This window comes from Stomoxys calcitrans, chromosome 1 (assembly GCF_963082655.1).
Source record: "Stomoxys calcitrans chromosome 1, idStoCalc2.1, whole genome shotgun sequence".
Taxonomy (NCBI): domain Eukaryota; kingdom Metazoa; phylum Arthropoda; class Insecta; order Diptera; family Muscidae; genus Stomoxys; species Stomoxys calcitrans.
Window position 1 is genome coordinate 32,521,583 of NC_081552.1, and position 60,948 is coordinate 32,582,530.

The 60,948-nt window shown below is 38.3% G+C and overlaps 4 protein-coding genes and 1 long non-coding RNA gene across 6 annotated transcripts; 2 read left to right on the forward strand and 3 right to left on the reverse strand.

Moving 5' to 3' along the window:
- Positions 1-4,416: 4,416 nt before the first annotated feature.
- LOC106092882 (DCN1-like protein) lies at positions 4,417-38,870 on the reverse strand. Of its 2 annotated transcripts, none has more exons than XM_013259827.2 (4): positions 38,844-38,870; positions 11,068-11,423; positions 10,770-10,998; positions 4,417-5,423 (listed from the first exon to the last, which is right to left on the reverse strand). In XM_013259827.2, exons 1-4 carry the CDS (start codon positions 38,853-38,855, stop codon positions 5,139-5,141), a joined length of 882 nt encoding a protein of 293 aa, XP_013115281.1. In that variant the 5' UTR covers positions 38,856-38,870; the 3' UTR covers positions 4,417-5,138. The 2 variants fall into 2 exon arrangements, with proteins under 2 accessions (XP_013115281.1, XP_013115283.1); XM_013259829.2 differs by lacking the exon at positions 38,844-38,870 and adding an exon at positions 11,691-11,824.
- Positions 12,147-13,299, reverse strand: LOC131994368 (uncharacterized). Its single transcript, XR_009396666.1, has 2 exons — positions 12,621-13,299; positions 12,147-12,494 (listed from the first exon to the last, which is right to left on the reverse strand). It is a non-coding gene; the product is annotated as an uncharacterized LOC131994368 (long non-coding RNA).
- On the forward strand, positions 19,259-20,263 carry LOC106092883 (protein FRG1 homolog). Its single transcript, XM_013259830.2, has 3 exons — positions 19,259-19,365; positions 19,429-20,013; positions 20,076-20,263. The coding sequence occupies exons 1-3, from the start codon at positions 19,307-19,309 to the stop codon at positions 20,221-20,223; spliced, it is 792 nt and encodes a 263-aa protein (XP_013115284.1). The 5' UTR covers positions 19,259-19,306; the 3' UTR covers positions 20,224-20,263.
- A 1,541-nt stretch (positions 38,871-40,411) lies between the features above and the next one.
- LOC106092884 (RNA-binding protein Rsf1) lies at positions 40,412-42,226 on the reverse strand. Its single transcript, XM_013259831.2, has one exon. The coding sequence runs from the start codon at positions 42,103-42,105 to the stop codon at positions 41,470-41,472; it is 636 nt and encodes a 211-aa protein (XP_013115285.1). The 5' UTR covers positions 42,106-42,226; the 3' UTR covers positions 40,412-41,469.
- A 1,857-nt stretch (positions 42,227-44,083) lies between these two features.
- Positions 44,084-46,053, forward strand: LOC106092881 (ubiquitin-like-conjugating enzyme ATG3). Its single transcript, XM_013259825.2, has 5 exons — positions 44,084-44,301; positions 44,467-44,602; positions 44,666-44,856; positions 45,266-45,568; positions 45,634-46,053. Exons 1-5 carry the CDS (start codon positions 44,230-44,232, stop codon positions 45,913-45,915), a joined length of 984 nt encoding a protein of 327 aa, XP_013115279.1. The 5' UTR covers positions 44,084-44,229; the 3' UTR covers positions 45,916-46,053.
- Positions 46,054-60,948: the final 14,895 nt, after the last annotated feature.

A 60,948-nucleotide genomic window follows, 5' to 3' on the forward strand; every position in this document is an offset into this window, starting at 1 on the left:
TAGGCGTAGTCACAGTATTACCCATGACATAATTACCAGGTAGTGTACAGTATACTGCTGAGTACAATTTTTCTAGGGAAGTGCACTAACTGTCAACGAGTTTTGGTTGTGTGTGTATTATAGTTAAGAACGATAACACACAAACTACGAAAAATGACGCGAACTAGTAACATACAGAAAATCAGAGTTGCGCTGATCACTGATTTTGGCAGATAGTGCACTCAATATTTTGTTGTTGGGTTACTGCCACCACCTGGTAATGAATATATCTTGGTATTACCCATGATATAATTACCAGGTAATGTAGCATAAACAGCTGAGTACAATTTTTTCTCGCAAAGTGCACTATCTGTCAACGAGTTTTAATTGTGTGTGTATTACAGTTAAGAACCATGCCACACACAAACAACGAAAAATTAAATATCTTGGTATTACCCCTCTTCTACTTCACTTAACTGATGCTATTAGACAAGCAGTTGATGCTGGAGACTATTGTTTTAGTGGCACTGGATTTGCCTAAGGCATTCGAGAAGGATGATTACGCTAAACTTATTTATAGATTGAAGCATGCATTTGGGTTTACATCCTCAGCTTGTAGATTGATTTATTCTTACCTGACTTGTAGGTCCCAGTACATTTCATTTAATGGCATGACATCGCACACGCGTGATATTACGAGTGGGGTGCCCCATGGCTCAGAGATGGGTCTCTTCTATTCATATTGTATTTAAATAATTTGTGGAGCTATATTGCAAACTCCGTTTGCTATCCCTTTTTATATGCTGACGATACGCAACTATTTTTCAGCAATGCTTCTCGTTTTGATGTGGAAAATGATATCAATCTTACGTTAGCGAGGATCAATTGTTAGTTACGGAATAATAATTTTGTTTTGAATACTGCGTTTACTTTTTTGAAACATTACGAAGAAACAACAATGATTAAATAACAATTTTATTAAAATTTTGCCATAAGTAATGAGGGAATGTCCTACTGTTTCTAGTTTCTTTGCAAGGCGGATTTAAGAGGTGGTCTGACGCGAACAGCCGGTCAGGTTTGACAGTATCAAGATGTCAAATTTGTGTTTGTATTCTATTTGTTATCATCTTCTTTCTCAAATATTCTCTGCTCATGTATGCACACGTTACACGGAAGCACACAAAATTCTTTGTGGGTGTTGACAAAACGTCGATCAGCTTGATGGCAAGATGGCCAATTGCACCATATGATTTGTGGTTGTTGTACAAATCAGACCAGTGCACTATCTGTCAACGAGTTTTGGTGACTTGACACACACAAACAACGAAAAATGGCGCGAACTAGTAACATACTCAAATCAGAGTTGCACTAATTACTGATTTTGACTGATTGTGCACTCAATATTTTGTTGTTTGGCAACTGCTACGGGCTGTAAATTAATATACCTTGGTTTCATTGAGCAAAGTTCGGCTTAGTGAAAAAGTCTTAATTTAAAAGATTTGTATTTCCTTCGGCAGCAATTCCTTCTCTGGTCACCTAGCGATGTTGCACAAAAATTAAATTGATGTTTAATGTTGAGCGGCGAATTCAAAATTGTTTTGACATCTGCAGTTCTATCAGCTGTACTGATGCGCCCACTTTATTAAATACGCTTTGGCCTATGTTATTTGGTTCATTTAAAGGCCTGGTTATGCTCTCGTAAACATACCGTAAATGTAGGAAAACGTGTCAGCTGTTCTGTTATGCTTTATGAAAACACATGCAAACGAGTACTGAAAATCTGGCGACCGTAACCGGAAAATAGAATTCAGTAAAAACAACATTTTACGTTCCGTTTTCATGTCAGCTGATAAAATTTGAAGTTTGAAGAAATTTCAAAACCAAAAATTTATGTTTAGAAAACTGTTATTTTCCTATTCTATGATTCCTCTGTGGAATTTATTACAATTAATTGTTAATAATTAAGGTTGCATGGGTAGCCCAACATGAAAAAGTGGCCAGTCTGGCCTGTTGTGAAAAGTAAATGAAAAATGACACATATATATGTTATAACAAGAAATTTCAAGAAGAGAGTAGGTGGTAAGCACCAAAACGACGCTGTCGTATCCTCTTATAAAGGGTGATTTTTTTGAGGTTAGGATTTTCATGCATTAGTATTTGACAGATCACGTGGGATTTCAGACATGGTGTCAAAGAGAAAGATGCTCAGTATGCTTTGACATTTCATCATGAATAGACTTACTAACGAGCAACGCTTGCAAATCATTGAATTTTATTACCAAAATCAGTGTTCGGTTCGAAATGTGTTCAAATTTTGACAAATTTTGTTCAGCGATGAGGCTCATTTCTGGTTGAATGGCTATGTAAATAAGCAAAATTGCCGCATTTGGAGTGAAGAGCAACCAGAAGCCGTTCAAGAACTGCCCATGCATCCCGAAAAATGCACTGTTTGGTGTGGTTTGTACGCTGGTGGAATCATTGGACCGTATTTTTTCAAAGATGCTGTTGGACGCAACGTTACGGTGAATGAACACATTTCGAACCGAACACTGATTTTGGTAATAAAATTCAATGATTTGCAAGCGTTGCTCGTTAGTAAGTCTATTCATGATGAAATGTCAAAGCATACTGAGCATCTTTCTCTTTGACACCATGTCTGAAATCCTACGTGATCTGTCAAATACTAATGCATGAAAATCCTAACCTCAAAAAAATCACCCTTTACATGTTAGCAATATGTCTTGTCTATTCAGGTATTCCACACACTCCGCCAAAGTGCCACTAAGGCCCTTGGCCTTGAGTTCCGTCATATACACAAAATGATTTCGACCCGGCACGGGAGGATTATAAGCACCACATCAGTTGAAACTCTGAACTCTAATTTGTTCGGTGTTCATCGTCATTACGAAAAGCTCAGCTGAGAGCTATCGGGCGTGTCCACAGGATACGGATGGTGGAATGCTTCGTATACTGAGTAGTATCGAAGGGACAGTTTTAGTGAGAGGCCGGGCAGCAACGGCTCTTGCATAAATACGGAGTGCCTGTGGTACTCGATGGGCCAAGACGATTTATTGGCGTCTTTTAATAACCAATGGCCATAACGGTACCGCGGCGATTGGTCCTATGGAACGGAACGAGCGTGACGAGAATCGCTACCTCGACATACAATTGTGGATACAACATCAGCAACTACTGATTTCGAAAACTGTTAATAGCTTCCCAGAATTTCTTTTGCGTCTATCGTTATGACACAGCTCTCCCTGAAATGTTCTGTGTGTCGTAGTATAGCCCCAATCCAGCCCGTCTTCTGAAACCCTCCTCAGTCTGCCCACCGCATCCATAGTGTCCAGAAGGGAACCTGCCATCGTGCGGCTCAGGGCGGTGACTTTCGACCCATTGTTATTATGTGCCCTCTCAATATTCGAGAAAGCCGCCATCGCGTACTCCTTCAATTGACAAGTCGTCACATCTTCTCGCATCACAGCGTGGGGGGCCGTCTTCTCTGTCCTGCCCTTGAGTTATGTCTGAGGTTCTCTGACGCCAGACCAATTTTTGTTAAAAAATTTGTTATGTTTGAAATGTCAAATGCTAAGTTTTGTAATAATGATAATTGGCTCTTTACACTTACGATACATTTGTTCTAAATTTACGCCTTAAGGCCTGGTTATGCTCTCGTAAATGTATCCTAAATGTAAGAAATCGTGTCAGCTGTTTTATGAAAATACATGCTAACGATTACCGAACGTCTGCTATCCGTTAGTCGTACTAATGTAGTTTTTGGCATTCAGCTTGACGGCTCCAGAGTAGATTGAGTAGGTTGAGAAACTGACATGTCGGGGAGTAATACTTGATAGTAGGATAGATTTTTCATGTCATATAGATTCTTCATTTCCAAGAGTTATACCATTACCGTTTATGATCGCTCATTTGTGGCCCGTGTAGCCAGAATTTGGAATCAATTGCCTTTGAATTTAAGATCATTTTCTCTACGTCATCATGTTTTTGCGAAGCGATATTAAGAATATGCCAAACATCAATATGGTCTTGTTACTTTATAAATACAGTTCCTTTTTTAAAGTGTAGTTAGTGTGATTAACTAAACTTTTTTGCTATTGAACCGTTCATTCGATGCTACGGTTATAGATTTCGTGTATATTTTGATATCATTCGATAGGGGCTTTTAATTTCTCCATCACTTTTTTTCTATGGCTGGGAGCGGTTTTTTTTGTTTTTTTTTCTTCTGAGTCTTAAGTTAATTTAAAATTGTAACTTAATTTTTTATTAGTAGTATAATTTTTATTGTAATACGATATTAGGTCTAAATTTGTTTTTAGACTTTGTATTACATTGTATGAAATAAATGAATGTGTATATATCAATTGCGTTATTTTGGAGTTATGTTTTTGTAATGGCCAATTAAAAATAAATTCACTAAGATTTTCACTTGATAATGAATTAGCATTATTTATTGTTTAAAAACTATTCATGATTTATTTATACATACAGGAAAGCAAAAATTAGTTTTTTCTTTGTATTATTAAATCTAAAGCACTTAAAACAATAGTTGGTGGTGGTGGTGTAGATAGTTTAGCGAAAAGATCTTTAAAAAATATTGTAGAAAAATTAGTAGAGGTTGTAAAAAAAAGAAAAGTGGGCTAATGGTAAAAAATACAAACAAGAAATCTTCCTCAATGCCAAGGAAGTAGAGTGGAAGTATAGATAGATAGGTGAGAAAAAAGATAGAGAAAGTAGAATATTTTCTCATTACATATTTCAATTCTTTGCCGTGTATTAATTATAATTTTTTTTTAAACGCATCCAATGACACGTTGCGGTTTACTAAATACATATTTTAATTATTTTAATTTCATTATGTTACGTTACATTATTACAATTCATTAGACGTAGTATTTGATGTTGATGTTATTTCTTATATGGGGGGAGTTGGTTTCACATCTTATTACTTTTTCTTCCTGCTTTGTTTTGTTTATTTTTCTTTTCTTTTGTTGTTGTTTGTTACTCTCTCTCTTTCTCAAATCTGAATAAAAGCAAAAAATTACATTATTTCCTTTGTTAGTAAAAATAATTTAAAATATGAGTTCTGTTTATTATTTAGGTTTCCTTCGGCCATTTATTTATGTTTCGGTGACCAACAAACGTTAGCCATAGTTCATACTGTGCGCGGATGTGTGAAAGCTATTGGATATGTTCTTTTGCTGACTCGATTGTTGCTGCTGTTGAGGTGGTACGGACGTCAGAGATTGATTTGTTTGCTGCAGGTAATGTAAGAGCTGTCCATTTTCTTGGCACCATTCGACAAAATCATCAATTAGCACAGGCCACGCTCCCTCAGAGTCATAGTTGCTCATATTGTCATCAATATGTGTGGCAAAATCAAGTAATAGATTCCATGTATCCTTTGGTATCGAACGTTTATGTTTTTCCTAAAAGTAAAAAAAAAAAACATAATAAAAAATATGCTGCTAAACTAAAAAATTAAAAATATTTTTTAATGTCATAAAATAACGAAAATGTAGTCCCAGCCAAGGCGTATTTATCAGGTGGCCGCATCAACTCAGCTGAGAGAATTTGATATGCCAACTAATTTTTGAACACGCCGTACAAAAATATAAACTTCAAAATAAATAATTTATAAATTGTGTTTGTTGCTGTTATGGTTTTTAAACTAAGGGTACATAATGGCACACGTCTAGCAACCTCATTCACTATAAGTTTCACTCAGGGAACTTAGGTGTCTTGTATCAATCCCAAGGCAGCCGGTTGTACGTACCGGATTGACCCGATGAAGTCCTTCATCGGCAAGGGCTGCCGCCTCAGTGTACCACACACTGCTACAACAACAAAAGGTCTATTGTGTCGGCCCCGAAAGATTCAAAAGGGGCAGAAGAATACTGATAAAATTTACATCAATACAATGCCAGACATTGAATTAAAAGCTATAGTAGCCAAGAATGGCGAAAGGTCTTTTGCATGAAGATAATTTAGACAGGAAAATGAAATTTGTGCAGCCATAATCCTGCACCTACTCTCGCATTTTCAAGGCAGTCGAGCACCTATTGACCCCTCCTCATCCCCACAAATCGAGCGTAAGTCCGCCATGTGACCAGCGCAAGGTCAAAGTCCTGTCATTGCAATGGCTTTTCAGGATATTCAGTACTGAGAGCGGCAGCTCCATCACATCTAAGGGAGGTCCCCTAAACATACCAAGTTACCTAGTATTTTGGCAGCCTACTATATGCACTCTGAACGCCCACACACCACGATGACAACGTCATCGTCGTAGCCAACAAACTTTAACTGCCCTTTTCAAATAACCTGAAAATCTGACAGATATCCAAGAGCCAAAAAGAGGTACACTACCCCTCATTGCGGTGATTGAGCTCTAATCACAATCTTCCTTTTGAGCCATTGGTTAGCTTTCACTTGGTAGCTATCTACGGCTATAATAACCTTATGAAAACTATTTAAACCTGCCATCTTGGAGGTTTTGTGAGTTGTTGTTGTTGTAGCCACATTTTCATGTGGAGGTGTTGATCCTCGTCAGGCTCCTCCAGGCGAGCAAGCTCGTTCCGGTCCAAAGGACCGATCGCCGCCAGAACAGGGTGGTAATTGGTTATTTAAAGGCGCCAATAACTCGCCTTGTGCAAGAGTCGGTACCGCCCGGCCTCTCACTAAAGCCTCTCCGCTTGATACCGCTGATTTTCTGCGACGGCCGTTGCAGTAACTCTATATGGAGCATTCCACTATCCGCAACCTGTAGACGCGCCCGATAGCTCGCAGCTATGCTTCTCGTGACAGCAAAGAACGCCATACAGATTGGACTTTAATGTTCCAGCCAGTTTTGTGGCTAAAGCCTCTGGAGCTAATTGGAATTTTGAACATTTTTAAATATGTGTTTTCTTGCTTGACACACAAAAATTAATGAACTTCTTTCTTCTTGCTCTAATTGGTCGAAGCAAATTTGCCGAAAATTTTATATGTTAGGGCGAATCGAATTTTCTTCGCCCTGTTTACAAATTTTGACATATCATGTTCCCAAATAAGATGCTTTGTTGTAGCAATTCGCCGATGCGGCCACCTTATTAAATACGCCTTGGTCCCAGCTTTTAGCCTTCTGTAAATAATCTAGGTTAGGCACCAGACTCTTGAAGCTGTAAAGGAAAGAGGAGCGGACAAGGTAAGCACTGAATGTCATACTCGATCCAGTGCCTTTGCACCTCTATGTTGGTTTTGCGGAATTTAATTGTCCTTTAACTGATTGGGAATCTGGGGTTATTAGAACTTAGTGCACACTTCTGTTCTGCCTATGTACTTGCGGGGTCGTTTTTGTTGACGGAACGTATTTTTTCCGGAGGTGGTATCCCGTCTTTCCCATAACAGAAGGATATAGACGACAAACATATGCTTCTGGTCTTTTATAGAATCGCTCAGACGAGGATTTTGGCGGTTCGAAAGGCTTTGGGTACTATTGTCGATGTACATCGACGGTCAACTGCCGCTAGAGGTGTCGGGCCAAGCAAGGTTGAGACTGGTTAGGAGGTACAAAAATCACCACCATAGCGCAGAGGTAAGAATGCCCGCCTATGATGCTGAACCCCTGGGTTCGAATCCTGGCGAGAACATCAGAAAAATTTTTAAAATTTTGGTAAAAAAAGGAGGTCCCTTATCATTGAGCTTAAATTTGAATCGGACTGCACTCATTGATATGTGAAAATTTTGGCCTGTTTCTTAATGGAATGTTCTTGGGCAAATTTGTATTTTGTACCATGCGGAAGGCTATCAGGGTTTTCTGGATCAGATGGCTTCCAGTCCAGCCAAAGAGTATCGTTCATCATGCCACTGAATGTGGAACCTTCCCCCAGTGATATGCTTAAAACGATATACGCTTTTACGATAACCGCACAAATGGAGCGATGGCTAATGGTGTAATGGCAGGGTGGCCAAGACTCCTCCGAATTAGGGAGTCATTTGGCTCCTCAACGTATGTAGTTGTTGTTGTAGCAGTGTGTTGTGTTATGCTTGATTCTGTTGAGTGTCTAGATCCAGGAACTCTGCGACTAAGATGGGTTGCGTCTAGAGGGCCCTGGGTCTGAGACGAGTGGGTCTGGCTGGTCAGCCATAGGAATTGTGGAGGCTGCATATGCCGGATCGTAATTGAGCCAGAACTACTCTGGTTTGCCGGGGCAGGTCAATTTCTTCAGGTGCAATGGGAGGTGGTCTTTCTCCAAGGACCACATTCAGCCGATAGCTATTCACCGCAGTAGCGTGTCGGCATGAATGTTGTCTAGACCCGCTTGATACGCCGTTGATCAAGATGTTCTCTCTCTCTTACTCTTTTGTAGCGCTGAACCTCACGATCTGGATCATGAAGATCTACGCAATCCCATGCCCGCCGGTTGTACGTACCGGATTGACCCGATGGAGTCCTTCATCGGCAAATGGCTGCTACAACAACAAGATCTAACTTAAGGCTTCTCGGCGGTGAATACCTATCCACAAAATTATGATTTGTATGGTCTCTGCGATAGCAACCCAAAAGATATTGCTTAGACAGCATGTAGTTAGGTCTTCGCACTGGTAGAATCTTTGTCTCCTGATGGAGGTGGTTCACGTGAGAACTGAGAAGACAGTCCGTTGCAGCTCCAAGGACGGCATTCTGACAAATCTGTATATTATTCCACTGCGTGTCACAAAGCTGACGACACCAAACCGGCGCAACATAACTTACCCCAGATCAGCTTTGTACGTGGTCAACAAGGTTTCTTTGTCACCACCCCAAGCGCTGCCAGCAAGTGACTTGAGGATCTTGTTTCTACTTTTGACTTTATCGCAAATTGTTGTGGCATGTGAAGAGAATTTGTAAGAACTGACAAAAATGACACCAAGTATTTTGGGACACTTTCTGGTCGGAATTGTCAGTCCGTCAATCCCTGCGCGCCTCATGCGTGTATGTAGTGAAGATTTGATGGCAGATATCTTCAAATTTCTTGGAGCGAAATAAGAGGCAAGTTCGTTAAAATAGATGTTTAACCTATCGCAGAATTCATCAATGGGTGTGGCCTGATGCCATTATGTTGTGGTGTTATTAAGACAGAGGTTTTGGCGGTCCTGAAGGCTCTGCCGACGTATAAGAGACTGGTTAGAAGTTGCAAAAAGCATCTTTAGACCATGGGGAAGTCTATCAGGGTTTTCTGGATCAGACTACTAGCGTCCTAGCCAGGAATGTATCGCTCTTTAATGCTATTTCTTGCCGCTGAATGTAGAACCTTCCCCAGCTAGCTGCTTGAGACAATAGATGCTAATGCTGTATGTAGCAGGGCGGCTAAGGCCCTATTTCCAAGTTTTTTAAGAATAAGACTAAAAGGAGATCTGACTGCTAATTGCAATATCAGGTCTTTGAAGTCGCGCGGGAAACCGATGAGCAAATTGTGTGTACCTGCCTTCAATTGCGGGGACAAGGCACTGGATTAAAGGTAAACACCTCTTTCCGTAGGAAAATCTCACCGATGAGGGCATTTCCCTCGACCGCTTGGCGCCTTTCATTTTTGCCTATGGTGGAACTGCATTTGTATTATTTTTCTTTTCTTCTCGGGGAAAACTAGTGGATCTAAAGTTGACCTACCTAACCGCCATATTTTCAACTTTGATTACGATTACGTTTTATTGGCAGAAATTAAACCCTACCCCAGACACTAAAAATCGATCACAAGATCTACCTTGTACATGATATCTACTGGACTGGTATTGCAGAGACCATCCCAATCATTATCTTGTGGACGCATCCACTGCCCAGAGCCATAAGGTTGGATCTAAATGATCTAGAGCGAGTTTCAAAGCTACACGAGAGAACCTTTATATCAGGCGGCGTTTCAGATGGGTCATGATAGCATTCACGCAGACATGGTTGCAGAAGCGTTGAACAGCTATCAAGAGAACGCAGTCCTTGTAGATCGATCACCTTCCATTGCATCTAAAGAAGTTAACCTCTCTCGGAAAACCAGAGTAGTATCGGCTCAATAGAATGGATTCTCAACTTACTATCAGATCCCATTGGACGCATCCCATCTTAGCCGCAGAGTTTATAGATCTGGATATTTAACAGAATCCATTAGACAAATGGAAGTAACGTAATACACCACTAGTATGTGTGCGACTATTCCACCTCACATGGCTTGAGTCAAAAAACCGTGAGAATGTTGGTGACTATCGTGATATTCTGTATAGAAATTGAGAAATAAAAGCGATCTTCACCCCCATTATCTATCTCGTCTGTATTTAGTGTGAACGGCATAGGACATACAATAAGACCTCATATTGTTGAATCATTTGTAGTATAGGCACTATTAAAATGTGTTATAAGTAACACAACAATATTCCGTTAGGTAATCCCTATATATTTTTTACGTGCTGAACTCCCGGGAAGGATGTTAAATAGTCCCGGCCCGGGATAGCTGTGAGCACCACACAGGCTGGTATATTGAAGTCCGATCTTTGTGGTGTTGATTGCTGTCAAGAGAAGCTTAGCTGCGATCTACCGGGCACGTCCACAGGTTGCGGAATGTGAAATGCAACATTTTTCATTAAGCTAAAGATGAATCAGTCCGCCCTCTTTCATATGAGTTAAGTAGCCGATTTAAGAAAATGATGCGTCATAGGTTATTTGCTAGCAGTTTTACTCATCAAATTAAAATATTTTTATAAAAACAAAAAAAAAACGCTAATGGATTTACCCAAACAGGGCTATTCTCGGGAATTTTTTCTTTACTTACCTTTAAAAACTTGCACCACAATTCTAGAAACTTGAAACGCCCACTCAGCACAATAGTCCAATATGCAATGGCCATGTCCAAATCAATGCCTTTTTGGCCGGGATCCTTAGCATAATTAAAAGTGAACTGATAAAAATCTTTAAATTTACCCAAGTCATTCAGTTCCATCTCGAGCATTGGTAACTTGGCTTTTAGTTTATCCACACTATCGACACCCAACTCACTCATACTGTTGTTGAAATGGTCAAATGGAAAAATCAATGAATTGATCATCGACAGCTTGCTGATGTATGCTTACCCATTAACAAACTCCTCGCGGGTAAATTCACACTGAACTTCTGCATGGAATTTCCATGCTATTATTAGAACCAATTTTGAATCTGGACTCAATTCTAAATCGTCTAGGAAACGTATTACACCTTCCGAACTAATTTTTTGAGTGTCATTTGGATCCCGATAGCGAGAAAATAGTGAATCAATTTTCTTAACATTTAATTCTCGATAGTAGTACTCGGGATTTTGGAAATAGTTATCGCTGGCCAAGTCCAACTTCCAATCATTTTGTTGCAAACAATAAATAGCTGTTTGTTCTCCGGTCTGCGTTAGAGATATAAACTTTTTCACCTTATCCTTTTGTGTCGTCTTCAATTTATTCTGCAAAAGGAAAAAAGCCAAATATTCAGGGCGCTCTAATTAAATTTAGAAATCACTCCTTATTTTACATAATATTTGCTGTTTTTATTGCATAAATGTTGGAGATGGAAAAGTAATTTCGGGGAAAAATCTATTATTTTCCATTGCACATTTTGACACTACAAGTATTTGTAGCTAAATTTTTTGTCACAACTTTCTAATTTTGTTTGTTGCACTATGCTGCACTTATTAATAATTCTGTAAATTGAAACAGCACGCAACACATACCATCTTTCTGAGGAGTAAAAAGGTTATTCGGCTTTACGATTTTTCACTGCAAAAGAATTATTTTTTTTTCTTAATTTTTTATTTGTTTTGCATGTCCTAGAGATCTAAAGTCGATTTTCGACTAATCGGTTATTCGACTTTTCGTGTGAAAAGTCGAAATCGAATAATCGTTATAATATGGAGTCATCGACTTTTCGATTTTATAATTTTACACTGCGATTGAATGAGTTTGTGGAAATAGATCAGTAGTGGAATTCTGTAAAGTGTTTTAGCGAAAATCGTTTAATTAGAAACAAATAACAGAAGAGTTAATAAATTTGGTATTCAGTACCCACTTTTAACGACATTCGACCTCATTAAAGTCAGTAGTTTTCGCTAACGAATAGATAATCGTCAACACAACGACGAACGACTATTTGGTGCTTACTTTAACGACGAGAAATAAAAATCATTAACTACATTAGCTCTAGAATATTTTTCTCTTGTATTTGCTTACAACATTTCGGATATGTCTGCAAAATAAATTAATAAGCGAGGTAGCGTGCATTTCGTATTATCAAAAAAAAAAAATTCCGCAAAACTTTTATACAAATAAAGGGTGGTACTACGCAAGATAAATTCATTTAAAGGTAGTAGCAGACAAAAATATTGAGTGCACTTTTTGTCAATTGGGAACTTCGCGTGAAAAATTTGTACTCAGCTGCCTTTTGTATAAATCTTGATCCATTGATAGACGGCTTCAATTTGCAATTTATTTACCAAGTATTAACGCTTCGTACAGGCGATAGTCAGCTTGGGATGCTTCTAAAAATTTTAAGATGCGTTATTAGATTATGGAACTCTGATGAAATATTGCGTATTCTCAGGTTTATTTCATGTTGGAATACGATTTTTTGCACAAAAAAACATTTTATTAATCACAGTACTTACTTTTTACAGTTTTTACTTCACTGACTCAAAAACGACAACAATTAAAAGAAAAACTTTTCCATACATAGAGAGAATTTTCCTTCATAAATGTAATGATCGGGGTTCATTACATTTTGTTCATAAATATTATGTAAAGTTTTGTTATATAAGATCGTTCTCTGTGGAAAGTTTTAACAAAACATTGTTACCCTCATTGTAGAAATCCTCAAAAAAGTGTTTTTGCAATAAAAAGACAAATCTCCTATCATATGTTTCACCACCAGCATTATTTTAATAAATTGTGTTGTTTGCGTAGTGTTATCACAAAAGAGAATACCTATTTTTGCTAACAATTTATTTAAGGACAATGAACGAAAATGCAACGAAAATTCTTTTTTTTTTATCACGTTGGCCCAAGTTAAAAAACGTTTTGTCCACGCGTTAAGTGAATGTAAAATTTCCACTCAATGAAGAACTTAGGCTGTGTGCTGATTGATAGCAAAGTTGTAGAGTTTGTAAAAATATGACTTTTAGGTGGTGAATAATTTTTTGAGTAGCCCAGGGGCTAATAAGATTTTTGACAGAAGCAAATCAAATTTTGACGTTTGTAAAGTAGAGTTCCTTGTTGCTAGTTGTGAAAAGATATCATTCGGATTTTATATGTTATTAAAATCTTGGTACGATAAAATCATTAATTCAAAGAGACTTTTGTCTTTCAACAATGCCAAAGTATTTAATTGTACTTTTTGCAAGTTTACCAAACAATTGTTTTTAAGCAAATCATGGGTAATTTTCAACAAATTTTGATTATTTTAAATAGCTTTGCTTGTTTTTGCTCAAGCAGCAATGTCAAAAATAGAGAGACTGTTGCCGCTTGGCACAGCAAAATGTAAATTTTTTCTCGCCAGTGCAAGAAAACACCCTCTACGTCATTGTTACATCTCACCATAGGAGGATAGCTTCCAATTGGCACACCCGCTTAGTACTGAAAATAAACAATTTTTCACATTTTTATACCCACTACCGAAGGATGGGGGTATATTAATTTTGTCATTCCGTTTGCAACACATCGAAATATTCATTTCCGACCCTATAAAGTACATATATTCTTGATCAGCATAAAAATCTAAGACGATCTAGACATGTCCGTCCGTCTGTCTGTTGAAATCACGCTACAGTCTTTAAAAATAGAGATATTGAGCCGAAACTTTGCACAGATTCTTTTTTGCCCATAAGCAGATTAAGTTCGAAAATGGGTTATATCGGACTATATCTGGATATAGCCCCCATATAGACCGATCCGCCGATTTAGGGTCTTAGGCCAATAAAAGCCACATTTATTATCCGATTTAACTGACATTTAGGACAGAGAGTTGCGTTAGGCCCTTCTACATTCTTCGTTATTTTGACCTGGATCGGTACAGATTTGGATAAAGCTGCCATATAGACCGATCCGCCGATTAAGGGTCTTAGGCCCATACAAGGCGTATTTATTATCCGATGTCGCCGAAATTTGGGACAGTGAGTTGTGGTACATCATCCTTCTATAATTTGGCCCAGATCGGTTCAGATTTGGATATAGCTGCCATATAGACCGATCTCTCGATGTAATGTTTTGGGCCCATAAAAGGCGCATTTATTGTCCGATGTTGCCGAAATTTGGGACAGAGAGTTAAGTTAAGACCCTCCACATATTTCTGCAATTTGGTCGAGATCGATCAAGATTTGCCTATAACTGCCATATAGACCGATATCTCGATTTAAAGTCTTGGCCCCATAAAAAGCGCATTTATAATCCGATATCACTGAAACTTGAAACAGTGACTTATGTTATGTTGTATATGGTTCAGATCGGTTTATTTTTATATATAGCTACTAAAGAGACCAATATTTTGTTATACACAGTTGAACAATGACTTGTAAATCATAAATATTATGAAAATTCTTAATGAATAAAAATATATGAATATCATCGATTATGAAAAAAAGTTATTATATTTTAATTTTTAAACGGACGGATATGATACACTAGGTACTGATGAGGGTCATCAGCCCAGAAACGCGTCTGTCAATGATTGTGATACCTGGCCCGATTGTCTGATAGCTGGCAATTTCTTTTCTTCAATTCATAAAAACAATCTCTTCCTAACATACATTCTCGTGGTCATTTAAGCTCGACTAACGCAAGAAAGAAGAATTTATTCAAATGACCGGCTTTAGCAGCCAAAATAGAGATGATAAACTCCCAGAGCACGGGGAAGTAATTAGAAAATTAAACAGCTTTCAGTGGTTGTTGTTTCAAATATAGAAATGAAAAGCTCGTTTCATAGACAATAAATTTAAGCTCGACTAATGCAAGAAAGAAAAATTAAAAGACTCTATTGGAACCGATATTCTTATATGGAGTTTGGTAGTGGGAAGTGCCCCAGGGTGGTGGTTGGTGGGTTAAGGGATGGTGTGGACCCTCTATGAATTTCGCGCACTACTTGCCCAAATTACCAAAATCGGTAGATATGTATGTCCAATTTAGGGATGTTTTGTGGGGTGAGGTGATCCCCCAGATACTTAGCCCTGAAAAAATATTAGCATCGTGCTCTACCCTCAAAAACTATTTTGTAAACACCATATTGCCATTTGTTTAAGGGAAGTTTATGGGATGAGGCGTCCCCCAGACACTTGGCCCCAAATTGTTTATTAAATTTCAAATACCTTTCATTTGAGCCACATATTACCATGATCGGTAAATTTTTACTATTTGGTGGGTGTTTGGGGGGAAGCGGCGGTACCACAAATACATGTGCCCACTTTTGGATATCAGATTCGTATTATACTCCCAAATACCATTATTTGAGCCCCATATTGTGTCGGTAAGTAAATAATTGTTGTTTGTGGGTTGTTTTTGAGAAAAGGGTAGACACCCAGAAAATTGGTTCTGAAAGTGGGTGCCAATTTCGTGCTCTTCTCCCCAATACCTTTCACTTGAGCTCCACATTGACATGGTCGGTAAATATGTCCGATTTAGGAGTGTTTTGGGGAGTGAGGAGGTCGCCCAAACATTTAGCCCTGGATATATATCAGCATCTTGCTCTACTCTCAAATATCATTTATTTGAACCCCATATTGTCATTGGCCTAAAAATTGGATATCAAATACGGCTGCTAATCTCAAATACCTTTTATTTAAACCTTTTACTGCAAATTCAGCACATATGTCCGGTTTGTGTATGGGCCCTAAAAACTATCAACTCTTTCTAAGACTCAAATTGTCATGGTGAGTAAATACGTATTTGTGGGTAGGACGTCGGTTAGACAGTTTGTCCTGAATGTTGATATCACATTCGTAGTCTACTCCCAATTACCTTTCATTTGAGCCTCATATTTCAATAGTCGAGAAACATGATCGTTTTGGAGGCTGTTTTGAGGGATGCGGTGTCCACTCAGTGACTTGGTCCTGAAAATATATATTAGATTCTTGTTATACTTTAAAATACCTCTTATTTGAGCCCCACATTGCAATGGTCAGCAAATACGTCATATGTGGGTGGTTTTATGGGGTGCCCCATAAACAATTTTTCCCGAATATTGATATCAGATTCGTGCTTTACTCCCAAAGACTTTTCACTTGGGCCCCATATTGTTATGGTCGTAAATTTGCCCCCTACGACGTATAGACCGATCTCTCGATTTTTAGTCTTAGCTCCACAAAAGGCACATTTATAATCCCATTTCACACAGTAACTTATGTTTGCCTTTTCGACATTCGCGTCGTTTATGGTTCAGATCGGTCTATATTCGGATATGGCTACCACAAATACCACTATTTTGTTATACAAAATTAAACATGACTTGTACTTATTAGCCCATTCAATATTCCTCTTGAATTTGGTCCAAATCGGACCATATTTCGATAAAGCTGTTATGGGGGCACAAATTATGAATTTTTTACCGGATTATGACGAAAGGTGGTTTACATATATACCCGAACTGAACGTCTTTTTACTTGTTTTATTGGCGTAATCTCGTGTTTTGCCAACAATTTCTTTTAAGATTTCAGACAAATATCACAGCTGTGCTATCAAGCCTTTGACATTTAGATTTATTGCAAAATCAAAACAAACAAAAAATTGTACTCAGCTGTGCATCTTGGCATAATCCCACAAATTGTGGGCGCTCAATCGAAATAGAAAGTGATGGAATTGAGGTGAAGATTGTGAAATTCATTTGTATAAACTCCGCAAACAAAACGAAAACGCTTGGATTGTAGGTGTATGTGTGTAAAAGAGTGCTAAAACCCCGTTTACACTGCTCATTAAATCCGGATTTTAATTCCAAAAATTTAATAAAATTGTTATTTTCACAATGTTTCAAAAAATTAATCGCGAAAAAAAGTTTTTCAACTGTGAAAAACGAACATAATACCAGCCATTATTTATATTAAGTGGAGACTAAAGGCCAAACCAGAATGAGCCCGTTGTGCCTTGTTTTTGAGCGACGCGTTGCACAAGGCAACCATACAAACAAATCCCATAAAAGTAACGCTCAAAAGTTACAAAATTTTTAACTTTGACAACGGAAAACACTATCTACATGTGGCAGCACTGAATGACGCTCACTCTCAAGCGTCAAAGTTGACAATTTTATAACTCTACAGTGTTGTTTTATGAGATTTGTGTGCAGGGTTGCATTTTTGCAACACGACCCGAGCCAGATGAGTTCCCCTTACTAAACCCTCTGGTTTCAGTCTCAAAAATGTGAAATAGATGTCTCTGCTGAGTAAGTGTTAAAATATTTTTACAAAGAGATGGACTCTCAAATATTATTTTTAATTTTAAGGTAGCTCTCTACTTTCGATGATTTTTATTTAGGAATTAAAGGACAGGGAACACAAACCCAGTATGTATTATTTTGGATGTAAGTTCGCCAGGTCAAATTATGTATGTATATTGGCTATATGTCATTCTGAACTTAAATCACATTCCAAGTACTAAAGGCAAAAACAGAATGAGCGCGTTGAGGAGCGTCGTGTTGAAAAATGCAACTCTGCGAACAAATGCCGAAAAATCAACACGCAAAAATTAACAAATTTTTAATATTGACGACTAAAAACACTATCCTCATGTGGCAGCACTGAATGACGCTCACTTTTAAGCGTCAACGTTGAACATTTGTAAACTCTACCGCCAAGGCGGATTTAATAAGGTCTCACGCGAACAGCTGTTAACAGCCGGCCAGGTTTGACGGTATTAAGATGTCACATTTTTGTCTGCATTCTCTTTGTTGCTATCTTCTTTCTCGCATGTTCTGCTCATTTATGCACACGTATACACACACGCACACAAATTTCTGTGTGAGGGCAAAACGTCGATCACAAGATGGCTGATTGCACCATATGATTTATTATGTCATGGCTGATATTTCTGCAATTGTTTTTTCACTTTTTTTTATTGCGATTTTCATCGCGAAAAGCGAAGAAAATATGCGAGAAGAGACCACCTTTTACTGTTTTGCCATTCTCTATCGCGTTGCTTTTGTGGGATTTGTGTGCAGAGTTGCATTCTGTTTTAGCCTTTAGGGTTGATATTCTACCTTGCTACAGAATAGCCGCTTAAATCTTTAATTGTTTCGCGAGCGTAATTTGACAACAATCGAATGTTTTTGTTTTCATACCAAAAAAGGGGTTTTTATTGTTTTCTCTGTTGAATTTTTTTTTTCGCAAATAAAAGAAGAAAAACTAACCATTAAAACCAATAAAACATACAAAAATGATGCCATCAATAATTCCAACTGTTGTCACTTTGTTTTTTGTAGTTGTTCTCAGTACATCTATATATATATATATAACTTTCCGTTTCGAATTTAACTTTAAAATTAAACATTTAAGAATTTAACTTTAAAATTAAACATTTCTATTCATACTTTACTGCGCTTTAACCTTCATTATTATTCTCTCCACGAAGTTAATTTCCTTACCTCAACAAATTTTAAACTTCATTAAAAGATGTTTGTGTTTAATAAAACTTGTAACAGGTAATTCGCTTTGCTGTAGTTGGCCAAAACATAAGTTTCACTCATTGTGTACATCATTGAAGGTCAATGTTATGTTATGACAAACCTCTGATATGGTCTAGCAAAGGTGGTAGGACATTCTTTCATTGCCTATGGCTGGTACCAAGGCGGATTTAACAAGATCGTCTCACGCGAACAGCTGTTAACAGCCGGCCAGGTTTGACAGTATTAATATGTCAGATTTTTGTTTGTAGTCATCTTCTTTTTCGCATATTCTCTGCTCATGCAAGCACACACGTACACAAATTTCTTTGTGGACGTGTTGGCAAACCGTATATCAGCTTGATGGCACAATGGCGGATTGCACCATCTGATTTTAGTTGTTGTAGAAATGAGACCACCTATAACTGTTTCACCATGGGGTGGTACCAAGATCTATTCATTTATTATGTCATGGCTGATATTTCTGCAATTGTTTTTTCACTTTTTTTATTGCGATTTTCATCGCGAAAAGCGAAGAAAATATGCGAGAAGAGAAAATTCGTTCAAATATCTTTTAATGTGAAGAGCCTCTTTAAAACATTTTGCTTTCTTAACGTAACGGCGACGTATCGTATCACTCCAAATCAGGTCTATACGTCATGGCGATTGATATAACTGACACCCTCTGAAACAACAAAATCGGAAGAGCGTAAACAAAAAATGTCTGAGTATGATAAAGTGAAAATTGGTAAACTAGTTTTAAAAGGTGAAAAACACAAGTACGACCTTAATATATCATTAAATCATAGCTTAAGGATAATGTTTGAGTAATCCCAATTTAGGAAAAGCAAAAAACGCAAAAAGGAGAAAGAGCACAAAGATGAAAAACACAAAAAACGAAAAACCCAAGTGGACGAGGATGCTTTGAAGCATGGTGGTTGGTGGCAAGCGAAATTAACTTCAGAAATTACAGGACCGGTAGCTATACAATTTGGCGATCGTTCTTATGTCAAAGCTTTGGATAATGGCTTGTTTACTCTGGGTGCGCCCCACCGAGATGGTGAAGGCCCAGATCCAGAGGAAATCTTTACCGCATTTCCCATAAACGATCAAAAAGTATCGTTCAAATCTGGATACGGAAAGTATCTGAAGATCGAAAAGGACGGTATGATAACGGGCCGCTCAGAGGCAGTTGGTAGTCTAGAACAATGGGAACCAGTTTTCGAAGATGGAAAAATGGCTCTGCTTTCCGATTTGGGTTTCTTCATGTCCATTGATCCAGAAGATGATGCATGTGTTGCTTTACGTAAAAAGGTAACAAATTTGGAGATATGTGTTCTTCGATGCAACAATCCCCGAGAAACAGCTGTGGAAGAAGAGCCACAAGAGGAACAGGGCGATTTGTGCGAGGTGGAGAAGAATTATGTGTAAGTAAACACACATATAGGATATAAAAGTTTCTTATGAAGTTATTATGTTTTATTCACAGTAAAAAATTCCAAAAGTTCCAAGATAAAAAATTACGTATAAATAAGAATGATGTCAAAGAATTGGAGGTAGCTAAAGAAAAAGGCACCTTACATGAGGCCCTATTGGATAGACGTAGCAAAATGAAAGCTGACCGTTATTGTAAATAAAATTAAAGCCGGTAAAATAAAGAAAAACATTAGATAATGACTTTTTGGACTACATGTTTACTAAATTTCGTGGTACGTAAAGAATCAGCGAGCTGAATCTGGAAATAAACAGGGTAGTCAACGAATATAAGCGGAATTTGTGGCTGGAACACTTGGAGCAATGTAACTTAGGCACCGGTGTAGGCAAGCTGTGGTCTACTGTTAAGTCACTTTCGAACCTCGGTAGACGTGATGACAGGACCTCAGTCACTTTTGGCAAAATAACCGTGACTGATCCGAAGAGATTCGCCAGGTTGTTCAACGGTCAATTTATTGTGCATCCCGAGAGTGACAGGGCAAGGTGGAGAGCCATTCGCCGCATTCGTGGTCTCCGAGCCGATGAAGAGCCATCACAATTTACCGCGGGCGAAATTACGAGTGTCATCCATGGCGCCAAATCATCAAAGGCGTTGGGCCCCAACGGAATCTCCACATTGATTTTGAAGAATCTGGATTTACCTGGAGTTGAATCCTGTCCTCAACCTGTATTTGAACACTCTTATAGTTCCCGATATCTGGAAAATGGACAGAGTGACCCCGCTACTGAAGCCTGGAAAGGACCCGAGTTTGAGGGAGTCGATTGATCTCTCTTCTCTCACCAGTAGCAAAGACGCTTGAGGCATTACTCCTCCCGAGCCTCGGAGATTAAGAGCAGCCGTTACACTCTTGTGCTATTTATTTCAATTAAACAGCTGGTTTTCATAAAACAGTTGTTCAATGCTGCAAAATTCTGCTGGGGAAAAACCTCCAGTAGAAATTTGCAAGCTCTCATTTATCAAATTCTCAGAATTTTGCTGCCTCTAACGGACTTTCCCGCACTCTTCTGCTGGTAAATACTCCATACGGGGTAGCTGCAACTGCAGTCGCTGACAATCAGCGGTATCGAGTGAGAGTCTCAGGAAGAAGCCAGGTGGCACCGGCTCTTGCTTAAATACTGAGAGCCTATGATGCTCGATACGACAAGGCGAGATATTGGCGCCTTTCAATAACCAATGGCCATGACGTTCCTCAGCGGTCGGTGGTATAGACCGGAACGAGCTTGCTCGCCAATAGAGCTTGACGAGGAAAGCCCCATAGTTGCTTTGTTTCGACACTTTGAATGCGTACGAAATTTAAACACCGCAGTAGTACGGTATCCAAACTTTACATTGATACATTTTGGTAGTCAGCCTTATGGGTCAATTATGGATTGCAACTCAACTTTAGTTGCGTTGCCAACAGGCAAAATTGTTTTAGAAATATCCATTTTTGTATTGAATTTCATACTTTTTTCAAATTAACTTAGTATAGCCGAACGTTCAAAACTCTGATATTGAACGATAGTGGCAAATATGTTCAACTTTCACTTCATGGTTTTTTCTCCAGGCAACACAACATTAGTTCAGTTGCAACCCGTTATTGTTTAGTTATTTAATATAGCATGTTTTAAAATATTGAAGTTCTACAGTCATAACGTGGAATATTTAGGCCCTATTAATGCGGCCTTAGACTTGGTAAATCCAACATAGACCAGATATTCACACTGCGTCAAATACTTGACAAATTGACACTTGCAATCTCTTCGTGATGTTGTTGCAGTAGACTTTTCGTCCGCTAAAAATCAGCTTTCGACAGCTTCACGAGTATATGTTCAAGCCATGTCTGGGTTTGATAAGTTGTGTATTCTGAATTATTTTTATAAGTGTGAGAATACGCTCGCTGTTAGGGAAACAGTTATTCCTACATACAGGGTGCGCCAGAGAAACTTACTTATTTGAAAGGTCAATAAACAAAAGTTCTTCTGTCAATGTTTTTATTCTTTTTTATACCTCCACCATGGGATGGGGTTCATTCTAATTTCGTCATTCCGTTTGTAATACATCGAAATATTGAATTAAGATCCAATGAAGTATATATATTCTTACATGTCTTGACATTCTAAGCCGATTTAGCCCTGTGGTCCGTCCGCCGAAAGCACGTTTACTTTCGAAGGAATAAAGCTAACGTTTGAAATATTGTATGAATACTTCCTATTAGTGTAAGTCAGTTGGGTTTGTAAATGGGCTATATCGGTCCATGTTTTGATATAGCTCCCATATAAAACGATCCTGGATCTTGACTTTTTGAGACTCTAGAAGGCGCAATTATTATTCGATTGTTTTGGTGTGACCTTTAAAAACTGTGCCAAGTATAGTCTAAGTCGGTTCATAACCTGGTATAGCTTCCATCTTGACTTCTTGAACCGCTAGAGGGCGCAATTATAATCATATTTGGCGGAAATTTAGCATGAAGTGTTTTGTTCTAACTTCTAATTGCTCCAAGTATGGTTCAAATCGGTTCACAACCTGATATCTTCTACCTATATATATTGGGTTGCCCAAAAAGTAATTGCGGATTTTTTAAAAGAAAGTAAATGCATTTTTAATAAAACTTAGAATGAACTTTAATCAAATATACTTTTTTTACAATTTTTTTCTAAAGCAAGCTAAAAGTAACAGCTGATAACTGACAGAAGAAAGAATGCAATTACAGAGTCACAAGCTGTGAAAAAATTTGTCAACGCCGACTATATGAAAAATCCGCAATTACTTTTTGGGCAACCCAATATATAAATGAATTTGTGTTTGTTTGTGGGTTTGTAAATTAGTTTATTCCGTATACTCAAAAACCACTGAACCGATTTCTTTCAAATTTTCACAGATTGTGGGGAATAATCCGGAAGGAGCAATAAGCTATATAATTTATTGATATCGGTAGGGGGACGGACCCTCCCCTTTACCCTAAAAGTACGACCCCAAAATAAAAGTGAACCGATCGGGACAATATGGGATTCAAATGAAAGTATTGAATCCAACTAACTGGGGGCCCGACCCCAAAACTCCATTATTGGGCGATAATGACAATATGGGACTCGAATGAAAGGCATTTGGGAGTAGATTACGAAAATGGCCAGGAAGGAGGAAAAGGCTTTTTAGTTTGTTGATATTGGAAGGTGGCGGACCCTCCCCCGTTACCCCAAAAACACAACTTAAAATCAAAAGTGGACCGATAGGAACAATATGGGTATCAAATGAAAGGTATTGGGGAGTAGAATACGAATATGGTACTAAAAATTGGGATCAAATATGCGAGAGGTCATCCAACCCCAAAAACTCACTTAAACAACCATATTGGACGTAAATATCAATATGGGACTCAAATGAAAGCTATTCGGGACTAGACTACGAATATGACATAAAAAATTAGGTCCAAGTAATTGGAGGTCGCCCACCCCCTAATGGGGAAAAAATTCGATCATAGCTAGGTGAGCCTCAAATTAAATGTATTTGGTAGCCGATTACGAATATGACATTAAACTTTGTGTCCAAGAATCTGTATGGTGCTTTACCTCCTAAAGTCGCCTCCAATTATTATTTGACCCATTAAAACAATGGGGGATCAAGTGATAGATATCTTTAAGTGGAGTGCGTCATTCAAATTTGTGCTCAAGTGGCAGATCGAGTGAGGCGCACAATTCCCCTATAGCCCTCACCAAACGGCTGTATACACCAATTATGACAATATGGGGTTAAATTAAAAGTGTTATATTGTGAACTGCGAATATAATATTTTTATTCTGCTCATATATCTAGCGGACCACTCACCCCTAAACGAGTAGAATGAACTAACAGGACACTGCCGCCGTACCCCCAAAATTATGACGTTCAGGGTGATAGGAACAGTTGCAAATATTAACGTCAAGGTGGCGGCCTTTTTTAGCTCATCGACAAGGAGCCTTCTTTTCCTAGACAAGTCCAAACAACGTGCTGCTGGGCAACACTTTTATGTTCAAAAGTTTTACACGGTTTAATTACTGAAAACTGCCGCCACCCCACCTAATATAAAGACTGTCAAATTAGTTCTTTATCAATGAGAATCGTTTAATATGGCAATTTGATTTAATTTAAAAAAGATTAAATTATGACTATTCAACAGGTAACCATATATTCAGTTATAGACAACTAACACGTGATGATCAATTAGCTATGCTCCAAGCGAGTAGCAGCATAGACAAAAAAATCTATAGACTCATAAAAATATGTTCAAGAAAGCTCTAACAAATGGAAGAAATGTCAAATTCTCAATCGTTTATATGTGATTGCGCAAGGATCCGGGGCGACATGGAACGGAGAACTTTTAAGTTATTTTATAAACATTTTGAGTATTAAAGTCTAAAAATTTCCCTTATCGATGGCAGCACTAACATTTAAATAAGCGTTTCCAATGGATCAACTGAATGGAGACGCCACCACTAACAGGGAGAGGGCAGATTGGAAAAAATTTATCATGCTGCATTTATCTTTGTTATGGCAACCTGTCGGTCCGTAAAATAAAGTATAGGAATTTCGTAGCTGTTGTTTGCTGTATTATTTTTTAAATTTCCCACCCTAAGACGGGACTTAACAATAGGTGTTTCAAGTAGCTATTGGGTTGCCCAAAAAGTAATTGCGGATTTTTTAAAAGAAAGTAAATGCATTTTTAATAAAACTTAGAATGAACTTTAATCAAATATACTTTTTTTCTAAAGCAAGCTAAAAGTAAAAGCTGATAACTGACAGAAGAAAGAATGCAATTACTGCTGTGAAAAAAATTGTCAACGCCGACTATATAAAAAATCCGCAATTACTTTTTGGGCAACCAATATATTTGCCATAAGTGGCTATCTTACGTTACAGGGGTAAAATTTTTCTACATCTTGAAAGCTAAAGGTCAGTGGAGCGGGTTTGATTGAAAATTTAGCTCAAAGATAAGAAGCCTCCTTTTTATAGTCGAGTCCAAGTGGCGTGCCGATAAGCACACATTTTTTTTTTTTGTTTTGTCAATCGATTCGTTCGCCAAGTCATTGAAAACAGCTGATTTTATAAAGGGAGAATAGCTGTATAAGCGTGAAAAGTTCGGCCGGGCCGAATATTGCATATCCTCTACCATGGATCTCATTTGTCATTTTTTTTGCCCGATATCTCTTTATAGGTAACAAAGCATAATGGATTACAATTGCAAAGCTAATGGAGCTATTTCAGGCAATCAACCAATTCGGAACATGCTTGGTTTGGCTGTTGGAGACCATAGTAGGAGTCATTGTGCAAATTGTCAGCAAAAATTGGATAAGAATTGAGCCATATAGTGGCTTAAAAATTAAAATCGGAAACCGGTCGATGCTTTACAAACGGAATAACGAAATTAGATTATGATGGAGGGTATAAAAAGAAAAAACAAATTTAGTGGTCTAGGCCGTAAGTTTTTGTACTGAAGTCTTAAATCGATAATAATTATTATCGCAACTATTGTTAAATGTGTAATGATAATTGTCGCAACTATTGTTCCAGTGCTGAAAATTGTTTCTGATATTTTTGGCATGGGTAAGCCGAAGATGCTTACCCATGCGCAACGGTGACATTAGATAGGCCGACAAAAGTGAAAATTCGATTGAATTTAAAAATAGACAAAATGATGACAATGTGATGGGAATCATCAGCGAGCATCACCATCAACAAATTCAGCGCCATCTATTGGAAGATAGAAATTATTTGAATAGCCATGCAAACCCGAAAGAAGAAAAAGAGAGCGAGAGGTACAGGAGAGTGTGTTCAAAGTTGATCATATGCTTTTCACTACTTTTTTGACAAGTTATCAGTCCTTCGAATAAATAAAATGTAGAAACTAACCTCTACCTGTTTTCGGTATTATTTTTTTAACCCTCCTACCCTGGCACAAGCTTCCATAATAGTCTAAAAGTTCTACAAAAGCCCAAACCTACCAAATAAATATATACAGTAATCACGACAATGGGACTCAAATGAAAGGTATTTAAGATTAGGAAACATATCTGATTTCCAATCGTCGTACCAAATGTTTGGGGGACAACCCTTACTCCCAAAACACCCCTAAATCGGACATATTTACCGACCATGGCAATATGGAATTCAAATGAAGGGTATTTGCAGTTAGAATACGAATCTGATATCCATGTGTTGGACCAAGTCTCTGGGGGTCCACCCCTTCTATAATGGGATTCAAATAAATGATATATGGATACATGAGAAAAGAGCACATTGCTGATATATGCTGAGGGCAAAGTGTTTGGGGGACCACCTCACTCCCCAAAACACCCCTAAATCAGGCATATTTACCGACCATATCAATGTGGGGCTTAAATGAAAGGTATTGGCGGGTAGAGCAAGAATTGATACCAACTTTCGGTACCAATTTTCTGGGGCCTACCAATTTTCCAAAATACCCCAAAAGCAGCAACTTTTTACTGAGCATCGCAATATGGGGCTCAGATAAAGGTATTTGGGAGTAGAATACGAATTTGAAATCCAAATGTAGGACCATGTATTTAGGGCATCACACCTTCCCCAAAACACCCCCCAAAGGGTAAAAACTTTTTCCACCATGCCACTATGTGGCTCAAATGAAAGGTGTTTGTTGATTGTGACAGCAATGAACACCACATAGATTGGACCTCAATGTTGTAGCCTGTGTGGTGCTCACAACTATCGCGTGCCGGCGGGCGTTGTGGGAATCAAGATTGGGATGACTAGGATAGGCAAATATCCTCATACTGAGCCATCAGGCAGTCATAAAAACATTTCAGTGTCTCAAAGAACATCAAAAACAAATCTTGTGCAACATTTAAATTTTATATCAATTCAATGTTTTCCATCAACGGTGATATCTAGGATTTGAACGGGAATAATTTACATTGTTACCATTTATTAAATTATTTTCTATTCATTATTATACCCACCACTTAAGGATGGGGATATATTTATTTTGTCTTTCCGTTTGCAACACATCGAAATATCCATTTCCGACCCTATAAAGTACATATATTCTTGATCTGTTTAAAAATCTAAGACGATCTAGCCATGTCCGTCCGTTGAGATCACGCTACAGTCTTTAAAAATAGAGATATTGAGCTGAAAGATTCCTTTTTGTCCAAAAGCGGGTTAAGTTCGTAGATGGGCTATATCTTCATATAGCCCCCATATAGACCGATCCGCTGATTTAGGGTCTTAGGACCATAAAAACCACATTTATTATCCGATTTTGGTGAAATTTGGGACAGTGAGTTGTGTTAGGCCCCTCGACATCCTTCTTTAATTTGGCCCAGATCGGTCCAGATGAAGCTATAGCTGCCATATAGATCGATCCCTCGATGTAAAGCTTTGGGGCCATAAAAGGCGCATTTATTGTCCGATGTCGCCGAAATTTGGTACAGTGAGTTGTGTTAGGACCTTCGATATTCTTTTTCAATTTGGCCCAGATCAGTTCAGATTTAAATATATCTGCCATGTAGACCGATCTCTAGATTTAAGGTTTTGGGCTAATAAAAGGTGCATTTATTATCTGATGTCGCCAAAATTTGGGAGAGTGAGTTGTTAGGCTCTTCCACATCCTTCTTCAATTTGGTCAATTCCGGTCCAGATTTGGCTATAGCTGCCATATAGACCTATCTCTCGATTTAAGGTTTTTGGGGACATTAAAAGCGCATTTTTAATCTGATTTCGCCGAAATTTGGGACAGTGAGTTGTGTTAGGCTCTTCGACATTTTTCTGCAACTTGGCCCAAAACGGCCCAGATGTGGATATAGCTGCCATATAGACCGATATCTCGATTTAAAATTTTGGCCACATAAAAGGCGCATTTATAATCCGATTTCACTGAAATTTGATACAGTGACTTATGTTAGGCTTTTCGACATCCGTGTCGTATATGGTTCAGATCGGTTTTTTTTTACATATAGCTACTAAAAAGATCAATATTTTGTTATACACAATTGAATAATGCCTTGCACTTATTTGTATTTGGTCCAAATTAGAACACACTTCGATATAGCTGCTATGGGGTATAAGGTATGCATTTTTCACCGGATTTTGACGAAAAGTGGTTTATATATATACCCGAGATGGTGGGTATCCAAAGTTCGGCCCGGCCGAACTTAACGCCTTTTTCCTTGTTTTTTTGTGATGAATCATCTGCAATGATTGGATCAAAACATCCTTTTATTTTCTTAATTTCTCTATAAATTGTTCGTAGTTTTTTGTTTAGTTTTTGGGTAATTCTCGTTTTCCTTGGCACTGTGATTTCTTCGTCCTATTATTACAGGCATTATTGTACAAAAATAATTCATTACAATTGAACTCGGCACGGGATAGCTGTGCGCATCACACAAGCTGGAAGTTTGCGGTCACGAAAGGCTTAGTTGCGAGCTACCGGGCGCGTCCACAGGTTGCGGATAGTGGAATTCCCCATACAGAGTAGCTGCAACGGCAGTCGTGGACAATCAGCGGTATCGAGCGGAGTGGCACCGGCTCTTGAACAAATACTGAGTGCCTATGATGTTCGATATGGCAAGGCGAGTTATTGGCCCCTGGAACGAGCTTGCTCACATACGGGAGCTTGACGAGGATCGCCACCTCCACATGAAATTGTGGTTACAACAAATACATTGCAATTGAAACAGCTTTAATGCGTTTTTTTCTACACATGGTTTTAAATTTTTCGTTTAAAAGTTAATACTGATTCATTTTTTTGTTACAAATCATTCATAGTCCTTTTTTTTTGAACAAGGCCATGGAGTGCCCAACAAGAAAACAATCAATGACATCAAAAATATAATATTTATTATTAACTTATATTTGTTATTTAACTTCTTACATACCCTGCTAAGTACCCCTAGAATATCGCTTAATTTGGATATATTTATGCCAAGGTATGACTTTTCAAAAAATGAGGAGGTAGCACTCCTATTATTTTGAACATAGCTGTTACTTGCTAAATATGGTCCGAATCGGTCCATAACCTGGTATAGCTTCCATATTAACAAATCACCCTATTTTATTACATTATAGGGCGCAATTCTTCCGATGAAATTTTGCACAATGAATTCCACTTTGGTCTCCAAAAGCCAAACAAAGTATCGGTTCATAACTTGGTATAGCTCAAATAGCATATCAAATCTTATCCATTATCCATTGTTTGCCTATTAAGAGATACCGGCCAAAGGGCTTGGCAAATGCAATCCTGGTGGAGCCTATATAAGATGCGGCCCGGCCGAAGTTGCATGCTTCTACTTGTTTATTTTATGAGTATACAATCAGGCAATCGGATAAATTTCTACCCCAATTGCGCTTCAACCACGTTTACAATAGGACCCAAATCCACTTGATTTGAGATAATCTCCCAAACCCGTTCACACTACGATTCAAGTGATTTGTATTTGTCAACATGGATGTTTTTGACAGCGTTTTGGTAGTCAGTCAGTTTGTTATACATAGTTATTTCAGCATTTTTATTGTGTTCAGCATAAAAATTGGTAAGGCGATTTTATTAAATTTAATTTCAAAAGTTTGTGATTTCAATAAGAAATTGTCAGATGTTAAGAAAAAGTGCTGGGCATTTGAAGGAGTTTTGCTGCAAATCTCAAATCCTTAGATTTGCTCGCACTGAAAATTTATGGGAAACTTCGTTGCAAAAGACTAGATTTTTAGAAATCTCGTCGCAAATCTAGATTTCCTCCAAGTGTAAACATGTTTTTACACAGATTAAGTAGATTTTTGAAATTCTTGCCCACTCTTTGCAGCATATCAATCGGCATGTTGACAATATCGTCGCGAACGTTATTCTTGAGGTGTGCTATGGTCCGTGGTCAATTGACATAAACGAGGGATTTCAAAAAACCCCATAAAAAGAAATAACATGAACTCAAACGTGGACAGCGTACCGGCCACTGGAGATCGGCTCTGAGAGATGAGGCGGTCAGGGAAATGTTGTCGCAACAAATTCATTGACTCTCATACTGTATGTGCTGTGGCTCCATCTTGCTAAAACCATACGTGCTCCTTAGAGCAGAGCATGCCCGCTGCTCCTTAGAGCAGAGCATGATGACAGCTGACTAGAGAGAAAAGCAAAAATGGTGACTTCCTCCTCTAGATGCGCCTCGGCACGACCCCATCCTCCTCGCCAAACTCACCGCTCGGGACTTTTTCAAATCAGAAATTTTCTCTGGCGGACCCACTACAAACTTGAAGAAGCAGGGTTAGCAAGAGTAAGAGAGAGAAACAAACATGGGGACTTCCTCCTCCATATGAGCCCCCTCACGAACCCATCCTCCCCTCTTGGGACTTTTTCAAATAGGAAAGTTTCTCTGGCGGACCCTCTAGAACAGACGTCTCAATCATTGTGTCCGTCATGACAGGTCACTGTTAATCGGAAAACATGCTGAGAGACTGAAGGTTGCCAGCAACGACTTTTGCAGAAGCTGTAGGGACATCGAGAAAGAAGAGACTAGAGACCATCATCAGTGTGTGTGTCCCGCACTAGCAGTTAGAAGGAGTTCCAGTTTACTTTTCTGTAATTAGCTATGACAGAATATTTGTTCCACTAGCCGAACGTAGAATAGCATTCTAAGCGCCTCGATCTTCTGCTCTCATTCTAAAATCTCTGACACCAAGTTTCGAGGTGTCTCCCACCACTTTATCTTTCAATCGGGCTTTTGATCTTCCCGTTTTGCGTGTACCACCGTGTTTGCCTATAAAAGACTTCTTTGTTGGAGCTTCTTCATCCATTCTGACAACATGACCTAGCCAACGCACCCTTTGTATCTTGATGCGTGTAACTGTGCTATCGTCGTCATACGGCTCGTGGTTCATAAGTCGCCTATATTCTCCACTATCGCAAACGGGTCCATATATTTTGCGAAGAATTTTTCTCTCAAATACTTCAAGCACTGAGGCAGTTGTTTGTACAAATACCTATGCTTCAGAACCATATAACAGCACGGGAAGTATGAGTGTCTTGTATAGTGTAATCTTCGTCTGTCGAGAGGTGGCCTTGTTTCTAAACTGCTTACTTAGTCCAAATAGCATTCGTTGCGTGAACGTTGTCTAGACCGGTTTGATATGCCGCTTGATCTAGAGGTTCTCTCTTGTAGCCCTGAACCTCACGCTCTAGATCATGTAGATCTACCTTAAGGCTTCTGGGCTGTGGATATATCACAAAATGATGATTTGGATGGTCCCTGCGATAACAGCCCAGGTATTGCTTAGACAGCATGTAGTTATGTCTTCGCACTGGTAGGATCTTTGTCTCCTGATGGAGGTGGTCCACATGAGAAATGAGGAGACAGCCCCTCCTAGTTCGGCGGCGTTCTGACAGATCTGAATATTAATCTACTCACAAAGCTGACGGGACCACACTGGCGCTACATAACTTACCATAGACCGGCCAATTGCTTTGTACGTGGTCAACAAGGTTTCTTTGTCTGCACCCCAAGTGCTGCCAGCCAGGGACTTGGGCACTTCACTGAAGCGGCGATTGGTATACTCTCTGAAGCCAGCCCAATCGGCCTTCTATTGACTCATAAACGGCCGGCGCTCAGAGGTTGAGCGGTCGGTCGATGGTGAGAATTATGGATAGGTGGTCTGACCCCATAGAGATGACGGCTTGCCAGGATACGTCACTCAGGAAATCAGGGGATGCAATGGACCTGTCTGGAGAGCTGCTGCACCTCCTCGTAATCCTAGTGGGGGCATCCTCATTCACCGTGCAAAACCTGGAGCTTTCAATCTGCTCTGCCAAACCTATGCCACACTGGTCGTTACCTAGGGGAGAATGCCATGATGAGTGATGCACATTTAAGTCCCCTAGAACTAGACGATTATGCCCATATAGTAATCCACTTATGTCGAGGTTGCAAGCTTGGCCATTAATCGGGACACAGCTACCAACCGGCGGTATGTACACGTTGCATAGCTCTATCTCGGCAGTACCGGACCTGACTGCTATACCCATGCACTCCATGTAGGGTCACTAGCGCTAAGAACAGGCGAGATGGGTCTATATTGCACGGAATGGTGTATCACGAAGGCCAATCCCCCACCTCCATTCCTTGAGCGATCCTTACGTAGCACATTGTATACGTGACAACTGTGCAAGCTGCAGATGTTGGTCAGTTTTGTCTCCTGGATCGCTGCGACCAATATGTTTTTCCGACTCATAAAATCCACATCTCATCGATCTTGCCACGGAGACTGCTGCACTTTAGTTGCAAAAATTATACACTTCCCAGCACTGGCCTGGGATGCTGCTGTTGCGTATATTGCTGCACGGAAGAGGTCGGGGGGTCACATAGATGCCAAAATTCTCGTTTACTGCAAGATTTGAAAATGGCGCTATGACTTGTTTGTTTTTATTTCATTACTAGAAATATTGACGCATTTAGTGTGGAAATAATTGGGGCAGCCAGAACACCCAATACTGTAAACACCACGAGTGATGATTTTACCACAAACACGACACTTCCAGCTTTTAGGAATAGCATGTTTAACAGGTGCAGGAACCATGATTCAAAGGCGAACAATGGCAAAACAAATCAAATGAAATGCCGGGAAAACGAGGCAACGCACGGCAACAACAACAAGAGCACAGAGAGACGGGAACAAAACCCACGAAATAAATGTGGTATCCAAGTACGAGATGCAATTAGCTTATTAGGCAGATGACAGCAGCGCAAAAATTTCGTAGATCGGGGTGATATCTCCGGCACTGTTTAACCTCTACCTATCCTCCATTCCACCCCCTATAGACGGCATAGAGATCGCCCTCCGAACTACGACGGGATGTCTCCTCAGTTCTCATGTGGACCACCTCCATCAGGAGACAAAGATCCTACCAGTGCGAAGACATAACACATGATGTCTAAGCAATATCTGGGCTGTTATCGCAGAGACCATCCAAATCATCATTGTGATAAAAAAAATCCAACAGTTTAAATTTTTGCATAATCTTGTTATGGCTGGGGAGCCAATTAAAATGAACTAGGCTAAGATTCTTACATCTTTATGTAACTGTGAAGTATTTAATTTTTTATGTTTATTTAGGAATATATATCGTTGTAATACGTTTTTTTTTTTGGCCGAGGAGGCTTATGTATTACTATCAAGAAATAAATAAATAAATAAAAATAAAATATCCACAGCCCAGAAGCCTTAAGGTAGATCTACATGATGTAGAGCGTGAGGTTCAGGGCTACAAGAGAGAACCTCTAGATCAAGCGGCATATAAAACAGGTCTAGACAACGTTCATGCAGACACGGTAGCAGATGCAAATGGCTACCGGGTGAATGTAGTCCTTGGAGAACACCCGCCTCCCATTGCACCTGAAGAAATTGACCTCCCCCGGCAAACTAGAGTAGTTCTGGCTCAATTACGTTCCGGCAGATGCAGCCGCCTCAACTCCTACAGAGCAAGGATTGATGCCGACGTGCAAGATGTATGTCCCGATTGTAACCAGGGATCACACGATGCACGTCACCTGTTTAACTGCCCAGCCAGACCCACTCGACTCAGACCCAGATCCCTGTGGACGCACCCATCTTAGTCGCAGAGTTCCTGGGTCTTGACACTCTACAGAATCAAGCAGACGAAAGATAAAACACAACAAACTGTTACAACAACAACATGGCTCGATTATGGATTGCAACCTAACTTCAATTGAGTTGCCAACGGGTAGTTTTTTTTATATAAATTTCCATTTGTGTATTGAATGACATACTTTTGCATAATTTACTCAGGAGCTAAATGTTCAAGCTTTCGGACTGTGTTAAGGGCGTGGACGACGAACGAGCATGTAACACTGTGGAAAAGCGAAGCGGTCGCTAGGACGACGATAGGGATCTGTGTCGGAGTCAAGTGGGTTTGGCTGCGCAGTTATACAGGTGCCATGTGATCCCTGGTCACAATCGGGACATACTCCCTGCACGTTGGCATCCATCCTTGCTCTGTAGGAATTGAGGAGGCTGCATCTGCCGGATCGCAACAGACACCGACACTTAGGTGGGGCGAACGGAACGAGCTTGCTCACTTACAGGAGCTTAACGAGGATCGCCATCTCCGCATGAAAATGTGGCTATGACGACGACTTAGGCAGGGACACTATACCAGAGATAAAACAACTTATCGGCGTGGCGTGTAAAACAAATATAGATTTTGTAAGTACCACGGAATTCCTGGCGTAGATTATCTCTTTCGAGGTTACTTTTAGTACTTAGAGTTTGACGAATACCGCCATCTCCACATGAAAATGTGGGTACAATAACAACAACTTAGATTGTGCGCTCTAAGTTGTTGTAATTGTTGGCTTAGGTGTATGTCCATAGCGTTATGGGACGGATTAATATCTGCAGCCACTTTTCACGCTAGCCTAACCTAAATGTTTAAAACACTGATATTTGACGATACTGACAAAAATTGTCAACTTCATACGTGGTGTTATCTCCTGGCAACGCAACTCAATTTGAGTTGCTATCCATAATCTAACCATTATATGTTATCTCCTGGCAACGCAACTCAATTTGAGTTGCTATCCATAATCTAACCATTATATTACCTTCGCTTTAAACCCCGTTTACACTGCTCCTCAAATCCGGATTTAATGGCTCGATCATCTGGTTTCCCTTTATAAAATCAACTGCCGAGAGCCTTAAATCCGGATTTAATGAGCAGTATAAACGGGGTTTTACAACACTTTTCTTTAAAACATGATAAGAGCTAAGGGGTTTTTTGGGCCTTCTCCCTTCTAGCGTTTAAGCACAGATGTCAGGTCCTACTCTACTCAAAAATTTTATCTTGAATTTTAATCTTAGTCTGTAAGGGCTATAATAAAAATAAATAAAATATCTTCCTTCCACTTGACCCCCATGCGTACTTATCAGAGATGGGGAGCGAAGCGGAGCGTCGAAGACAGTCAATTCTCCCCACTTTTGAATACCTGTATAAGGGAATATTTTTTAAATAATGTTTAATCTTAGAACCCTGAGGTTTTCGGGTTTTCAAAAAATTTGGTAGCATTTTTCACTTTTGTTGTAGCTCGCAAGGGGCAAAGATATTATGAATTTTTATACCCACCACCGAAGGATGAGTGAATTCCTTTTTTTCATTCCGTTTGCAACACATCGAAATATCCATTTCCGAATCTATTAAGTATTTATATTCTTGATCGTCGTAAAAATCGAAGACGATCTAGCCATGTCCGTCCGTCTGTCTGTTTAAATGCATAGATTCTTGTTTGTCCATAAGCAGGTTAAGTTCGAAGATGGTTAAGTTCGAAGACAGTGACTTATGTTAGGCTTTTCGACGTCCATGTCGTATATGGTTCAGATCGGTCTATATTTGGATACGGCTACAAAAAGACCAATATTTTGTTCTACAAAATTGAACAATGACTTGTACTTATTAGACCACTCAATGTCCGTGTCGAATTTGGTCCAAATTGGACCATACCGGATTATGACGAAAAGTGGTTTACATATTACCCGAGGTGGTGGGTAACCAAAGTTCGGCCCGACCGAACTTAACGCCTTTTCATTTGTATTTGAAATAAAAACTCCAAGATGCTGTTTATTGCAAAATAGGTAGATAAAAAAGGAAATTGATCGTATTCCCGCGGCGATCGGTCCTTTTGACCGGAACGAGCTTGCTCACCTTCAGGAGCTTGACGAGTATCGCCACCTCCATACGAAAATATGGCTACAACATCATGGGGTCTTTCCCGTACGTTTTTATACCACCACCGAAGGATTGGGGTATATTCATTTTGTCATTCCGTTTGCAACACATCGAAATATCCATTTCCGACCCTATAAAGTATATATATTCTTGATCAGCGTAAAAATCTAAGACGATCTAGACATGTCCGTCCGTCTGTCTGTTGAAATCACGCTACAGTCTTTAAAAATAGAGATATTGAGCTGAAATTTTGCACAGATTCTTTTTTTGTCCGTAGACAGGTTAAGTTCGAAGATGGGCTATATCGGACTATATCTTGATATAGCCCCCATATAGACCGATCCGCCGATTTAGGGTCTTAGGCCCATAAAAGCCACATTTATTATCCGATTTTGTTGAAATTTGGGGCATTGAGTTGTGTTAGGCCCTTCGACATCCTTCGTCAATTTGGCTCAGATCGGACCAGATTTGGATATAGCTGCCATATAGACCGATCCTCCGATTTAGGGTCTAAGGCCCATAAAAGCCACATTTATTATCCGATTTCGCTGAAATTTGGGATAGTGAGTTGTCTTAGGCCCTTCGACTTCCTTCGTTAAATTGGCCCAGATCGGTTCAGATTTGGATATAGCTGTCATATAGACCGATCCTCCGGTTAAGGGTCTTAGGCCCACAAAATCCACATTTATTATCCGATTTTGATGAAATTCGGGACAGTGAATTGTGTAAGGCCCATCGACATCCTTCGTTAATTTGGCTCAGATCGGTCCAGATTTGGATATAGCTGCCATATAGATCGATCCTCCGATTTATGGTGTAAGGCCCATAAAAGCCACATTCATTATCCGATTTTACTGAAATTTGGGACAGTGAGTTGTGTTAGGCCCTTTGATATATTTCTTCAATTTGGTCCAGATCGGTTCAGATTGCGATATAGATGCCATATTGACCGATTTCTTGATTTATGGTTTTGGGCCCATAAAATGCTCATTTATTGTCCGATGTCGCCGAACAGTGGAACAGTGAGTTAAGTTAAGCCCATTGACATACTTCTGCAATATCGCACAGATCGGTTCAGATTTGGATATAGCTGCCATATAGACCGATATCTAGGTTTTAGGTTTTGGGGCCATAAAAGACACATTTATTGTCCGATGTCGCTGAAATTTGACACAGTGAGTATGGTTAGGCTCATCGACGTCCTTCTTAAATTTTGCCCAGATCGGTCCAGATTTGCATATAGCTGCCATATGGACCGATCTCTCGAGGCATTTATTGTCCGATTTCGCCGAAATTTGGTAAAGTGCTTTGTGTTAGGCCTTTCAACATGTTTATGCAACTTGGCCCAAATCGGCCCAGATTTGGATATAGCTGCCATGTAGGCCGATATCTCGATTTAAAGTCTTGGCCCCATAAAAGGCGCATTTATAATCCGATTTCACTGAAATTTGACACAGCGACTTATGTTCGGCTTTTCGACATCCGTGCCGTATATAGTTCAGATCGATATGAGGTATATGAGTATAAGGTATAAAATTTTCATCGAATTTTGATGAAAGGTGGTTTACATATATACCCGAGGTGGTGGGTAACCAAAGTTCGGCCAGGCCGAACTTAACGCCTTTTTACTTGTTTTTTATTCTGTTTAGCACATAGTGCTAAGATCGGCGAGGGGCTCTTAACCAAATTTGACCCAAACATTTAATGATATTGGCTAATACATGCTACTTCACAATAAATAGAAAATTTAATTCAAGAAACAGCGGGGATACTTCCCGCGTATCACAATAACTGTAAGTTCGACAGGTCTAAGGACTAAGCCGGGCCCAATCTGAGATATCCACCACCATGGATTCTGCTGAAAGTTTACAGAAAACAATTTCAGGTGAAGGGCATAGTTGTACTTTACGAACCAAATTCCTGCCAAAGCAGGGATAATTAAAGCTCCTAAAGGCCTTAAAAGGCTGAATGGGACTGCGGCTTATATGGTTTAGGACCGATTTGAACAATACTAAGCATGGTCATAAGTCATAACAAAACACAACATGCAAAATTGTAGCCAAATCGGACAGCAATTGTTGCTTCCACGGGCTGAAGTAGTAAAATAAGGATATTAGGTTAAAGACCGATTCAGACCATACGTGGCACGATTGTTGGAAGCCGTACCAGAATACCCAGCAACTTCTAGAAACCCAAGAAGTTAAATCAGGAGATGGGTTTAATTGGGAGCTACATATATCAGGTTATAAAACGATTTGAACCGGGAGTTCGGCTTATATGAAAACTATATCAGGTAATACATAGATTTAGACTTTCCGTGGCACGATCGTTGAAAATCATCAGCGCAAAAAAAATTTTAGTCCAGTCGGACAATTGCAGCTTCAGAAAGTCAAGTAAATGGACCACTTTATATGAGACCTATATCCACCAATCCAATATGACCCATATATCATGTCCCACTAAGGTGATTCCCACAGAAGGAAGAGCAAGGGGATGGATATGGTTAGATCGGCATAGAATTTCAAGGCAATCAAGAATATACCATATACTTTTTGGGGTCACAGATCAATATTAAATGGAATGACTAGATTAGTAAAACTCCCATCCTATTGGTGGTGGGTATAAAAAGGATCTTCTTTTATAGAGCCACAGTTAAATATGGACCTTATAAGTATCGCTATCTTAAGAGTGTACGATCACTGCTGTTCAACTTCTTACGTGAACTTACTGTAGAATCAAACAGGCTGTAACTGCCAACTATGAATCTAATAGTTAACATTGAATCTACAAGTCCATTCAGTAGTTGCAAAAGTTGTTAATTTAACTACATATTTGTGGGAAAAACTAATTTCAGCATAAATACCGGGACGGATGGACGGACAGAAAATTGCACGGGTGAGTTGTTTATTGCGCATTTGCCTTCTGCAAAAAAATATTCTATTTGTCTAATTTCTAGCCCTTTGATTAAAGTTTGCGCCTGTAAAGATCAAAATTTAAGGGTTGCGGTTATGTATGTTATGTCATAGTTCTAGTTCTTTTCAACTACTTACCTGTTTAATCATTCAACCCTTTGCCATCTAAGCTAAAGGGGGGTGGTGGTAACCCCTATATAAAACAATTCAGTATTTTCATACATTACCTATAACAAAATGCAAAAATTCATATACATAATTCGGAAATTCAGTTTTCCAAATATAATTCGTTCAATTCAGCTTTCAACATCTTTCACAAACAGCTACGCAGATTGGGCAAACAGGAACTCAAACAAACCGCAAAAAACGAATAACGTTGGAAAAAAATAGAGCGAAAAGTAACGGAGGGGGTGAGAGCGCTACGAGGAATTGGTAGTGTGTGCGTGTCGAAATAATATTATTGGAAGAAAAAAAAACATTAAACCAAAAAAGTTGAGATGTGGCGTAGTGATTTTGTTTCTTTTTCCGTATATCATTTTGCCAATTTTGTTTTTGTTTGGTGGCTGTTACTATTACGAAGCATAGGAAGGAGAGTTCGAGTTCATGTGTCTTGTTCTAATATAAATCGCGTCAACTAAGCAATGAAGTAGTCATAAGCGTAGTATACAGATTTTAGATGAATGGATTCTTTCTTTGTTTCTGTGGAAGTCTGGTAGACGGAGAACGGAAATCGTAGAAAACGTCGAACGAATTCGAAAACGTATGTATGTATACTTGGGCACATGTCGGATGTTGCATATGGCAAAAGTTGTTTGCACGTCGATAGCTAGGGCAAATCGTCGCCGAATATATGTATGCATGTATTTATACATACATAAATTTGTAGCCTGATATTTTGGCGGAGAAGTGTATAATAGTAGTTTTGTCTGTTTTTGTCCAATTTGTTCAGATTAAGGGGGTGGTGGTGCTTTAAATGAAACAGATGCGATGACAAATTTGTGAAAATATAATGGATACGTTCTTGGAGGTTGGTTATAAGGTTTGCTTTGATATGTTTTCTTGATTTTGAAGTGATGAAAGTGTTAACGAAAGGATATGGTTGGCTAGTTGGTTGCTTGCCAAGTAGTTGGTTGGTTTGTTGGTTGGTAGATTGTCACATGTTTGTGATACAACATCGAGTAGATGTTGATTGTGGTTAAGTTACTCATCGGTTAGGAAGATTTTTCTTTATTACAATTTCTTTTCATCTCTCAAAACGAAGCAAACGTAGAATAGGTAGTAGGCTAAGGTAGTAGGAGTGTGTTAATATGGAGTATTTTTGAAGAGAGATATAAACGAAAAAATGTGTCGAGATGTAGCTATAAAACAAAGCGAAGAAGTAATGCGCAAAATAGACTTGAGAGTCGAGGGATGTTTTCGTCGCGTTGTTTCGTCTCTTGGGGGTTGAGGTAACGTATCTGCGTGCAGTCGGCGTAAGAGCGTTAAGAATAAACAAATGATAAACTGAAGCAAGTTAAAGAAAAACATAAACAACTACATATGTATGTGTCTTGATGCTGGTGTTAAGGGCTGCAAATTTCCTTTTCATCATTGCCGGCTTTGTTGTAAATATGTAATGAATTGCCGGCGATGGATCCAATGCGTTGTATATAAAGCTGTAAATTCGAAGTTGTTTTTTTTGGTGGAAATAAAACGACGTAAAACAATTTAATGTATTTTTTTCATTTTTCTTTCTTGTTTCTTGGAATACTGTGTTATGCTATACAGAAATAGTACGAGAGAAGTTGATAAATATTTCATTCGTTGTTTGGTTTACTTTAGTTTCTTTTTTTTGTTTGTTTCTTGACAGGTTACACACATAAATCTCAGCTTATCGTAGCTTGCATGCGTATGGACTTTCTTTAAAACGTCTTATTTAAATTTTCTTGTCTCCTCCTTCATCATCATTTTAGCATTTTTCTTTTGTTCTATGTGACGTACAAACTTATCGTAGTATTACGTAGTGTTTAAAAAAGAAAATAATTGTTTGTTATAAATATTTTTCTTTTGAGTCTTCGAAGGGAAGTTTAAGTAGTAGTAGAAGATATGAGAGGGGGTTGGAATTATAAAAAGAGGTAAAGAACTTAAAATTAAAGTTGTTTTTATAATCAATTCAAATCAGCTCTCTGTTCTCTCTCTCAACGTTAGTGAAAATATATTGTAGTATGTACTGTTTTGGCAAATGTGTTTTTTTGCTTTGCTTTCAACGGCGACCAGCCCGTGTTTCTTTTTCTCTCTCACTCTTTTGCATACATCTAGCTCGTCTTTTTTTTAAGTTCTCTTGCATTTAAAAAATACTTTTCGTGTTAGTCATCATACAATCGAGACCTAACTATTTTTTCTTGTTTTTGACGTTTTGTTCTTTAACATTGGAGTTGATTCGAGTTGGTTTTTTTTTCTTTATGGGATGAAGGACAGAGGGAAGAATTTTTGGGTTTTTTTTGGGAGGAAAATATCTAAAATTACGACTTATACCACTAGGACGAGTTTCTTACAAAAAAAAAAATTTAGTAGATACGTATCGAATGTTTCACAAAAACAAACTTTGCAAAGTCTTACTAAAATGTTTGTCTAGCGCAGCTTAAAACGTAGTAATTTTGAATGTAATTTCTTGGTTTTTTTAATATAAAACAACGAAGCTCTTACTTGTTCATTTTATCTCGTTCGCGCTATTGTTATTGCAGATTTGTTGTGTATGTATGTGTGTGTTTAGATGATACGATGCTTAGAATCGGCCCATTGGAGAACGTGACCTGAAACGACCACCGCCGCCACCACCTCCTTGACCAAATGAGCGTCCTCCACCTTGACTACCATCGCGTCCATATGAATCACGGCGACTGAAGCCTCCACCACCGCCATCACGTCCATATCCGCCACCTGAACGGCCGCCTCCGGAATAGCTATCACGTCCATAGCCACCACCACCGGAGCGACCGCCACCAGAACCACCGCCGTATCCGCGATCTTGATAACGTCCACCACTTGAGTTTCGTGGCCTGAATCCTCCCCCTCCTCCACTGCTTCCACTACGGCGGCCACCGAATCCACCATCTCGTCTTCCGCCATCACGGCCTCCACCTCGGCCACCCTGACGACGGCCTCCTGCTTGTCGTGGACGTCCCTTGCTGATTTCTACCCTCAATTGGGAACCCAATAGCTCGGTGCCGTTTAATACATCGCAGGCTTTTTGTGCATCATCACGATGCTCGAATTCGACAAATGCAAAACCTGGTGGATTGAAAGCTATCCAGACAGAATTTAATTTACCATATTTTGTGAACTCTCCTTCCAGATCGTCTTTCTTAATTTTGTCAGTCAAATTTCCAACATATACACGAGTTCCGCGTTGATCACCCATTTTTTTTACTTTTTTTTCAAATTTTCTTTTTCAATTCTTAGATAATTTTCACCGGAACCTTAAATGCGGAGCTGCCCGAGATACGTGTTCACCCAATCGATACTGAAAATTATGTGTATTCATAATTTCGCTAAATCACGAAGTTGGCTTGGGTTGCGGCGGACATCTTGCAGAAAATGTTATTGCAACCCTAAAATTCAGGGTTGTATCATGTTCAACGATACAACCCTGTAAACTTGGTAGAATTAAGAAGGTAAAGAACTGGTGGGCACATATGCTTCTGTACATGACATAATTGGGTCGTTTTATTTACCATTCTAGCCAAGGCGGATTTAACGAGGTGGTCTCACGCGAACCGCTGTTAACAGCCGGCAAGGTTTGACGGTATTAAAACGTCAGCAACCAAGTACACAAATTTCTTTTAATATGTTGGCCATGGCGAAACAACTAAAGGTGGTCTCATTTGTATAACAACTACAAATCATATGGTGCAATCCACCATCAAGCTGATATATGTTTCGCCAACACACATAAACAAATACGTGTGCGTACATGAGCAGAGAATATGGCAGAAAGTAGATAACAATAAAGAGAATGCAACAAAAATCTGACATCTTAATACCGTCAAACCTGGCCGGCTGTTAACAACTGTTCGGGTGAGACCACCTTATTAAATCCGCCTTGTGTGTTGGCAAACCGTCGATCAGCTTAATGGCAAAATGGCGGATTGCATCATATGATTTTTCGTTGTTGTAGAAATGAGACCACCTTTAATTGTTTCGCCATACAGTCTAGCGGATTTTCTAGCCCCAGCTGAGTATTCTGTTCAGCTTTTAAGGCGGAATGCTATCAAACTCCATATAAAAAAACGTTGGCTAAAAATAGGTAGAAATGTAGTACTCTGCTTATAGCGAGAAAAACGGCAAAAAACTATTATAGTGGAACACTTAAAACTATTGCCGGCATCATTTTTGTTTATTTTATTGGCTTCAATGGTTCGTTTTTCATTATTTAGGTTAGGTATTCTATTCTGCTTTCGGAATAGTCGCGGAATTTTAATTGTTCCGCGAGAGGAATTCGGTTACCACACACACCCCAGAACTGTATTTCGTAGAAAAATGCTTCCAGATTTCTATTTTGAAACTGGAGGGCAGGACACAAAATCGAGTCTGGAAGCCATAAATGGACTTCGATCTAAAAAGCGCGTATACAAAATTAAAGGGGATATCATTTGGTGTACCACGCATATCCCAGAACTGTTTTTCGTTGAACAATCCTTCCAGATTTCTATTTTGAAACTGGAGGGTAGGACATTAAATCCAGTATGGAAGCCATAAATGGACTTCGTTTAAAAAAGTTAAAATTAAAGGGATCAACACCTTAAATTTGGTATATCACACTTACCCAAATCTTCCGATTTTTGTTTCGAAATAGGAGGGCAGGGCACAAAAATCACAGGTTGACACAATGTAAAAAAAAAATCAAAAAGTACGGAAATTATCAACCGTTTTTAGCTTATTTATCAACACGTGCACTCGATAAAGAAGCTTAGATGTGCTATGTGAACTCCCCATTAAAATTCGTGTGTTTGAACCTTTTATACGGCACATCATGATCGTACTCATCTTGTGTACGTGTTGATTAAAGCTTTTGCCAAAAACGGCATATCGATTTTTTTTTCAATTTTCAACACTTTATTTCTTCGTTTTTGTAACTTTTTTTTGGACAAAACGTGATTTACAATATCTGTCAAGTAATGACTACATATCTGTTTCTGTGTAAAAGGTAATCGATAGACGCCAATCATTGAAAAAATCAAATGATTTTAATTTTTCGGCCATGACTGATGATTAGGTGTACATGTGACGCATACACCCTTATTTTCACCAATACTATTACAAAGACCATGCATCAAAATGTGCCATGTAAAGTCTCTATTACTTTAAAATCAATTTTTCGATTTTTGTCATAAAAAAATTGATAGAGCGATTATTCGAAAGTCGACTTTTAGATCCCTATGTTGCCTTGCTCTGCTCATTTATTGTATTTGGAATCCATTTATTTGTAAGAAATTGTGGAAATTTTTAAATTCCTGAATAATTTTGCGTACAGAAGGACATAAAGATGCAAAGTGTTTTAAATACAGTTAAGGGAACAGCCCTAAATGTTGCTGAATATCTAACTCCCGTTTTGAAGGTAAAGACCAGTTGTAGTTTTTATCTGTTATCAAGAGTGGGTGGGATGGCCAACATTATCATCTTAGGGTAACAAAGAAGACGGAATCATAGAGTTCGTTTACCGGTTCTAATAGAAAACAAAAGATGAGTCATAATATAAATCATTATTTTTTTATATGTAAAGGAATCCAAATTTCGAGAAACAGGAGTACTTACACCAGAGGAATTTGTGGCGGCTGGTGATCATTTGGTTCATCATTGTCCCACATGGCAGTGGGCAGCTGGTGATGACAATAAAACAAAGCCGTATTTACCCAAAGGTATTTAAATCTTAAAAATCTTAATTCTTCATATGTATAATTTCCTACTTGCTTTTCCTCCAGATAAACAATTTTTGATAACACGCAATGTTCCCTGCTATCGGCGTTGTAAGCAAATGGAATATGTTGGTGAAGAAACGGTCGTTGAAGAAGAGGGTGGAGATGGTGGTTGGGTAGAGACGCATCAAATGAACGAGGATGGCACATCTGCCGAGCTTGATGAAAAAATTTGCGAACTAACATTGGATGATAGGGTAAGAGAAATGAAATAAAACTGATTAGCCTAATTCCCAATATACCGAATGTAGTGCGCAGACAAAAATGTATATCTGTCCGTGCATTACCTGTAGAAATTCTCCAGAAAACTGATTTCTTATGAAAAAATGTTCAAGCAAGAGCTACAACATATGTGTGGAGAATACGGATGTGCACATTCATCTCTTAGACTTCAGGTTGGGTTAAATATCATGTTAACTGATAGCCACAATCCAATAAGATTTTGTGTTTACTGCGCCAAGGAATAGTATTTCCCTCGAGAGCTTAGCTCTTGAAGCGTCTGCCAGATAAAGCAACTGCTATAGAGAAGATAGTTTAAGACTACAGCTTTTATGAAATACATCGGACACGTTCTTATTTGGATAGTCAAATTTATTTATTTTGCAGGAAGAAATGCATACCCCTAATAATGAAGAACCTGGTAACATGGACGATGCTGGCGCGGAAGAAGACGATGACGAAGCCTTAGATATGGATGAGTTTGAAGAGAGTGGCATGTTGGATTTAGTAGATCCAGCGGTGGCTACTACTGTAAGAAAAACTGATAAATCGGAAGCCAATAAAAGTGAAGGAGCCTCGGCTTCATTTGATACTCAAGATTCCGTACTACATACACGTACTTATGACCTTCATATTACCTATGATAAATACTATCAAACGCCACGCTTGTGGGTGGTAGGTTACGATGAGGTAACTATAGTGTATAAATCGTAGCAACAAGCCCTGTGTACAAAAGTTTTTCCAAACATTTTCAGAATCGTAAACCCTTAACAGTCGAACAAATGTATGAAGATGTGTCTCAAGATCACGCCAAGAAGACTGTAACCATGGAAACCCATCCCCACCTGCCTGGTCCCAATATGGCTTCGGTTCACCCCTGTCGACATGCCGATATTATGAAGAAAATTATACAAACCGTCGAGGAGGGTGGTGGAGAATTGGGGGTGCACTTATATTTAATAATTTTCTTAAAATTCGTACAAACTGTTATACCAACCATCGAATATGATTTTACACAAAATTTTAATTTGTCCTAAACAAGACCACCCAATGCAATACCGTATTGAGTATGAAATGGCCGTGAATATACTTGCGCTTTATTCTCATGTATGTACATTACATTGTAATTGGGATTGCCATAATGATATGATGCTTCTTAATTAAATTCGTGTAAATTATGTAGTTTGATTTTCCATTTTTTAAAAACATTAAGATTTATAATTGTATAATTGATAACATAAATAATTTATTTCTTTGTCTTAACAAAAAAAAGTACTTTGTTTTTCATTTTACCCACACATAAACTTCTAATCAGCGATGAGGAAAAAAACTCAATGTAATAGATTATATTATAAAAGCTGCAGAATTTAATCGCAGGATACGTAGTTGTAGATGAATTAAGAATTCAGAAGAAAATTAATTTATGTACAATATATGAAGCGGATAGATGACTAAAGTGACAAAACCGTCTGACACGGGAAAACTATGAGCACTACATTTCCATTGCATCCCCTGATCTTTTGAGTGACGTATCCTGGCAATCCGTCATCTCTTTGGGGTCAGACCACCCATAATTCTCGCCATCGACCGACCACCCGACTTCATAACCTATGAGGACGTTTATCAATCAGTAGAATGCCGATTGGGCTGGCTTTAGAGAGTACACCAATCGCCGCTTCAGTGAACTGGCATCCGCCTTGTATGTGCTTCTTGCCGAGAGGAAATTCCGGGAAATCATTAACACAGCAACCGCTCGCTGTATACCAGCCGGTCGAATACCCCAAGTCCAGGCCAATTTCCCGACGCAGGCAGTGGTACTCGCAGAAGAGCGTGATGGAATTCGTTGTACGGACCACACTAACCCCATAACCAGTCGCGAACAATCAGCGTAATCAAGTTGAGAGTCTCAGTGGGACACCGGCTCATGCTCAAATACTAAGTGCCTATGATACTCGATATGACAAGGCAAGTCATTGGCACCTTTAAATAACCAATGGCCATAACGTTTCTGCGGCGATGGGTCTTATGGATCGGAACGAGCTTGCTCACCTATACGAGCTTGGTGAGGATCTCCACATACAAATGTGGACAGCAGCCGGTTGTGCGTAACGGGTTGACCCGATGGAGTCCTTCATCGACAAGGTCTGCCGCCTCAGTATATAACACACTGCTACAAAACCAATAGCAACAACTAGACTCTGATTGGAATTCTACGGCCTATACCGCTGGCTGAATGCATAAGAAAAGATACTCCTGTTCACGAGAAACCCCAACCCCACAGATGCACGAATATAACGGTTCCATTAGGAAGATTTTTGTGAACATCGGAGGATCACTACTAGCAGTCTCAAGCTCATGATAATAGCCTGCATTTGTATGAACAAAAATAGGAATTCCGACACTAAATGTATCTTTAACGACACATTGCGCCTATAGAGGGCGCAATTTTCATCTGGTTAGGCTAGAATTTTTTACAATGAATGACTTCCAACTGACTTAATTAAATTTGGTTTTATTCGGTCTGTGCCTTGATAGCTTCTATATAACTCGATCTCCCGAGTTTTACTTCTCATTTCCGTTTGAAATATAGGTGATAAGAAATGAACGATAATATCGATATTTATTATTACAACTATCGAAAATATCGAATGTTGCGACTATCGATAGTTTGCCAGCTCTTGTACAGAGAACGACCGCTTTAAGAGCGAACAGGGTGAGAACTCATTGTTCTTTTCTTCGCCGGTATGGTATCAATGGACCCACAGGGCTTGCGGCTGATGAGAATATACGACGGTAAACCGAAGTGCCTAACGAAATCCAGGACTTGCTAAGCATTTGACAGTTCAGATGGAATAATGATAGGCCAGGAAGATGGACACTTTTAGATTCCTACATGACGCTGTGGTGGACGTGGGAATGTTCCCTCTTTTGATACGACGGTGAAGGGTCGAATCGTGATTGAATCTGTGTGATGTTCATTGCTGTCACGAGAAGCTACCGGGCGCGTCCACCGGTTGGAGTGTTCCATTATCCGCAACCTGCCGCTGAAACGGCAGTCTCGGATAATGAGCGGTATCGAGCGGAGAGGCCGGATGGCACCGGCTCTTGCACAAATACTGAGTGCCTATGAAGCTCGATATGACAAGGCGAGTTATTGGCGTTTTTAAATAACCAATGGCCACACTGTTCCCGCGGCGATCGGTCCTTTGGACCGGAACGAGCTTGCCCACCTACCGGAGCTTGTCGAGAATCGCCACCTCCACATGAAAATGAGGCTACAACAACAACCAGATAATGAAAGAAAGCTTTGTGTTTACAGGGCACCAGTCCTCGATTGAATTGAGCTGCAGCTCACTCTTGAAAACAACGATGGGAGACGCGTCTTAGTGGTATTTTTTCCCGGGGAGGAGGGTTTTTTCTGCCGTTCACGGTACCTGCTATGTAAGCGAATGGGACTAAATTGAAAGGGGACTGGCACGGAGTCCTTCCTTGTAAACGAGGTGGACTTACTTTTCACAGAGAGGACCTCTGGGCTGGGTATATCCCGTCCTTTTCGGGACCTTTTGTATCTACGGACGAATCAAAATTGGATACGGACACCAGCGCAGGAGTCTTCATTGAGTGTCTTTGGAATCAGGGAAACATAAAGGTTTGTGGACTGGTCTAACGTCTTTCAGGCGGAGACGATGTCAATAAGCGCATCGCGATACAGAATCAGAAAACCCTTCGCTGTGCGATTTTCTTCGTGGGGTTAAAGCTTTCTACGATGACCGCGCATATGCGACGTGGGCTCGTGCTGTGGGTTGCAGGGTGGCGAAGGTCCTATGGTCGTGTATTTCATGAAACAGGACATAGTTTATCTTTAGGCTGAGGAAGCACGACTTCGGACTGTTGATTCATGATTGGTAATTGCAAAAGTCAAATTTGCCCATTAAAATTCCATTTACAGGGCCAAATTTCTCATACATCAGTGAGTGCTATCCGATGCAGGTTAAGCTCAATGATGATAAACCATAATCAATCACCGTAGCGCAGAGGCTGGTATGTCGCCTATGACGCCCTCCTAATGCTGGCGAGATTTGTGAGGTACTATGACATACATAGGAGCCATGTAAAAACTTCCCCCCAAAGAGGTGTCACACTGCGGCCCGCCGTTCGCACTCTGCTGTAAAAAGGGCATCTCTTATCAGCTTTACCTAGGCTCACACCAATATACAATGGATCAGCAGAAACCCAGCCCACAATAATTTCTGTTTGACGCAGATAAAATGCAGATACGAATATTTTTCCAAGTGCATATAAACCCACACAGTACAAGGACGGATATAACTATTGTAGAAGAGAAATAGCGATAAGAGCAAAGTGTACTCTTCTTCCACTAGATATTTGTCGGCAACAAGTCAGCTTTCGACAGTCCAATACGTTCGAAAATGTTAAGGCCATGTCTGATTTTGGTGTCCCTAAAAACTAGTGATATTGCCGAAAGTCCCCTGCCTGGCACTTGATCATCTTAACAAGTGTTTTGAAGTGTGATACCAATGCCATTTAAACTATGTAGGCGCTGCAAACAAATGCATTATGTATCGCGTATTGCAGTCGTGATTGTAAACATGATTTTCTTATATTCTCTTCTGCAACATTCTGAATATCTCTTAACTCATCTCAATCAAAGGGATATTTTCTCTCCCCTTGTTTAAGTCAATCTCTTGGTTAATACGCGTTCAATTCTTCCCATAATAACGATGATTAGTTATCTCTGCCATCATATGGCATGATACCAAAAATGCGTGGCTCTGTCATGAAAATGTTTGAGTGAATACACACAAACGTTACGTGCATGCAAACGTATTTCCACGAAGCTTGACTATACGCGCCCTTAACTCATAAAAATTTGTCGTTGCAGAGATGAGACGATGATGGCAGCAGAGAAAAAAAAACAACTATTTACATATAGAGTTGAAATAACAACAGCGTTGAGAGTAGCATTGTTGGAAAATGGATTGGCACGCTAGTTTCTCTTTTTTTCCTCATCGTCAATGTACATGCATGACTGTGATGCGTATGTGTATTTAACAATTATGTTGGATTTTTCGCTGTTGTTGGTATTTTTGTTGTTTTAACTACAAAAGCACTGTTCGCGTATGAGAAATATGCTCGAAAGTAGGCATGCCGTCGAAGGACGGACATCACCATATGGTTTTCATTGTGCTTTATGAATAGAATGGCAAAGTTGCCGCATATCCTACGTTTCAATTCCAAAAAATAAAATTCTATAGGTAACAAAAAATACGAATTCATTATTAATGGAAATAAGCTTCGATTAAATGTGTCTACATGCATTTGCAAAATTTAGCGAACTGATCCATTGTGTCATATATTGGGATACATTGTGGCAGAGAGGGGAAAACACACTTAAGTTTTCCCCTCTCTACCTTTCGTATAAACGTGTACAAGAGCAGCATTCATACTTTGTCTCTTTCAGTTTTGTTTCTCTCTGTGTTCAAAAATCATTTAGTATTTGCTAGCGCTATGTTGTTGTTGTTTTTATTTCCTCATGGATAGAGATGGGTATTTACCGAGTAAATACCCAACGCTGGGTATTTATTGGGAAAATATCCAATAAATACCTTTTTTGGGTAATAATAATTTTGTAGATATCTTGGGTATGAAAACATTTTCCAAACAATTTTTGATGATTTCGTATTCTTTGTATATAAACCTGACCTTCTGATCTCATAAAATCGGAATTTAGTTATAAATACACATAGTCCATAAAGTCTGCGTTCATGTGACAATTTCTTATTTAATGATTAAAATACAACATAAAAAATAAATAAAGTTAAGTTTTGTTGTATATGTTGTGTCTTATATTTCTTGAATTAGAAAACAAAAATACAAGTTTGCTTTTTCTTTTTTGTTCTAACGGTACTTTTGCCTCATAAGAAGAAATTATGGCAACCAAAAAGTCTACTTTCACTTTGTTTACTTTGAAAGTACCGTTACTTTTTATGATGCTTGTTCTTATTTTTGATCAGTTTCAGTTCATTATCATAAGAAGTGATAGTTACACGTGTTTTTTTTTAAATAATAAATTTGGAAACATGGAAACTAAAGGAAAGGAAATATGCATATCTGAAAGAAAAATAATTATTAAATTGTGGAAAGAAGGACAAAGCTTTAGAAATATTGGTGGAACAGTTGGAAGAACGAATTCTTCTGTCCAGCGCGTAATTAATAATTACAAAGAAACCGGCATTATAATTTCAAAGCCTCGGCCTGGGCGTCCAAAAAAATTATCCGTTAGAGAAGAGAGCAAAGTGATTAATATGGCAAGCAACAACCCTCGTATAACATCAACCAACATTGTTGAAAATATTAAAACAATGTTTAAAAAAAGCATCTGGGCCGAAACTGCCAGAAAAATATTACATAGAGCTGGATTTAATGGAAGAGTTGCTCGAAGAGAGCCGTATATTTCAGTCATAAACAGACAAAAGCGGATTGCATTCGCTAATACTTTCATCAATAAGAATTCAGGAGTCTCGAAACAAATTATTTTCTCCGACGAGAGCAAATTCTGTATATTTGGCATTAAAGGTCGGCAAATAGTGTAGTGCAAGTCCGGGACTGAGCTGGAAAAACTAAATTTAGTTGGAACGGTGAAGCACGGTGATGGTGAAGTTATGGTGTGGGGGTGTATGGCTGCTAGTGGAGTGGGTCAATTAGAATTTATTGAGTCCAAAATGGATAAATGGGGTTATCTCAATATTTTGAAAAAAAAAATTTTAAACTAAGTGCTGCCAAACTAGGGTTAGCAACGACATTTTGGTTCCAACAAGATAACGATCCAAAGCAAACATCGGAGGTTGTTAGGCTTTGGCTTCTATATAACACTCCAAAGCAGATTAAAACACCACCCCAATCACCAGATCTCAACTCCATTGAGCATCTTTGGGATCTATTGGAGAAGATCCCACGTCAGCACGTTATAACCAGCAAGGAGATGTTACGAAGTGTCATGCAGGCAGAATGGGCGAAAATAACATCTGAGGAAACAGAGAAGTTGGTAAACTCCATGCCAAATAGACTAAGTGCAGTCTTAAAACAACGTGGCTATCCTACCAAATATTAGGAATGAGTTAATATGTTTTTATTTTGTGTTTAAATAACTCTTTTTTTATTTTTAATTACTGAACGCAGACTTTGTGGTGCTTATATTTAATTGTTATCATATTTAAATCGCTCTAGAGTGAAAGTGCTTAACCAAACTTAGAATTTTGTTTTTGTTTTTTAATGTTAGGAATATGAAGAAAAAATTTATGTAAAAGAGTTGATTCGATTTATAATTTTATTTTGTGTTCTTTAACCAATCATAAAAGCTGCTATATAGACCAATCTCCAGACTTAAAGTCTTGAGGCAATAAATTGGTAATTTTTCATCCGATTTCGATGAAATTAGTCACAGTGAGTTCTAGTAGACCCCTACCTATTTCTGTGAAGTGTGGTTCAGATCCGACTATATTTGGATATAGTTGCTTTATAGACCGATCTCCCAACATAGTGTAATGATATAAAACGCAAAAAAAGCATTTTCATCCTATTTCGATGAAATTCGACACATCGAGTTCTGGTACCTCTCTAAACCTTATAGGAAATGTAGACCAGATTGGACTATTAGGTACTGATACATACATAAAAGTCGAGTTTCTCATCTGATTGCTACAAAATTTGCAGCAGTAAGATTATTGACAAATGTTTGAATATAGCCCCGGGTTTAGCAAATAGCAATCAAACGACATATTTTATCCATTAATCAACTATTAGTAACTGCACAGGAAATATTTTATAAGCTCAAGAACTGCAATTGTAAAACGACTTGGTAATTCTGAATAAGGTTTCATCCAAATCGGATGAAAAATGCTCCTTTTATAGGCTTAATACTCTATATCAGGAGATCGATCTGTATGGCAGCTATATCCAAATATGGTCCGATCTGGACCACATTTAAAAGAAATGGGTAGGGGTCTACCAGAACATACTGTGCCAAATTTCATCGAATTCGGGTAATAAATGGATCTTGTATGGCTTCAATACCCTCAATCGGGAGATCAGGCGATCGGTCTATGGGGCAGCTATATCCAAATATAGTCCGATATGAACCACTCATCACAAAAATGAGTAGGGGTCCACCAAAACTCACTGTGCCAAACTTAATCGAAATCAGATGAAAAATTGCCAATTTATTGCCTCAAGACTTTAAATCTGGAGATCGGCTTGTTTAGCGGCTATAAATAACTAAAATCCGATTATATGAGATCAGAAGGTTAGGTTTATATACAAAGAATACTATATCATCAAATATTGTATGGAAAATGTTTTTATACCCAAGATATCTGCAAAATCATAATTACCCCGGGTATTTACCAATAAATACCCGGGTATTTACCAATTTACCATGTGGGTATTTACCCATCGCCCATCTCTACTCATGAGGCAAAGTATAAATACTTGAGAAGTACGGGTATGCGCGATTGTTGGCGGGTACCGACCGTATAATATTTATTGTTAAGAATTTTGTTAATTGTTTGCTTTCTTTCGTGTACATAAGCATGTATGTGGGCCGATGATGTTGGTTATATTTTTGCATGGTATTTGTTTCCTTACATTTTTTTCCTCAAATGTTGTTTTGTACTTATGCTCATCAGAAATCTTGAATATGTCTGCTTTCATGCAAGCGAAAGCAGTCACTGACCATTATTGTAAAAACAACAAAAGCTCTTATACGATATAACTTTTTTAGGGGAGTGAAATATGGATAAACGATTTTTAGTTTGGGAGGGTTTTTGTTTATCATACATTCACATTTGTTGCTATAAAACTGGGAAATCAGCGATGCCACGTTGTTTGGATTGAGTGAAAGATGTGGGATGTTCCTTCCTTGTATAAAAGCTTCAACACATATGCAGTTGGGAAAAGGTAATAGGGATGTAAATCATGACTCAAATCACTTTTCCGCAGTGTAAACCACGTTTACACTGATAATTAAAACCTGTTTTAATGGCTCAACCATCTGTTTTCCCTTTATAAAATCAGCTGACGAGAGCCTTAAATCCGGTTTTAATGAGCAGTGAATGAAAATGAATGAAAACCCCGTTTATTAGTCGGTTTCTCCAGGCATATAAATAGGTGATTTTTGTCATGGGGTCCTGTATTGTATGTAGGGCATATATATATTATGGATGGTATAATCCAAAACAAATTTAACAGGTAGGAGCAGTTGGCCAACAAAAAAAAAATCGAGTGCACTATCTGTCAAAAATCTGTGATTATAGCAACCCTGATTTTGACCATGTCACTAGTTCGCGCCATTTTTCGTTGTTTGTGTGTGGTATGGTTCTTAACTATAACCAACCAAAACTCGTTGACGGATAGTGCACTTCGCGAAAAAAAAAAAAAAAATTTACTCAGCTGTTTGCTGTACACTACCTGTGTCAATATGTCTTGGTATCATCTAAACTTGTTGTTATTGTAACAGTGTGTTGTTCTATCTTTCCAGATCCGGGAACTCTGCACTCAAGAAAAGTGAACCCCTGGTTGAGTTAAAATAAACTACTTTCGAATAAAGTTAAACTTCATATGGCGCTAAAGACATTTTTATTTGTTTTTAGTTAATAATTACTTCATATGAACTTCGTGATGTTTCAACGTTAACAAAGTGGATTTTTTATTCATTTAGTTAACAAAGTGGATTTTTTATTCATTGCTAGCAGTATAATTTTTCATGTTTGTACTTGCATTTGGGCTAACAAAACGATGATTATTTCATAATTGTGTATATTAAAGCCTAGTACTGACTGCATTCACAGCGAAATGCCTATTAAATTATTGCGAAATCGGGAGGGCTCTTTTCGATGTGGGAACCCAAGGCAAATGAGACCACCTTTAATTGGTTCGTCATGGTCGAAACTCAAAAAAATCGTTTGTTTGCGTAGTTTTCAGCTGTTGCCTATGTTGTTAGTGTATTAGTGATTAGTGATTAGTAGGCGATTTCGTCGGCGGCATACGTGAAATGCATTTTGCTGTGGGTGGCGGCGCATGATGTTAAATGGCATATGCATATTTGTTTTTATTATTACCTCAGGTAGTTGCCACTAACAGCGCCTCGTCTAGCAAACATACCCGAAAAAATTGTCGGTCAAATTTTATTCACACACAGCGCTGGTAATTTTCATCAGTCATAAACCTTTTAGGTTTCTAAGAGCATTTTATTTTGGTTTTCTAAAATACCAAATTTTTCGATGTGACCGTAATAGGAGGCCACCGTAGCGCAGAGGTTAGCATGTCCGCCTATGACGCTGAACGCCTGGGTTCGAATCCTGGCAAGACCATCAGAAAAAACAATTTTTCAGCGGTGGTTTTCCCCTCCTAATGCTGGCGGCATTTGTGAGGTACTATGCTATGTAAAACTTCTCTCCACAGAGATGTCACACTGCGGCTCGCCGTTCGGACTCGGCTATAAAAAGGAGGCCCCTTATCATTGAGCTTAAACTTAAATCGGACTGCACTCATTGATATGTGAGAAGTTTGCCCCTGTTCCTTAGTGGAATGTTCATGGGCAAAATTTGCAATTTGACCGTAATAGTAAGTCAAAAAAAAGCTGGAGAAGAAGTTTTAATTGCAACTATTATACAAGAATTTTTATTCCATCTCTTCATAAACCTAAGAGGCAAGGGGTCAAGACCGATAAAGCCTACTTTTTTCCTAAAACAGATTATGTAAAATTGAATAGTCTTTTATCCAATATCGTTTGGGAGGATGTATTAAAATCTAATAATCTTAATAAGGGGTTGCGTAATTTTTATTATACACTATTTACATGTTTTTCTAGTTCTGTTACCAAAATCTCAAAACGGACATTGACAGGGACCTCATTGAATACTCCTAAACTTGCCAAACTTAAGAATAGAAAAAACAAGTTATTTAAGAAATATAAAATGTCTGGTTCTTCTACGGATTTTTCCATGTATTCAATTTCTAGGTCGGAATATAATACCGAAAATAATATTGCCTACCGTAATTATTTATGCTCCACTTAGCAATGAGTAAAACCAGATCCGAAAAAATTTTATAAATTTGTTAATTCGAAGCGAAGATGTTGCACTCTTCCTAACACTCTTAAACATGGTTCACTTATTGCCGAAGGAAAAAAAGAAATATGTAACAGGTTGCAAACTTTTTTGCCTCGACATATTCTGATAAAATGTATGATATCAACTCTGAATATCCGTACGAGATTCTTTAATCCTCTTTAATGAGTATGCCTCGAATAACTATTGATACCGTTTCTAAGAACTTGAAATCTCTAAAATGCTCTTTTAAACCAGGCCCTGATGGGGTACCCGCTAATGTACTTAAATTTTGCGCTGATCACCTTAAATTTCTTTGAACCGTGATTTTCAATAGATCTATAAAATTAGGTCTTGTACCTGAACTATGGAAAAAATCCTTTGTTATGCCCCTATTTAAATCTGGAAGTAGGTTCGATGTATCAAATTACAGAAGCATTGCAAAGTTAAGTACTATACCAAAACTTCTTGAAATGATTATGACTGATAACATCTCCCATCAAGCTTCTTCAATTTATTCAGATGCGTATTATTAAATTGGGTTAGTTCCTACTTATATGGACGTGTGAATGTACACTTCGGTGATTCTTTTTCTAAGTCAATTATTGTAAAATCCGGTGTTCCACAGGGCAGTCGTCTAGGTCAAATTCTTTTTAATCTGTTTATAAATGATTTACCTTCTGTTTTTAAAAATTCTTCAATCTTAATGTATGCTGATGACGTCAAAATTTTCCAATCGCTCTGTGTTTTTCTGAGTAGGATTTATTACAACACGATCTTGATAACTTTTGTTGTTGTTGTAGCAGTGTGTTATTCACTGAGGCGGCAGCCCTTGCCGATGAAGAACTCCATCGGGTCAATCCGGTACGTACAACCGGCTGTGGTGTAATGTAAATTTAATGATAATAAATAACTAAATATTTCGAAAGATAAATTAATGTATTTCTATAGAACGCAACGCTTGTCAAAAAGTTACCATCTTAACAGTCGTGAAATTGACATAGAAGAAACTTTTCTAGATCTTGGCATCCTCTAAGATCGTAAATTAAATTTTAGACAACATATTTCTATGATAGTGAATAAATCTTTTAGCTCTCTTGGATTTATGAAAAGATGGAGTAAAGAATTGGGAGATCCTCCAGTTACGATCCTCTCTTGTCCGGAGTACACTTGAATGTGGATCCGTTATTTGGGACCCGGTTTACACTATTCACAGAAATACAATTGAGTGGGTACAGAAACACTTTCTGCTATTTTACCTTCGTGATCGTGGTTGGAATTATCAAACACTTCCTTTCTATACGGTTAGATTCAATTTAATAAAGCTCCCTACTCTCAGTAGTCGTAGGAAAATGTTGGACATCACTTTCATCTCAAATGTTTTACACGGGAATTTGAAACCGGCTTAATATTAACGTTCCTTCAAAACCAACGAGAAATTTTCAACTGCTTAATATTCAATATCATCAAAGCGATTTTGCAAATAATGATCCTTTTCGTCGTATTTGTTTAGATTTTAATAAATATTATCATCTTTTTGATCTTACTGAGAATATATATTCATTAAAAAGAAAAATTATACTAAACTGAAATACTAGTTAAACATCAATGTTGTTTGTATATATGTATATTTATATTAGTCTGTAAGGATAAATGCATTAAGATTAGGTTTGTATTACTTAGAGTTAAATGGATTTAATCATCTCTGTTCAAAAATCTGTAAACCTAGGTTTAAATCTTATATTTGAATTAAATTTGTACAATACTACTCAAATTTGGGAAATTCAAAACTATTTTGAACGAATATTTTTTCAATTCGAAGAATATAGCTTTGTAATATATGTTGAATTAAAAATAACATCATGTTTTTACAGGATTCACTAATAGAAGGTTAGGTCACATGCGAAAACATAAAGTGGATAGGCCCTATGAACTTCATTAAGAATGTCAAATCTGAAAATGTCATCAAATAGGAGAAAACGTAAACAAAGAATTAATGCAAACAGAGAACAAGATGACGTCCTGCCAAAAATTAAAAAAAAATTTTGTCGGCTGATCGCTTGACTTAACCTTATTCAGTGAATCGTGATGTTTATATTTGGTAAATAAAAACGTTGTTTGCTGTAGGAATATTTAATTTATTGTGAAGAAACTTGGTTAGGTAAAATGACTTCCCAAACCCAAGTTTATAAACTATTTGCCACTAATTATAGATCAGTAGAACTTACTAAAATCGTGCAATTTTTCCTTCTTTTAATTAAAATTCAATCAAATTGGATTAAAATTGGTAAACTACTTTGAACAAAGTTTTTTACTTTATTTTATGAGCAGCATTTTTTTATATATGGGACTTAAATAAAAGGTATTTGAGTGTAGAATACAAATCTGATATCCAGATGTGAGACCAAGTGTTTGGGGGGCCGCCCGAGAACATACTCCAAAGAGGACAAATTTATGACCATAGCAATATGAGACTCAAATGAAAGGTCTTTGGAAGTAAAGCACGAATCTGATATCAATGTTCGGGAAAAGTATCTATGGGACCACTCCACCCCCATAACACCACCCAAATAGGAAGTCAATGTGGGACTTTAATGAAAGGAATTGGGGGGTAGAGCAAGAATTGATAACCACTTTCGGAACCAATTTTCAGGGGGTCTACCCCTTTCCCAAAATACCCAAAAACAGCAATTTTTTTCTGACAATCGCAATATGGGGCTCAAATAAGGGTATTTGGGAGTAGAATACGAATTTGATATCCAAATGTAGGACCATGTTTTAAGGGCATCACCCCTTCCCCAAAACACACACCAAAGGGTAAAAATTTTTCGACCATGCCAATATGTGTGGGGGACCACCTTACCCCCGAAAACACCCCTAAATCTGACATCATGAGAATATCGGGCTGAAACAAAGTATTTTAAGAATGGAGTACACCTTACATTCAAACTTAAATTCGTAGACCAATAAAGAACATATGGGATTCAGATAAAGGCACTTACATTGTTAAACTGTTTGTCAAGCGATATACTATTTTCGTAGCATGATATTTTACTAAAAGCTCTTTAATAGTCGAAAATAAATATTCCAAGGAAAATTTTGTTCCATATAAAGGCTGGTACTACGTTTTATTGTTGAGGGAAAAAATTTCCCTAAATCGTTCTTTCAGAGGTTTGACAAGGTTACCACATTTGATTTTTGTGGGTTTCTTTGGCCAAAATGTTGCCATTTACATATAAAAATTATTATGGCACCAACCAATTTATCAGCTGCTAACATACATGCTTACACACAAATGTGAGTGTGTGGACCGTACTCAACCAAAATCCACCCTTTCCAAATTAATAAATAATGAAACACAAAACTATTTAAAAAGAAACAAATTCAGCTTTTATTTGTTAAAATAATTAGATTTTGTAGTATTTTCGTTGGTATTGCTTAAATAAGCACAACTTTTCAAAAGCCTTTGCAAGCATCTTCTACTTGTATTATGTTGTTGAAATAGCAAGACCAAAAGCACAATACTTTCTTTCACAATCGTTATTACTTCGTACATATTGCAAAACTTGTTATGAAAAAACATTTATTTTTTTTTATTTTAGAAGTAAATTTTTTATATTTTTATACAAATAGTTAATGCATCCACAAATATTTTTTTCGACCTTTAGTAAATACATGTGAGCAAGATCACTAAGATCAAACACTAAGTTACAATTAAAAGTTTGGCGATCGCTCTTGTTTTATGTAAGAAAAATACTTGTTGCGAAGCGACAGTGGTTGTGCTCTTTTTGGGCGTCGTGAAATGTAAATTTCCTCTAGATGAAAAAACAAGCTATGGTGAAACGAAAAATTTCCATCAATATTTTCCGCTCATTTTTTATATGGAGTTTCATCGCGAAAACCGAATATAGTACCAACCTTAAAGTAAAAGAAGGCGCAGCGGAGCGGGCCCTGTCCAGTTAGTTATTTATATGACTTATTTGACTAACGAAACACAACTACATCCCTTCATGCGGATCAATACTACGAGGTAGTATATACGAAACGCTAACGTTAGTATTAATTACGAATTATTTCAATTTAAAAATAATTTCTTCGTTTTAGACTTTACAAATATGGTGCCGGCGATGATAAATGTATGATAAGTAAAGGAAGAAAATACCCGAGACACCGACGTACAGCCCAATCCCTTTTCTAATATTCCATCTACCTGCATATATTGCTATATTAATGATTTTGGTTTGAAGCCACATTTACAGCAATAAAAAGTGAAATCGCTGTTGAAAAAGTTGACTTGGATTTTTTCCTCATCTAAAACCCTTAAACATTTCTCCGTTTGTAATAACAAATGTTCTTTGATTTTAATAAAAAAGACGAAATATTTTAATGCAATTCATTTCATTTTGTATTCGCAATTAATCGGCTCAAGTAAAAAATGATTTATTTATGGAAAAATAATCAATTATTTATTTTAATAAGGTCAGTTAAATGTGTTGTTGAAAGAATAAACAATTTTCCAATAAATTGGTTCATTGAGTTGGTAACCGCTTTAATTGAATTATTCAGCTTTTCATAAATGCAAATTGCCAAATTGTTTATTAATATAATAAAAATTTGTTTATAGGTCCGATTTCAACAAAATTTTTAATTGAATATACAAATTTCTTAATTAAGCCAAGATTTTAATTTTTCCTGTGTATGTATTGGTCTTATTACGCTCCTGTAGAGCCAGTCGGATACAGGCCGCATTTCGAACATACGGCCCTTTATTGTACTCAACATACGTGAGCTTTCACAGAAAAAATATAGACCTAAATTTTACCAATTAAACTTGGCATTGACTTATAAAAAACTTTTCAATCAAAGTGTATGGTTAGGTTAGGTTGAAAAGAGGGTGCAGATCTTAATCCGCCCCATGCCACTATTGACATACACCTAAGCCAG

Excerpts from the sequence above, each read along its gene's own strand:
- LOC106092884 (XM_013259831.2), bottom strand. The coding sequence starts at position 42,105 with ATGGGTGATCAACGCGGAACTCGTGTATATGTTGGAAATTTGACTGAC.
- LOC106092881 (XM_013259825.2), top strand. The coding sequence starts at position 44,230 with ATGCAAAGTGTTTTAAATACAGTTAAGGGAACAGCCCTAAATGTTGCT. Across the intron at positions 44,857-45,265 it reads AACTAACATTGGATGATAGG|GAAGAAATGCATACCCCTAA; the intron begins GTAAGAGAAATG and ends TTTATTTTGCAG. Across the intron at positions 45,569-45,633 it reads GGGTGGTAGGTTACGATGAG|AATCGTAAACCCTTAACAGT; the intron begins GTAACTATAGTG and ends AAACATTTTCAG.
- LOC106092883 (XM_013259830.2), top strand. The coding sequence starts at position 19,307 with ATGTCTGAGTATGATAAAGTGAAAATTGGTAAACTAGTTTTAAAAGGT. Across the intron at positions 19,366-19,428 it reads TTAAAAGGTGAAAAACACAA|GAAAAGCAAAAAACGCAAAA; the intron begins GTACGACCTTAA and ends ATCCCAATTTAG. Across the intron at positions 20,014-20,075 it reads GAGGTGGAGAAGAATTATGT|TAAAAAATTCCAAAAGTTCC; the intron begins GTAAGTAAACAC and ends TTTTATTCACAG.
- LOC106092882 (XM_013259827.2), bottom strand. Across the intron at positions 10,999-11,067 it reads CGCGAGGAGTTTGTTAATGG|TATGAGTGAGTTGGGTGTCG; the intron begins GTAAGCATACAT and ends TTTCAACAACAG. Across the intron at positions 5,424-10,769 it reads TGTGGTGCAAGTTTTTAAAG|GAAAAACATAAACGTTCGAT; the intron begins GTAAGTAAAGAA and ends TTTTACTTTTAG.